Source organism: Bombyx mori, chromosome 24, assembly GCF_030269925.1.
Source record: "Bombyx mori chromosome 24, ASM3026992v2".
In the NCBI taxonomy this organism is placed as follows: domain Eukaryota; kingdom Metazoa; phylum Arthropoda; class Insecta; order Lepidoptera; family Bombycidae; genus Bombyx; species Bombyx mori.
In genome coordinates this window covers 13,095,826-13,153,808 of record NC_085130.1, presented here as the reverse complement: position 1 = coordinate 13,153,808, position 57,983 = coordinate 13,095,826, and the positions used below count along the sequence as shown (strand labels likewise).

The 57,983-nt window shown below is 40.5% G+C and overlaps 2 protein-coding genes and 1 non-coding gene across 6 annotated transcripts; 2 read left to right on the top strand and 1 right to left on the bottom strand.

Annotated features, from left to right (window-relative positions):
• The first annotated feature begins 5,629 nt into the window (after positions 1-5,629).
• On the top strand, positions 5,630-31,416 carry LOC119630401 (uncharacterized). 3 transcript variants are annotated; one of them, XM_062675817.1, is made up of 3 exons: positions 5,630-27,656; positions 29,354-29,490; positions 30,820-31,416. In XM_062675817.1, the coding sequence occupies exon 1, from the start codon at positions 5,630-5,632 to the stop codon at positions 6,764-6,766; it is 1,137 nt and encodes a 378-aa protein (XP_062531801.1). In that variant the 3' UTR covers positions 6,767-27,656; positions 29,354-29,490; positions 30,820-31,416. The 3 variants fall into 3 exon arrangements, with proteins under 3 accessions (XP_062531801.1, XP_037875635.2, XP_062531800.1); XM_038019707.2 differs by having other exon boundaries at positions 29,354-31,416; XM_062675816.1 differs by having other exon boundaries at positions 5,630-29,490.
• On the bottom strand, positions 8,094-8,162 carry Mir2770 (microRNA mir-2770). Its single transcript, NR_107341.1, is given in 1 exon segment — positions 8,094-8,162. It is a non-coding gene; the product is annotated as a microRNA mir-2770 (primary transcript).
• Positions 31,417-37,557: 6,141 nt separating the features above from the next.
• On the top strand, positions 37,558-49,192 carry LOC134201295 (uncharacterized). Of its 2 annotated transcripts, none has more exons than XR_009976519.1 (2): positions 37,558-43,570; positions 44,521-49,192. XR_009976519.1 is itself a non-coding variant. In XM_062675811.1 (2 exons), exons 1-2 carry the CDS (start codon positions 43,235-43,237, stop codon positions 45,145-45,147), a joined length of 963 nt encoding a protein of 320 aa, XP_062531795.1. In that variant the 3' UTR covers positions 45,148-45,165. The 2 variants fall into 2 exon arrangements, 1 of the variants encoding a protein (XP_062531795.1); XM_062675811.1 differs by having other exon boundaries at positions 43,235-43,570; positions 44,521-45,165.
• Positions 49,193-57,983: the final 8,791 nt, after the last annotated feature.

Here is a 57,983-nt window from a genome sequence, read left to right as displayed (position 1 = left end):
AACAGACTACACGCTGCGGCCGCGTGATAGTTGTTTACGCGCAAACCGAATGACCGAACAGCGCGCTAAGGTCATTGTCGTCTTGTGTTGTTCTTGTTTGTTTCTTTTTGTGTTTGTTTTGTATAATACACTACATATATTACATTTTTCCAAATTTTTAAATTTTTTGGCCTAGTACTTTTTTCAAAATTGCTATTACAAAATTGTGTACTAAAACAGGTTTTCAACTTACACGAAATTTCACTTTCTCCCAAATTAAATTTCAAAATTATTTTTGTTAACATTATATTTAGATAGGTCCCCGATAAATAGCTTTAACTATTATTATTTTTTTATTATTATTTTTATAAGTATTTTTATAAAACAATAACATTTGCGGTCACGGCGGAAAGGCGGCACTGAAACAAACCCTCAAAACAGGGTGAAAATATTATTGCGCGCAGACGTAAATTAGTTTATAAGATTGTTTAGGCCATAGTGAATAAATTAGTGTTTAAATTAGAATTTTAGGACCGAAATTCGATTCGCGATACTCAAAAACATTTTTGTTTACACGCCGAAGCAACCGCACAACAAAGTTGGCATTGAGATCGCGAATCGAAAATCAACTTTTTAAATAATAAATATTTTTCATTTCTTTTATTAAAACTGGGTAGGGCGTGGTCAAAAACTACCCCCCACGTTTTTAAATTTTCGAAAAACACCATTTATATGTAAATAAACCAGGCCTAAACTTAAAAATTTTATCAATTCTTTTTTGTTTGTTTTTCTAAGTTTTGTTTTTATTTTATTTTTTAGTTTTTGACGCTGACCCCCATATACAGGGTCAGACTGACATTGTCAATTTTCCCCGTTTCTCTCGCATAGCCCACGCACAAAACACTATACATTCGCGTATACACACAAGCAGACACAACATACACACGCCATCACAAACACAAACAAAAGACTACACAAAATGTATCGCACATCAACGACGTCTGGAGCCGCGACTAAACCCGTCAACCCTAGCCCCTCTGCCGCACCTAGCGCAGTAAAGGACGCTGCCAGAACGTTCATCCGCAGGCCCGAATGAAGCAGAAGGTCCCTGGATAACATGGAGACCTACAAGAAGCAGCAGGACAACTACGCTGCAATGCCGAGCGACCATCTCTTCCAGGAACTAATGAACACTTTGAGGATATTCCACCAAAGGTTAGTGAATATCCTAAAATGAGGAGGGATATTAAGAACTTCCTGGAGATTCGGTCGGACAGGGGCCAGCGTGTCCTCTACGAACTTAGTAAGTGGTTGACGTGCTCGGAAGCGGCAACAAAACCACGATCACCCACTGTTGCAACTTCACCAAAATACGAACATCACATCCTGGAACGCCTGGGCCAAGTGGAAACAAACCTGCAGGCACGACTAAACAACCTGGAAGTTAAAATGACCGTATCCTTTGAAGAGCAAAATGTTCTCCGCGACGACGGCGGCGCTGACATCATTGACAAAATTATCGACAGAGTCGACGATGTTGGGGTAGCCATAGACAAAACCGCCGAGAGCGTTAAAGTCATGGTCTGCTCCCAGAGTACCCTCGACGATAGGCTCGATGGTATTGCCGGTGATGTCGCGTCGGCTAAAACTTTAATTGACGAGGTCGCCAAAGGTGTAGTCACAAGCGAGCAAAAACCTATCTCCAGGTGGTATGCTCCACCCGGCGAAGGAGTAGTTCGAGCGCGGAGGCTCCAATCTCGGCGGTCCGTGCTGGAGGCGTGGTCTCGCCGCTTGGCGGACCCGTCGGCCGGCCTCCGTACCGTCGAGGCGGTCCGCCCGGTTCTCGCGGACTGAGTGGGCCGCGACCGCGGATGCCTCACCTTCCGGCTGACGCAAATGCTTACCGGCCACGGATGTTTCGGCCGGTACTTGCATAAGATAGCCGGAAGGGAACCGACGGCGCAGTGCCACCACTGCGCGGACCGCGACGAGGAAGACACAGCGGAACACACGCTGGCGCGTTGCTCTGGATTTGACGAGCAACGCGCCGCCCTCGTCGCGGTCATAGGAGAGGACCTCTCGCTGCCGCGCGTCGTGGCTACGATGCTCGGCAGCGACGCGTCCTGGAAGGCGATGCTCGACTTCTGCGAGTCCACCATCTCGCAGAAGGAGGCGGCGGAGCGAGAGAGGGAGAGCTCTTCCCTTTCCGCACCGATCCGTCGCCGTCGAGCCGGGGGCCGGAGGCGGGAATACGCCCGTACGTCCCGGCCCCTGTAGGTGGCGGCCTCCCCCCGGTGAAGGTCAAGGGGCGACCTGAGGGGGTGAGGCCGCGCGGCGCGCTACCAGCACTCTAGCGCGCTGCCGTGGAATGAATAGAGCGACCGGTCGACGGTGTATCGCGTCCCGACCCGGCAGGCTGGTTCTGGTCCAGCGGGGTATTCCGGGACACCAGCGACACCGTCTGGGCGGCCCGACGGGCTGCCGTACCGAGACGGCCGACGTTTCAGATCCTTCGATTCGCCTCGAAGGCTCCGTCGGCTGGGCGTCCTTGGGGTGAGCCGCGCCGTCTGGTTGTAGTGTTGACCGCGGTAGCCCCCCTACCTCATTCGGGTTCTGACCTCGGAGGGGATCGGACGTCGGGTGTAAGAGTGCAGGGGAGTCGTTTAGTGGGTGGGTCCTAAAATCCTTGGGCCCGCGGTCTGCTCACCACACCATGCAGATCGTTGAGTCTCACATACCCCGCGCGCCCCTTTTGCGCGGGGACCTCGTAGGAGGTTCGGCCCTCTACCCGGAAAAAAAAAAAAGGTGGTATGCTCCAACGTTGCGGCCACCAAGTCAGGGCACAGGCCGGCGCTTCACTCAGTAGCAGTCACCCTTGAAGGGAACCTTGAAACTGCTGACGAAGTCCTAGAAAGAGTTAAGAAGGCGGTCGACGCCAGGGCAACAGGCTTAAAAATCAACAAGGTGAGAAAGACAAAAAACCAGACGGTAATTCTAGGATGCAACATAGACGAACTAGAAAACTAGAACTAGAACTAGAAAACACAGCCGAAATAGAAAAAGTTAAAACTAGAATAGAAAGCAAAGGGAATGGCTGGTTGTAGCGCGAATGCAAAACAAAAACCCTCTCGTCGTCCTTAAAGACGTCTTTTTGGACAGCGAGGACGACGAGATGGTCAAGGCGCTACACTCACAAACCCACGATACCTTTACAGGGCTTGAGGAAATAGATATAGAAATAAAAGTAAAGTTCAAGAAAAGGACGAGGAATCCTAAAACAGCGCATGTTGTGGTCCAGGTCAGACCTATAGTATGGCAGAGGATGACCTGGACCACCAGTTTCCTGCAACCCTCGACGTCTGGTTCCTGACAAGCTAAAAATCGCTAAACAAGAGTTCGAGTCCATGATACGAAATGGCATCGCTAGGCCGTCAGAGAGTCCATGGGCATCACCGTTACACCTTGCTTCAAAAAGGACAATGGATGGAGATCATGTGGCGATTACTGCATGCTAAATGCGCGTACAATACCTGATTGTTATCCGAAACGCCACATCCAAGACTTCGCACACTGCATCAATGGTTGTATCATATTCTCCAAAATAGACCTAGAAAAGGCTTACCAGCAAATTCCAGTTGTTCCAGAGGACGTACCAAAGACAGCTATTACCACACCATTTGGCCTGTACGAGTTCCCTTTCATGACTTTTGGTCTACGTAATGCTGGCCAAACGTTCCAAAGATTCGTTGATGAAATGACTAGAGGACTTGACTTTTGCTACACTTTCTTAGACGATCGCCTAACGTGCATGAGCACCAATCGCATCTACGTGAAATATTCAAGCGTCTTCAAAATTATGGCATGGTCATAAATAGTTCCAAGTGTGTTTCCAGAGTTGAAAAGGTGCAGTTTCTGGGATACACGATCTCAGCTGAAGGAACAACACCTCTCGAAGCCAAAGTAGAAGCCATCCAAAACTTTCCTGAGCCGAAAACCATAAAACAGCTTAGAAGGTTCCTAGGGATGCTTAATTTATACAGAAGATTTATACCATCAGCTGCACAAACTTAAACTGCCTTGAACAACCTCCTTACAGGCTCAGTGAAGTGCTCACATCCTGTCAACTTTAACGAACAGGAACTAAAAGCATTTCGAGACTGTAAAGATAGTCAGTGCCGTGCCACATTATTGGCACATCCAGACTGCGAAGCACCACTGGCATTGGTCACAGATGCATCTGAGAAGGCGTTCTCAGATGCATCTGTGCTGTACTCCAACAATACAAGAATCGAGGATGGCAACCATTGGCATTCTTTTCTCGCAAGCTAAGTCCCAGTCAGTGCAAATACTTACCTTACTTAAAAGGACTACTGCGTACCATCCTTCCTGCAATGGATTAGTGAAGAGATTTCACCACCATCCGAAAGCCGCTATCGTATGCCTCGCCAAAGCGAACTGGACGGACATACTACCGTTAGTTTTACTTGGCATACGGTGCGCTTACAAGGAAGATCTGAAATCTTCCTCAGCAGAATTGGTCTATGGCGAAACGTTGAGACTGCCGGGACAATTTTTTGACAGTCCTACTTTGACACCAACCAACGATGACTTTATTGCTCGGTTACGTTTATTCGCCCAGCAAATAAAACCACAACCAGCATCACGACTCGGACATAAACCAACTTTTACATTTAAAGATCTCTAGACGTGCATCCACGTTTATTTGAGAGATGATGTAAAACGCAGGTCATTACAACCTACATACACAGGACTTCACACCGTGCTGCACAGAGATGATAAAACATTAACACTTCTCATAAAAGGGAAGTCCATCAAAGTAACATTAGACCGAGTGAAACCAGCCTTCTTACTTAATGAACAACTACCAAAACACCAACCTGAAAAGGAAATTATCATAGAGAGGCGTACCAGATCAGGTCGCAGAGTACACTTCCCTGACTTTTACCGCCCGTAGTAACGGTCTCCGCGGGGGAGTGATGTGGCATCTACTTACCCACCTACACACACAAACACACACTAACACACTATGTACATTGTCATTTATATAATATATACATATAATACACGTACACATTTATACTACAATCATAATATTAGTATATTTACATATTTATAAGAATTACACCGACACCGCGACGATAAAAAAACGGCAATAGAATGTGCAACGAAAACGCACATTCCAACGGTATTTGCAGTGGAGTGTGCGGGGAGACAACACCGCTCCGGCGCATCCAGTGTGACCAGATTTAGCAGAATTCTGCAGTTTTAGCAGAATTAGATCCCCAATTTAAAGTTTAGCAGATTGCGTGGCAGATCTGAAATTAAGGAATTTTTTAGCGGAATCTCATAAAATCTTCGCAGAATTGTAGCAGGATTTGTCATCTAACTGTGTTTCACATTTAGTCAGTTGGGTAGTTGCGCTAAAAATATTTGAGGAATTTTACCTTTGTTAAAATAGTGTCAGATTTTTCATCAACACTGACAACACTCAAGCACATTTTAGGGGAATCCCCTTTAAATGTTTTGCTTTGAAGTTGTGTGTAGTGTTCAATGAACACTGTTCATTTTCTAAAAAGTCGTCAACCGTCATCACTCAGTTGTGTAATACTCGTAAGTAAGCTTATTGAAAATGAAAAGAAAATATGACCAGAACTATCGTACCGAGTGGGAGAAGGATCCAGTGTTTTCATTTTGGTTATCAAGATCCAAAGATGACAGCAATGCCGCTTTTTGTAAAGCATGTAATATGAAATTAGTTTCACGACTATCTGTTCTGAAAGATCACTCAAACTCTGTGAAACACTCAGTTTATGGATACTTTGCTTATAGTAGCAAACGCCAGCGTGAATTCCGAGAATTCCAAAATTTTCTTAATTCTGAAAACCATAAAATTCTCCAGCATTACGATATACGTTGGTTATCACTTCATGCATGCGCCAACAGAGTTATTGAACAATGGAATCCACTGCAACTTTATTTCCGTGCAGAATATCTGGAAGATAAAAATATATCAGCTGAATTTTTAGCTCAAAATTTTGAAAATGATATTATCAAACTCTACTTTTATGCCCTAGACTATATTTTACCTATCCCAAATAAAATGAATGTTATTTTCCAAGGCGAGTACTCCACAGTGCAAAGAGTATACAAAGATTCGGCAGATATGCTTGTACTTCTTTTAAGTTGTTACATGAATATAGGTTATTTGAGAAGCACACACACTTCCGAATTGGATCCGACATCATCTGTAAATTTTTTGCCTCTATCAGAAATATACCTTGGAGTGCACGTAACGAAACTAATTGAATCATTAGCTCAAGATGTAAGACAAAAAACAGAAATTACAACATTCCTGCAACGAATACAGTATTTTTTTATTAAACTTTGCGTTGAACTAAAGTCACGTCTACCTCTCAATGAACTATTTGAGCAAATGCAATTTCTTGATCCACAAAACGTTGTATACAAAGAATTCACAAGTTTGGCCAGAATTGTTTCTAAATTTCCTAATTTGGTTAAAGAATCTGACATACAAACAATTGACTCCGAATATCGGGAGGTTAAATTGGACAAAACAGTGGCCGATCTGTTAGGATCTGGAGGAAGTTCTAATCCCACACCTATGAGTTTGAACACAGAAATGTTTTGGGGCCACATTTCAAAAATTACGAAGGCTGATAGAACAAAGAAGTATCCGCACTTGGTTAATTTTGCAAAGGCTATGATGATTTTGCCTCGCACTTGGTTAATTTTGCAAAGGCTATGATGATTTTGCCTATGTCTAATACAGCTTGTGAACGCCTATTTTCTCAAATGAACAATATAAAAACCGACTTGTGGAACATATTTAAAAATGAATATGTTGCTGCAATTCTACATGTCAAACAGGCCGTTAAAGAAAAAGGTGGATGCGTCAATTTTACGCCATCAAAAAATATGGTGAAGGCAGCACAAAGCTCGACAGTTCTATATAAAACATGGACGCCACATAAAATTAGAAGTTATATTATAATTGGTTAATAAATATTTGAAATTAATTATTTGCCTTTTTTCTTCTTTTAAATCCTGGTACAAATGATGACCTCATCTATTAGCAGAATTTTGGAATTATTTACAAAAACAAAGCAGATTTTAGCAGAATTTATACTAGTAACTGGCATAATGTTCGATTTAAATCTGGTCACACTGGGCGCATCGTCCCAACCGACAGTGCATAGAGTAACGACAGTGATTCTCACGTCTTCACGTAGATCGCATGTCGCCTATCGATAACTTACTGATTCCGTTATTCTTTGTTTCCTGTATTCGTTTTATTTAAATTCAGTTTCCATCTTACTATCTGTCTCACTAATTAATTCTCTGGACTAAATCTTCGTCTGTGCTGTGCTACCTGCTTGTGCGTGTTCAATTTATTTTACGTAAATAAATAATAAATATAGACCTTTGTGGTGCAATTTAAATTCATAAAAACTAGCTAACCTAAAATAACCTTTATTAAAATAATAATAATAACAATATATATTCATCCATATTTTCAAACATTCCATATATACTTAATCAATATTCGTCATAAAAAATATGGTTTTTGACTATCATTTTTATTTAATTCAAAGACGGAATGTGTTAAAATGAAAAAAATGAATGCAGTCGCCTACCATAACCGAATCTTCAAAAACTGAAATCAATCAACAGCTACAAAATTATGAATCTGATAAGATGTAGTTTGAGACTAATGAAACCGGAAGCAATATTTCAATAGAAGACTAACATTTTTTTTAAAGAAAACTGACTCCCGTACTAATGAAGAAAATTGAGACAATATTCGAGAAAATATCATAGAATTAAATAAGGAAGATTCCGTGTGTGGAAAAAGAAAAAGTGTGGCTACAATTTTCTAGCCATAATATACTCAGTTGTTTCCCTTGCAGATTTATATTTCAGGACAGATTGAATGCCTCGAGGCAAGGGTCAAACGAATACCCGGAGAATGGACCGATGTGTAGTGGGATTGGAGGCATGCATGAGTGGTTAACCCAAGGGGGATGGACCCCATTAACAACATTGCTTATCCCTATGGAGGTGCAACACAACAGCGTGGCCACCCTAACAGTACACGGGGATAACCAGGTTATCCACCGACGAATTCTATCTAGGAAGACTGATGAACCTGAGAATGTCAAAAGGTCAGTACATAAAGTGGTTCTAGGAGATGTTGCTGATGTGTTTTATGGGTTTTCAATTAAATAAAAGGATAGTATTAACATTGGTTTAATTGAGAGATTAACACACTGAGAACATATTTAGAGCGACGACCAACAGAGTACTTCTTGTATAGACACAGAGTAGTTAATGTGACAGTTCACATTACAAGAAATGCACAGACTACGTATAAAGGCTCATATTTAAATACAACACTCTCACCAAAGGGGAATGCCCACTCTCCATAGTGTGCTAGGCCCAAGATGGACATCAAATATTACTATAAAAATGTACTGATTCAAATTCTTAAATGTATTGGATATCTAAAAAATATATTGAAATTGACGCCACTATTATAAAAAATATAATAAAATAAAAATTCGTTTTGAGGTTAATCTTATATATAAAATTCTCGTGTCACAGTTTTCGTTGCCATACTCCTCCGAAACGGCTTGACCGATTTTGATGAAATTTTTTGTGCTTATCCGGTATCTATGAGAATCGGCCAACATCTATTTTTCATCCCCCTAAATGTTAGGGGTAGTCCACCCCTACATTTTTTTATTTATTTTTTAAACAAAATTTTTAATTTCTATTTTTTTATGATACAACATACAAAAATACATACAATCCTCAATTTTCACCCTTCTACGATCAACCCTTATTTTTTAATAGCCATTTTAGTAATTTAATCATTTTTCCTCTCCGGTCGAAAACTGATCAATCGTCATTTAATTAGTTATCCCCGCCAGATGTCTACAGGTGTCACTTCTGACCCAGTAAACAGCATGGAGTAGGGATGTTACCTCTACAGTTTTCGGCTATTATTAGTGTTTATGCTTCAAGCGTAGTAGTTAAACATTTTTAGTTCATCGCCTTGCATGTCACATGGAAAATCTACAAAAAAAATCCCTAAAGATTTCACTAACGATACAATCACAAATGTCGACGGATATCCAACATATCGTCGAAGGAATCCAGATAATGGCGGACAATCATTTATTAATAACATCAGCAACACAGACATTGATATTGACAATCGTTAGGTCGTGCCATATTCACCCCTGCTGAGCAAAACATACAATGCTCATATTAATGTTGAGTTCTGCAGTTCTGTGAAAAGCATCAAATACATTTTCAATTATGTCCATAAAGGCAGTGACATGGCGGTGCTTAGAGTGGAAAATATGAATGTACCATGGCACACCAACATTCGCTTGAGGCGTTGAACAGGACATTGAAAGATATTAAAAACAACGACAAACTATTTGGTGGCACTCGGTTAGTCCTTTCAGGTGACTTTAGACAAACACTTCCCGTCATTCCACGTTCAACATACGCTGATGAAATCAACGCCTGCTTAAAATCATCGACATTGTGGCGTAATGTTGAAATAGTACAGCTGAAAGTAAATATGCGCGTTCAAATGCTTCAAGATCCATCCGCTGAAACATTCTCAAAAAAACTCTTAAATATCGGCGATGGAAAAGTCACTATAGCTGAAACTGGATACATAAAATTAGCGAATGATTTCTGCACTATCATTGATTCGCAAGATGCTCTCATTGAACAAATATTTCCCGATGTAAAAACGAATTACATAAATCTCGAGTGGCTTGCAGAAAGAGAAATGTTAGCTGTAAAAAATGTGGACGTTGACATTTTAAATCTGAAGATACCACAGTTATTGCCAGGGGACTTGGTATCATATAAATCTATTGATACAGTTTGCGATGACACTGAATCTGTAAATTTTCCAACAGAGTTTTTGAACTCACTGGATTTGCCAGGCATGCCACCACATAACTTACAATTGAAGGTTGGATCTCCAATTATTTTGCTTCGTAATTTGAACCCGCCACGGTTATGCAAAGGTACGCGATTAGTCATTAAAAAAATAATGAAAAAAGTTATCGAAGGCACCATTATAAATGGCAAGTTTCGAGGTGAAAATATATTGATACCACGAATACCTATTATACCCACAGATGTGCCAATTCAATTTAAGCGTATTCAATTTCCGATTAGATTGGCATTTGACATGACTATTAATAAATCCCAAGGCCAAACAATGTCTGTTTGTGGCTTAGATTTGAGCACACCATGTTTTTCATACGTTGCATGCTCTCGAGTGGGTAAACCATCAACTTTGTTTGTATTAGCTAAAGACGGGCTAACAAAAAATATTGTTCACGCTGCAGCATTAAGAGATTATTATTATGTAATGAATTAATTATATATATAATTATTACTTTTAATAAATTAAAACAATTAATGTTTGGTGTTTTGTTATTTTTAAACAACATTCCCTCATCGTTCACAGCGCTCCAGGCCTTTTTCACTCATATTCCACATCCTTATACACTTCCAATAAGTTAGTCATTTTTTTTCTACATTAGAAATTCTCTATAAATCTTATATATGGCAAGACAACGTTTGCCGGGTCAGCTAGTTTTCTATATAAATAAGTGTCGGATTGTGAGATACTTCAAGAACATTTCTTTTCTTAATGTTTAAGATGTTCCTAATGTATTTTTATCCAATAGGGTATAAAAAACACACTTAATTCTTTAAATATCTATATTTTCTTCATCTTCATACACAATTAGTATCATCTAAAAATAGCAAAGGAGAGCATATAAACGGTTTTAAATCTCGGTCAGGGTAAAACCACAATTCGCACAATGTTTTTAGTCGTAGTATGAAACGTTATTGATAAAAGTAAAATAAATCGAAGAAAAATCAAAACACATCCATTTTGTACGCAAGCACAACACCACAAGCAGCAAGCGAAGTGTCAGTCAGTCAGATTAAATTCAGTGTTGTCAGTATAAAGAAAAATAATTACATGAAATTCATATATCGATTATTTTTTTAAATAACCGATAATTGATTTATATCTTAATCTTTTTTTTACGAGTACACATAATTTTTTATGTTTTTATTTTAGTTGTACATATTTAAATAACAATACTAGTAAAGTTTTTTTTATTGCTTAGATGGGTGGACGAGCTCACAGCCACCCTGGTGTTGCTAAGTGGTTACTCGAGCCCACATACATCTACAACGTCGCAAATGCGCCACCCACCTTGAGATATAAGTTCTAAGGTCTCAAGTATAGTTACAAGTTAAAGTCCAATGGGTATGTCTTCGATGTTATTTTATGTGCATAAAATCCTTTAAAATCGATTGATTAATGACAATACTTAAAATGATTTATTTATATGTTTTATTTATATACTCAAAATATTTACTTCATAGTAAAAGGTTTTGAAGCTGGCAATATTTTTCTCGCAAAAATAAAAATCCTTGTTTTTTCAATAGAGTTACTTTTTTTAAACTACTTATTCTAAACTGTAGTGGCGCTTATTTGTAAGAAAGTAAATGCATATTTATTAATGACAAAATTAATGCACTAAGTATTTTTTCTATAATCGATTGTCCGCTTTGGGCCTAAAATGGGCATTCCCCTTTGAACCTTTCTCCTAAGTTTTACAACAAACAGTTACAACTATTAAAACATTACTTACTAAAACTCATATGCACTGTACACACAACATATTCCAAATTTATAGGAACAGAAGCAACAACAAAGATGTTATTATTATAACAAAAGCATATTTTTAATTTCCTAACTTATGCACACCTATTTTATCTCTAAAATACTGAAATTTATCTCTAAGAAGAGCTTTAGTAAACAAATCAGCATATTGCTCTTTTGTACATTGTTCCATGTGCATGACAATCCTGGCATCCCAAAAAATCTAAAATATAAGAGATATTAATTATAGTGAACTATGTTTTACAAATTAGACAATTCAAAATAATTGTAGTTCTATGTACCTAGTCAGGTCATAAATTGTCACATGTTTAATGTAAAATAATTGAAACAAGTTTATTCATTATGTAAATACCAAAATGAACTTAACAAAACATAGATTCTTATGACACTAAAGTTTATTCAAAATGACCTCCGTGATTTTGAATACAGGCCTTCAATCTGCGCGGCCAGTCGTCTATCGCAGCACGAACGAGATCCATGTCAATATCGGCGGCTGCCTTAATCAAGGATGTCTTGATTGACTCCAAATTGGGATGAGGCTTTGAGCACGCCTTTTCCTCCAAGTGTTGCCATATCTTGTAATCTAACGGATTCAAATCTGGACTGGAGGAGGGCCAATCTTCGTGCCGGATGAAGTCGATTTCACGCGCCGCCAGCCAGTCTTGTGTGCTCTTCGCTCTATGAGCTGGCGCCGAATCTTGTTGGAATACCCAGTGCCTGTTATTGGACATGGTATGAGAAACAGGTTCCACAAGGTTCGTCAGGACTGTATTTTGATACACAGCTGCATTCGTTTTTACACCTTTCTCACAAAAATGTACCTCTGTTAAGTCCCAATAAGAAACTCCCAACCATACCATGAGCGAGGATGGAAAATGACCTCGTTGGACACGCGGAATACGGTTACTCGCTTCTTCACTACTGTGTGCGTACACCTTATCATTTTGTTTGTTGTAGCTCTCTTCTACGGTAAGATTTTTTTTCCCGCGTACCACTTCAACAAAGCGCGGCATCTCTTCAGTCTCAGGTCCATTAGACGAGCATTCAAACGATGTCCTGTTTTTCTTCGATATGCCCGAAGCCCTAAGTCTTCATTTAACACCCTTTTCACCGTGGTTCTGCTTAACCCCATCTGAAGGGCCAACAGTTTCTGCTTACGTTTGGGATTTCTTTGTTTTCGCGCCTTCACAGCTTTTATCACTGCTGGAGTCCTAACAGACCGAGGGCGACCACTTCTTGACCTGTCATCTACACTAGAGTCTTCATTGTATCGTTTGATGGTACGATAAACGAATCTTTTGGTTATATTCAAATTTTTCAGTATGTTAAAAATTTGAATTGGCGCGTAACCGCAACGATGCAACGCAATAACTGCAACACGGTCTTCTTTAAGCGTCCACTCCAATATTTAAAAATGAGTAAAATTCTAAAAGTATACATTTTTATTTTCATGAACAATTCGAAATTCGAATTCAATAAACTTTTTGTGGCCAGCATTCTAAAAGAAAAGTTTTTACTGTGTGACAATACTTATGACCTGACTAGTTATTGTAAACATTGTAAAGATAAGATTTTAATTACCTTTTATCTCACTAAAACTGTTTTTAGGCAGATCTTTGGTATCAACAATGTGAAAACAGTTAATCTGTTATAGCCACTTTTTTTTTCCCTATTTTAATTTTAATTTTAATTTGTTCTTAACTATTCCTATTCTAATTTGCGAACATATTTTCTATGGACTTATTTTACAACTATTTTTAACATAACTATTTATTTCTAACATATTTATTTTTAACTATTCTAATGATTATGTCCGTCGCGAACATCCTCCCGCCGTGCAGCGCCGTTCACGTCGCTGCATCCTCCTTGGTGAGCGACGGACCTCGTGGGCAGCACGATGATTTTCTTCGCCGGGCGTCTCAGGATACCGCCGGCGGTGCGCACGTTGACCACTCGGGTGATGCCGTCGGCCCCCGGGTAAACCTCCTCGATGATCCCGCGTGGCCAAGTGTTCCGTGGGAGCGTTCCGTCCGCAATGATTACGACGTCGCCTATCTTCAGGGCGTCCCCGCGGCTGTAGGGCTCCCGCCACTTCTGCAGGTTCCGCAGGTACCTCCGGAGCCAGCGACTCCAGAACACGTCTGCCAGAGGTTGAGCTGCGCGCCAGTGTGCGCGCCCCATAAGGTCGGCGTCGTCAAACTTGCCCGGCACGGGGACTCGCGCCGGACCTCCCAGCAGGAAGTGGTTCGGTGCCAGAGGGTCGGGGTCGTCGGCGCTCACCGATACGTGGGTGAGAGGTCGGCTGTTTACTGGGAACTCTGCCTCTGCTAGCAGAGTGTGAAAGATTTCGGGCGTCGGGTGCCTCGGCTGTTCCGTGGCCGAGAGCGCGGCCTTTACTGCCCGCACCATTCTTTCCCATGCGCCGCCCATGAAGGGCGCGCCCGGTGGGATGAAGCGCCACTGGATGAATCTTGAGCTCCTCGTGCTCGGTGGCCTTGTCCAAGGCTTGGCGCAGCTCCTTGTCTGCACCCCGTAAGTTGGTGCCGTTATCGCTCCATATTTCCGTTGGGGCTCCCCGGCGCGCAATTATGCGCCCGAGCGCCATCACCGCTGAGTCACTGCTGAGGGTCGCTGCCGGTTCCAGATGTCCGCACGCGTCGTGAGACACGTGAAGATAGCCACGTAGTGCTTTTGTGTGCTTCTGGTGGTGACTTGATAGGGCCCGAAGTAGTCGAGGCCTACGTACGTGAACGGTCGCCGATGGTGTGCCAGTCTGCTCGGTGGGTGGTCGCCCGTGGCTTGACACGGTGGTGTGTCCTTGCGGATACGACACGGGAGACAATTGTGTATCACGCTTCGTGTCACTGGGCGAAAGCGTAAGACCCAGTACGACTGTCGGCAGTAGCTTCGTTTCCGGCGTGGTGCATCTTCCTATGGACGAAGTCTATTAGAAGCCTCGTTTCGTGGCGGGATCCGTCTAGCACGAGGGGCGAGGTGATGACGTCAGCTCCTTCGATGTTGCCGATGCGTCCGTTTATTCTGAGCATACCGTCCGTGTATGTTACGGACAAGCTTCGCAATCGGCTCGCTGGGGATACTTGCTTCCCTCGTTGGAGCGCCAAAATCTCCTCTTCGAAGGCTGCCCGCTGGCTTAGACGCCAATGAGCATCTCGGCGCGTCGTAGTGTGTCGGCGTCCAAGGTTCTATATTGAATGACCGCGTGCTTTGGCGTCCGCGGTGTGTTCAGCGGTGTCTTCGAAGTCATTTTCTTAATATTTTTCTCCCACGTCGGATCCGAGCGCGGGTTCCGTCTGGTCCTCTTATAATAAGTGCGGTCACGACTCCTGCGGCATAGGTCGACGAATTGCACTATTCGCCCCGTTGCACGCAGTTACTTCTCCCACTTGGAAAAGCGTCTTGGATCCGGGATTGCTTCGCCGAGGCTCTCTCTGCTCACGGCGAGCGCTGCGCACTTTTCTTCGCCCGTAGCTTCTGCTCTTTTTGCAGTCCGTTGTACGGGCCAATCATCCGGATGCCGTCTTAGGTATTCCGGGCCTATGAACCAGCGGTGGTTTCCTTCAAAGCCGACGGGTATTACCCTTGTGGCGTCGTCGGCGACATTTTGTCTGGTGGGGACCCAGCGCCATTCCTCCACAGTGCTGTTCTCCTCTATCGCTGCAATGCGGTGAGCAACGATCGGTCGATACGACCTCGATCCCGTTCGTAGCGAAGTCAGCACGGTGGCGCTGTCGGTCCAGAACACTTTCGCGTCTGGTTTTCGGTCGTGTTCTTCTGTGACAGCCGCGGCCATGCGGCTGCCCATTACGGCGGCTGCCCATTACGGCGGCTTGTAACTCGAGGCGCGGTATCGAGGTGAGTTTCAGGGGCGCGACTCGGGCTTTGGTGAGTACGAGGGAGGTCCTGATCTCCTCGTCGGGCATTTCGGCGCGCCAGTATAACGCGGCGGCGTAGGCGGACTCACTGGCGTCTACGTATGTGTGGAGCTGGAGGTCGGCGGCGTCTGAGTAGCCGGGATAGCAGCGCGGCACTGAGACTTCGCGCAGGCGTCTTAAGTGGTCGATCCACTCTCTCCACATCGCGCAGAGGTCTTTGTCGAGGGTGGAGTCCCACGCCGTCCCTCGGCGCCACGTTTCTTGCAGGGTTTTCTTCGCTCCGACAGTGACTGGCGATGCGATGCCTTGGGGATCGTAGACGGACATCATTATGCGCAGAGCCTGTCTTTTCGTAGGCGCGCTGCTCTCCAACACTTCTTTTGAGATTCGCGCCATGTCCAGGTTGAAGGCGAGGACGTCTTCAGCAGGTCTCCACATCAGGCCAAGCACTCGTTCTATTTCAGTTCCATCGGACAGCGTCACACTTGTAGGTGGGGGTTTCGTCGGTCATGTGGCACCGTACCTTCTCATTGTTCGAGGTCCATTTGCGCAATTCAAAATGGCCTTGCCGGTGTACTTCCCTTACCTCGTTTGCGATCCTGATCGCGTCTTTGCTTGTCCGGTAACTTCCAAGGTAGTCGTCCATGTAGTGGTTACGCACGATTGCGTCGGCGGCGTCCGGGTACTGCAGTCGGTATTTCTCTGCGTTGGCGTTCTTCACATAGATGGCGGTCGCCGGCGCGACAAGCCGAAGATTATGGATCCCATCCGGTACTTTGTAGGCTCTTGTAAAGGGTCCTCCCTCCACAAGTACCGGAGCGCGTCGCGGTCCTCGCCTCGGACGCCTATTTGCATGAACATCTCCACGATGTCCGCTGAGACGGCGACGGCGTGCTGCCTGAAGCGCATCATTACTCCAGGCAGCGACTGCAGCAGGTCCGGGCCGGTGAGCAGGAAGTCGTTCAGACTCTTCCCTCTGGTCTTCGTGCAGCGGCATCGTGCACGACGCCGCTGCGAATCTTCTTCGGTTTCATCGGATGCGTCACGCCGAAGTGTGGCAGGTACCAGGTTCGGTCCTTCGTACCCGTCGACGAAGCTACTTCGGCGTATCCCTTCGCTATCAGTGCGTTCATATGTTGCCTGTAGCGCTCTTTCAAATTTGGATCCTTCTCCACGGACGTGAGGCGATTTAATGCTTCAAAGTTGTTGGGCATCTTTGAGTTCTCTTCACGCCACAGCAGTACGGTCTCGTAGCGGCTGTCGGGTTGCTGTTGAGTGGTCTCTCGCAGGATCTTCAGCGCGCGCTCGTCTGGGTCGTTCTTCGATGTCTTGGCGGCGACGGTGAGTCCCTCGATCGCGAAGTAGTGCCTGAGGGCTTCGTCCATGTTCGCGTCGGCCGTCGTCGCGTGTGCCACGAAGTTGACGCGCTGTCTCTTGCCTCCCGGATGTGCTCCGTGCACGACCCACCCGAGCGGAGTACGAGACGCCACTGGTTGATCGCGTCGTCCCGTCCGCATCTCCTCCGTCACCAGCAGGTGCCAGTTGTCTTGGCCGATCAGTATCTTCGGCGAGGCGTAGCTCGTTTTGAAGTGATGGCGGAGGTCGGTGAGGTGATGGCACGACGCGAGGACTTCGTTGTTCAGTCGCTGTGGTGTCAACTTCAAGCCGTTGACTGTCCGTAGGTGTAATTCTTGCGGTTCCCCCGTGCGTCCGCATAACTTCAGCGGGACGCGTCGTGAGCGTGTTGCGTCTATTGTTGTCCCCGATGGCAGTGATGAAGAGGTTCGACCGGTCCTTTTGCGCCGACTCGTCTCGCGAAGTCATCGTCGATCAACGAGATGGTTGACCCGTCATCCAACAGAGCCCACGTATCCGCTTCTCCCGCCGGTCCGATGACAGTGATTGGCCCCATCTTGAGTTAGGCTGTCGCTGCTGTCTCAGACCGTGTGAGCACCATTTCTTCTATCTTAAATTTTCTTTGGTCTTCCCCAAACGAATCCGGCTCTCGAAGGACCAATATTCCGGACGGCCACCGCTCAGGTTTCGGCCACCACGTGTGATTTTTAGACTTCTTACGTTGAAACGTGGCAGCTCGAGTATTGCCGCAGTGGATGTCGCAGAACGGGTGCTGGGGGAAAATAACGAAGGCTCAGTATGGCGTTCACACGGTCCTCGTGGCTTGACCGGCGCAGGGCGTAGGCGCGAGTCTCTTCTTGTTTGTTCTTCTCTCGGAGAGGTCTTGACTCGTCGGCTCGCTGTCTCCAACTGAATTTTGCAGCGAGGTAGGCCCTCTATTTATGGCAACCCACGCGCGCTCGTCTAGTACTGTGATAAATTCGAGACGCGGTGGGTGTCTATTGTTCTCTTGGCCGCCTCGCTCGCTCTATTGTTTGCCCAGTCGCTCTATTAGTGCTCGCTCTATTGTGTAAGGTTTATGATTATTTATATTAATATGATTATATAAAGTCCTATAGATATTAAGAATTATTATTAAATATGAGGTTTGTATTGCAAAACATTTAAATATTATTGTTTATTAGTTGCTCAATTGACTGCTTTTAAAGTCACGTGACTAAGCCACGTGACCAGTCAAGAGGGGATAGCCGGCTGAGACATATTTAAAAGAGAATGCAGGCGGTCAGAGCACAGGGCGCCAAATCGTCGGTGCGCCCAGTCACGGCCGGAGTTCCCCAGGGAAGCGTCCTGGCTCGTCCTCTACGCTCTGTTTACCAATGACATTCCCACGCTCGAGGGCAACCTCCAAGCGTGGGAAGCCGATGTGAAGTTGGCGCTGTTTGCCGACGACAGCGCCTACTTCGCGTCATCGAACTTCCCCTCAGCGGTCATCTCGAGGATGCAGAGGTTGTTGGACTTGCTACCCCAGTGGCTGGACCGATGGAGGGTCGCGGTCAACGTGGGGAAGACCGCGGCAATTCTTTTCGGTCCGGTCCGTACAAGTCGTCCCGGGACAGCTCAGTCTCCGTGGATTCAATGTCGAGTTTGGATCCCGCGTCCGGTATCTGGGGGTCAATATCGACCGGAGTTTGAGGATGACCGCCCACGCCATGTCGGCGTTGGCGGCCGCTCGCAATGCGAGGTATCTCCTCCGGCCGGTTTTGTCCTCCAGACTTCCGGTCAGGACCAAGCTCGGCATTTACAAGACATATGTCCGTTCCCGTATCACGTACGCAGCTGCGGCCTGGTATCACCTTATCCTACAGAGTATGCGGGAGGGGTTGCAGGCCCAGCAAAATCTGGCTCTTCGCGCGATACTAGGAGCAGGCCGTTACGTCAGTAATGCCGTAATCGCCCGGGATCTGGATGTGGAGTCGCTCGAGGAGTTCATCCGGAGGCTAGCTCGTAATCTTTACGAGCGGGCTGACGGTGGACCCCACGAGCACCTCCGCAATTTAGCTCCCTTGCACGCCAGACCACCTGATGGTCGGGCGCTACCAAGGGAGCTACTGGAACCCCCTGCTATGGCAAGATAGTCGGCTTAACCGGAGTGATATGGGAGTGCTCATAATGAGTGCCCCCATGAGGACTAAGCTGTCCACACTCATCATTCCCCCCACATTGTTGGGTGCTCCCTAATGGGGACCCTTTCTACCACCCCCGTGGGTGCCCCCCCCCGTCAGGGGAGTGGTTCTTTCATGTCGGTCCTCCCCGCTTTAGTCTTCCCCTTATGGGGAGATTCTGCGGGTGAGCGTCAAACCAGTGCCGCGGCTCCCCCTCTGTTTTGTAGAGGAGGGGCCGCGGCATGGGACCGGTGGCGGGCCCCGGATTAGTTGCTGACTGTTGTCCAGGCTTGTAAATAATGTATAGTTAGTTTTAGTTAGTTAGTAGTTAGTGTAGTTAGATTGTAAGGTAGATTGTAAGGAAAAAAAAAACGAAGCAGAGGACAGCAGCCGGCGCCGGGGTGCGTCGTCCACGGGCATCGCTCCTCCTGCAACATCAAGCCCATCGTATTACATATATGTATATATTTTTTGTCGATGTGATTGTGCCGAGCACGCTGCGAACAGCCCCCCCTCCCCCTAATCCCGTCTTGCATCCATTCCACCCCTGCCCTGTGTGGCAGGGAGCTTCGTTCCGGGCAATGGGGTCTACCCCGAGGCCCGTTTCGTGCCCCCGCAAGGGAGCACGACGACCCCGAGTAGTAGTCAGAGCACAGCATTCATTGATTTCATTTTCGATTCAGGTTTCACCAGTGCTCTGAGGAACATTACCGTAGTCGTGCTGTGCGGAAAAGTGCATCCCAGTGCCAGTGTGATTGATCCAGTTCGTTGTCCCGGTGCGGAGACGTGCCGGCCAACAAGAACAAGGACCCGGGAACAGGTAAGTGGATCGACACTTCTTTCTTTAAACACCAGTTTAATACGGGTAGGTGTCGACCAGCCTGTGAAAGCTGCGTCGCCGTTTTATTTGAATATAAAATCGGCGAACGTTAGCGCTACTGAGTCTGGCCTCCCTGTGTCACTCCCAGTCCTCTCCTACTCTTCGGGGTTAGGCGGGGCGGTCGCTAAGCCCGGTTAATTGGTCTAGACATAAGGTTGATGGCGCCGGAACCCCTGTAATACCAGTTTTAGTAAATTTAGTGAAATTTAGAATAGCTTAGATTAGCCTCATTATTATTTCATACATTTAGATTAAATTAACTTAGACCTTGTAAAATAGTATTGTGTAATAAGTGGCGCTGCTGTAGCTAGTTTTAGCTTTATTGAATTTTTTTTTCTTCTTTTTTTCACAACTACCCACATTTATTAAAACTTTTTTAAGCATTTCAATTTTACGTAGAATTGAATTCTGGTATACCGGCCGACTTTATTAAGTAGTCACTTATTAGATTTAGTTAATTTTACTTACTTAGTTCCTCGTTATTTGTAGTTTTAGTGGGGTGCTGGTAGGGTGTTCCCGCTATCACCTTTGTTTATAGGTTTTACAAGTGTTATTTGTTTAGGTTGTAGTTTATGTTATTTAGCATTATTTACTTTAATTATTTGGTTGACTGGGTTGCTTCACCTGGGTTGCTTCACGGGTGTGGCTGACTGGAAAGGTGGGATTTTACGGTACCGGAATTTTTTCGGAACCGTCAAATCTGTGGCCTCCGGTCTGTCGATATACGCTGGAGTAGTCCATGTTAACCGGGTATAGGAATAGGTATACTTATATATATATTTACACACTCTTCGGACTAGGTCTCCATTCAATCCTACAATCTACCCCCAACGACAGCGTTCTGGTCTGTGCGTCCGGCAGACCCGATCGAGCGTGCAGCGATGCGTCCTGGAAGGCGATGCTCGACTTCTGCGAGTCCACCATCTCGCAGAAGGAGGCGGCGGAGCGAGAGAGGGAGAGCTCTTCCCATTCCGCACCGATCCGTCGCCGTCGAGCCGGAGGCTGGAGGCGGGAATACGCCCGTACGTCCCGGCCCCTGTAGGTAGCGGCCTCCCCCCGGTGAAGGTCAAGGGGCGACCTGAGGGAGTGAGGCCGCGCGGCGCGCTACCAGCACTCTAGCGCGCTGCCGTGGAGTGAATAGAGCGACCGGTCGACGGTGTATCGCGTCCTGACCCGACAGGCTGGTTCTGGTCCAGCGGGGTATTCCGGGACACCAGCGGCACCGTCTGGGCGGCCCGACGGGCTGCCGTACCGAGACGGCCGACGTTTCAGAGCCTTCGATTCGCCTGGAAGGCTCCGTCGGCTGGGCGTCCTTGGGGTGAGCCGCGCCGTCTGGTTGTAGTGTTGACCGCGGTAGCCCCCCTACCTCATCCGGGTTCTGACCTCGGAGGGGATCGGACGTCGGGTGTAAGAGTGCAGGGGAGTCGTTTAGTGGGTGGGTCCTAAAATCCTTGGGCCCGCGGTCTGCTCACAACACCATGCAGACCGTTGAGTCTCACATACCCCGCGCGCCCCTTTTGCGCGGGGACCTCGCAGGAGGTTCGGCCCTCTACCCGAAAAAAAAAAAAGGGGTAACCTCTTGTATTCGTTGTACGTTTTTAGTTTTTTTTTACCACACTAAACACATTTGCGAGTATTGACTGCGTATCCGTGGAGTGGTGGTCGGGTTGGAGGGCAGATCTATTGGGTTCCAAAATAGACATAGGCGTGACCCAATAAGGGTCGGCTCCGGGAGCCGGCAGGCTGAGGGGTCCCCATCCGGACCGGGTCTGGCACCGACTTTGGCAATCGCCTCCCCACGAAAACCCCCCTCCCTCCTCCCCCTCATCAAAATGATGAAAAGGTGCAAAGCCCCTGACGAGGACGGTATAACTCCCCCTGCACTTACTAATCTCCCTCACTCAATCGTGTCAGCAATGACACGGAGGGTCGTTCCTTCTTTGTCGCGGTCGAGAACGCACGGTCCTCCGTGCGTGCAATATCGGCCGGGGTCCCACAGGGTAGTGTTCTATCTCCTATCCTCTACGCCCTCTATACGAACGATATTCCCACGCTGAAGGACAACCTTCGAGCGTGGGAGGAGGACGTGATGTTGGCACTGTTCGCTGACGACTCTGTCTACTTCGCGTCCTCCCCGTTCCCATCTGCAGCCATAATGAGGATGCAGAGGCTTCTGGACTTACTGCCCCAGTGGCTGGACCGTTGGAAAGTCGCGGTCAACGTGGGTAAGACTGCGGCGCTCCTCCACGGTCCGCTCCGTATCAGAGTCGTCCCCAAGAAGTTCAATCTCCGAGGTGTGAATATCGAGTTTAAGCCGAAGGTCCGGTATCTCGGGTGCGACATCGACCGCTCACTGAGCATGGCGGCGCACGCCAGCCGAATGATCGGTTCGGCGAGCGCGGCCAGGTTCATGCTGCGGCCGGTGCTGGCGTTCGGGCTTCCGACCAGGATTAAGCTCGCTATTTACAAGACATATGTCCGCTCCCGCCTCACATACGCTGCTGCGGCCTGGTACCAAATACTGTCGCCGTCCCAGCGATCTAGGTTACAGGCCCAGCAGAATCTTTCCCTCCGTAATATCGTCGGGGCCGGGCGGTACGTCAGAAATTACGTTATCGCCCGGGACCTAGATGTGGAGTCGCTCATGGAGTTTGTAATTAGGCTCGCACGTAACATGTACGAGCGAGCTGCAGCCCCCATGAGCACCTCCGCAATATAGCCCCGCTGCACGCCAGACCACCTGATGGTAAGGCCCTGCCGCGGGAACTATTGGTACCCCCGACGATCGTTCGGATTTAAAGATCCTCATCGGCTGTGAGGCCGGAGAGGACCTATGAGTGTCCCCGTCGTGATGGGTTTCACCTGTGACCCCACAACCGTTTACCGGTCTGGCGGGTTCCCCTTCAGGGGCCTGCACTAACGCTCCCCGGTAAGAGCGCAAGCCCGCCCCTTCACGTAAAGGAGGGTGCTTATTACAGCCCCACCAAGGGGCCTGACGCCGAGCTGCAGCCCTCTTCCCCCGCCTCCGTGGATTGTGCGGAATTGTGGAGGAGAGGGCTCCATCGAGGCGAAAAGTCAAGTGGTCTACCCCCACCGTTGGGGTGGAGCCCCCTCCTCTTTCCCGGGGGCTGTCTTTTTTTCTCTCGCCTGGGGGCCGGAATGCGGTCTCCCCACCCAGCAAGTCCAAGTGCGACGCCGTCGACGTTGGGAGCCGGATTGGGCCTCCGCCGCAATTTTTGCCGCGGGGACTCAACTGGATTGATCGGCCTTCCTCCTATCCTATGCATGTTATTATCTAATTCAATCTCAAAGCAATTGTTTTGACAATTGCTCTTCGATGATTGTTGTAATGAATTTTCGCTTGCTCCTTTTATTGTTTTTGTTGTGTTTGTATTTGTTTTTGTGTTGTTAATATTTCTAAAGTTTAGGTCATTGTTATTGCCATATTGGCCTGTGAGTGTCCTGGAAGGCTGACCTCGCATCGCCGGCGGCGTCGCAAATCCATCTCCCCCTTCCGTAGCCGTTAAGACCAACAGTGTGAAATATACAAAAATAATAAAAGGTAAAAAAAAAAAACCCTCATTACTGCGGGACCCAAAATTTTTGGGTAACCAGGAATGAAACGGAGAAAAAACAACCTCACGGGGGACTGCGGACGGTCGGCGACGGCGGGCGGAGCGGCAGCGGCTGGGGAAGAAGAGGAAGAAAAGGGAAGAACGAAGATAACATCTGGGGGGGCGTCCATCCCTCCCCTACTTCATGGGGGTAGACCCGCCCCATCATCATCATCAGCATTATCATTATCATCATCATCACTCCTACATTAACAAAAAAAAAAAAAAGGACTACCTATCGAACATACCATCACCTCATTATATTACTTCATTACCTTTAAAAAACGGCCAACAGGCAAAAACATCACCCCTGCCTCGTTAGGCAGGGAGACCAAGCCCGGGTAGAGGGGATTGCCCCGAGGCCCGATCCGTGCCTCCGCAAGGGGACACGATGACCCAACGACGTCAGAGCACAGTAGTTGAATAAGACGCATCAATGTAAAATTGGTAGATTAAATCAGAGTGTGAATAAAGTTAGTCTGTGTAATTTATATGTCTGACACCCAAAATGTCAGAAGCGGGATAAATAAGGCTCTAGAAAACTACCCTTACTACGCCCACGGCTCGGTAAAACGTAAGTTTAATTATTTACATGTGATTCAGTGATCTTGCTGAAGGACAAGAGAGAATGCAATGTTGCTGACGAGGATGTCGAAGACAGAGCGAAGTGGAGGAGTAAAGTCAGGAAAGCTGACCCCACCACCATGTGGGATAAATAGCTGGGAAGAGAGAGAGAGAGTGATTCAGTGATATTGAAAATTCTGGTGGTTGTGATTTTTTTTTATACTTATATGAATTTTCTTTGTCTTGCTCCTCTTCATATTACAATCTGCGCTGAAGTAATTTTTTTTATGATTGCCTTGTAACCGTTCAGTGTGAGCGCACCGAACAATCGACCACGTAATGATCACATGTGCGATTGGGTTGAATAAACTATAAATGACGATTATAACTTTGACTTAATATTTAGTAAATCTATTAGCCAGTACCAGTTTTATATTTCACGTTATTTGAAATAGTATTTGTTACACGTAATTAAACTTAAAACAACAAATTCATTCTACCCACCTACCGTTTTATTTGCATGGTGACGAAAAAGTTAACGGTTTTATCCGTTCTATTAGAATCTAACGACACTCGTTATTACATTACATAAATGTATTAGAATGCGTCAGGTCTTTGGAAATACATGATTTTCGATGAATGCACATACATAATAATTTCTTTTTTGTTCCCCGTTCCACGAGAAGAGTATTTATACAATTTCCTCTTCTAGCTTTTCGGAATGTACCCGATATTATGCCATTCATATATGCCAATAACCCTATTCTACTTTTTGCAATTATTAATCCCGGTTAAAGCAGTTTATAATTATCATCATTCTAAGCTCCACAATGTGAGTTTCAGTTACGCTCATCATCTGTGACATGGAGGACGACACTAGCCGAGGGGAAGGGTCTAAGTGCTCGGCTAGTATGAGGAAGTGGCTTAATCATAAAAGGAGCTCATGTGCTTAGTCGAGGGGAAGGACTAACACATAGGGAATAATCAAGTAGCATCCGAGGCTAAGGATGTAGGTCACATGTGCTTAGTCGAGGGGAAGGACTAACACATGAGAGTGACCAAGGAGCATCCGAGGCTGAGGGTGTAGGTCAACAGGAAGGGATTAGGAGGATGAGCTCGAGGATAGAGCAAGGAGCATCCGAGGTTAGGATGTAGGGTCCATGTGCTTAGTCGAGGGGAAGGACTAACGCATGGGAGTGATCAAGGAGCATCCGAGGCTGAGGATGTAGGTCACATGTGCTTAGCCGAAGGGTCGAAGGGATGGACTAACACATGGGAGTGACCAAGGAACATCCGAGGCTGAGGGTGTAGTAGGTCAACAGGAAAGAATAAGAGGATGAGCTCGAGGATAGAGCAAGGAGCATCAGAGGTTGAGGGTGTAGGCCAACAGAAAAGGATGAAAACGACAAGGACAGGACAGAGGAGACGGCGTGCGTCTTCCTCTTCAGGATCTAATATGGGGTCACCGCAGCTTAAGCGTGGTAAGGAGGACGATTGTTCGGATCAAATGTATTATTAGATAAATTATTTACCTCGACTGAGTGGAAACAAAAACTTATAGAATCTTTTCTCCAAAGCGAGGACTATGCTGAGTTACTGCATAATATGTTGGCAAAAATGGTTAAATACGGTGAGTCGCTAGAACACTACTATTATGCAAAAATAAACTTGTTAGATCATTGCAAAATTTATGGCAAGGAAGCGGTAGACTGTTTACTGTATGGGGCTAAAGATCGTGCCGTTAAAATCGGTGCTGCAACCTGAGCTAGTACTCAAATACTTTAGGACCGTGAAGGTAGGCAAAGTTCGTAGGCAAAAAAAAAAACAAATCAGTCCGGCACAAGCGGAACGAAATAGGTCACCCTAGCTTTAAATGTGCAAAACCTTTCATGAAGTGTACAACCTGCAGGAGGATTGATCTCAGGTGATTAACTAAAATAAAACTCCGTTTAATAAAGACGATAGTGAGGCCTAAGATACTCGTTCTTGTACATTATTTTTATCTAACTGTCGATGATCGCGCTAATGATAAATATAACTGGGTATAAAGATTAACAACTCAGGGGTCAAGTGACATGTAGATTTTGGGAGTCCTTGCTCATTAATGAGACATAGTACCACTAAGGATTTGAACCTGAATTTTTATGTGAGTGAAGGTATGCCGGTATTAAAAAGAATAGGAGGAAATGATATTGCCCTTTTGTTGTAGCTACTGTGAATGTAGATGTTCAAGGATTAAAAAAAAAAAATTGGAATATATAGTGAAAGATTATCTACATTACTCGGACATTCCTTTACAAAGAAGCCTGATATTAAAATGACTAAGACTCCGACTGAGATTGTAGTTGAAAGACTCACGTGTAATTAAGACTCGTAGTGGAAAATGACACTAAAATAGATGGTAACGTTGTACGTCCCATCATTGATGCTAATAGGCAGGGAACACAGCCGAGGACAGGCAGGAATAGCGCAAGATACAGGAGAAAGTTGATAGAGGAGGCCATGACCCTCAGCGCTGAGGATTATCGACGCAGCACTGAGGATTATCGACGCAAGGAGGGGGATGAGCAGGAAAACGATAGCATCTACGTCCATGGCTCGTTAATATTTTTCCGGGGGACTGGATGAAGGGATCGATTGCAGTCCTGAGCTGGCAAAACAGCAACGTGAGGAGCTGCAAGGGTTATTGCTTCAGTATAGCGATTGCTTCTCAAGTGGGCTCAGGGACATTTATTGGTGGCCCATGAGGGGAAAGAACTAGCACGATCCAGTTCTACGAACAATCCAGCTAAGTCAAGCTAAGTGAAAACTATATAATAAATCAGAAAATCAGTATATTCAGTCAATAATAGTCAAGATAATTATTCGACGTGTTCGGCACGGCAACATCGCATCGCGGCGCCCTCAAGAACGAAGCGGTCAAACCGGCATGCGGCCGGCGCCCGGCTCAAGTCACCGACGCATCGGCGCAAGTACGTCAGTGAATCAGTGTTATACGTAATACGTAACGTAGTTAATAATTTTTCTAATTATAATATCAGTAATTTATCGTGTACTTTGTAATTCAGTTTAGGTACACTGTAGTGCATTTGTCAGTTAACGATAGAATAGTTAGTTAGTGTAAGTCAGTAAATAATAAGTCATATCAATACATAATATTATTCATTATTACTAGATCAGATGTCTTCTAAGGGGCTATTGAAGGCTAAGGCTCAGTTTCAGTCGCGTTACGCGATATTGACTAACGCGTTTAAATCAGTTCAAGATGTCAACCCTTCATCAGCCACAGCCGCTGCCCAGCGGCAGTTCAGTACGTACTTCCCTCACATGTTGGAGTGTTACGAGGTAATTATTACCAACAAAGCGGAGTTCGACGAGCCCGAGTTTGCGGCGGAGCTGGAGGCTATTCAAACTCAGTTCAGCGAGGTGAGTGCAACGTCACTTAAAATAGACGAATTAATGCTTTCACCAGCCTCACCGACGCGTTTACCCGTTTCAGACCAGCTGAAGGTCCAGCTGCAGGTCCAGCTGCCAGCCATTAAGTTGCCTGAGTTCAGTGGCCATAGCCTAGAATGGCTTAATTTCAGAGACTTGTTTCAGTCGTTGGTGGACAGTCAGCCAACATTATCAGAATCAGAGAAACATTATTACCTCCGGACCTCACTCCGAGGTGAGGCGTTGATGGTAATTGGTCATCTGCCCATGGACGGCAGCAATTATCAGGGTGTCTGGTAATTACTTAAGGCCAGGAATGACAACTCACGGGTGCTCACAGATCACTCTTATTATGTCCCATTGCTAGATTTTTATGAGAATTTAGGAATTCCCACAAAACTTCCAATTGTTCATAAGAAACTCTTCGGGTTACAGACATTGTTACGAATTTTGAAACGTATTTTAAGACGGTCACAAAGCGAATGGTTTATGCAATGAGCGACGAATGTTCCTCCTATAGTATTCATAATTAGGTACTACAAAAAACTTTCAACTTAGATTAAAGTCCCCATAAATCAATTTCATTAATACTTAATAACAATTCAATTATTCATAAGTGGTAAGAGTGTACAGAAAAGGTTGTGAATATGTCAAAACTTTTTTGTTTCGTGTTATAAAGTAGGTAGGTATTAGTGAAGTTGCAATATCATTAAATCATGTCAAGCAAAACTATGTTCTTAAAAGTTAACATTGTGATAAGATAAAAGTATTGTAAATAGCATTTTTGTTATTTTCGTATAAAACGGAAAAACCGATAAACTTTAAAAATATTTTAATTTCGGAACGAACTTTTGTTTACAACTTTATCAAACGGGGCAGAAACAATGAAGCAGAGTCAGCTAAATGTCGTCAGGCAAAGTGACTTCATGGTACGGCAAAGTGACTTCATGGTACGAATTGAAAACCTGTCAGGTTCGACAAAAAGTTGAACTGCCTGGAACTTGGCAGATTTCTATAAAGTTCATGGTTGGGCCCCTGGCCTACTACCTCCAAGTGCTTACTGTGTACTAGCGACTCCAGTGTAGCTCTACCATGTAGGAAATTTATAAATATTTTAATAATAATATACCTGTAATAAATTGGGAGAAGGAAATAAATCCAGAGATTTTAGATTAATTTAACTAAATAAATATTTAGCCAAAATTGTTGGGCTTAGCTCTATAGGGTGAGACTATAATTATGTTCATGTTCTACCTGAGTCAAATAGACAGATATATGTGGCCATCCGCGCAAAAGCGACCTAAACTTATCATAGTGAGTATGGAGATAATGAGATTTGAATTTATGTTTACACTGCTTCGTAAGCAGAAACAATACGCGTAAAAATTATGTTTACAAAGGCATCTGTTATGGATGGGTGGAACTAGGGATAGGCCAGTTTTGCATCAAATTTTATTAAGTTTTAAGTAAATTGCAATATATAAGCACGAATATGAAAAACTGTAGGTAAAGCCACTTTTGCGCTGGCAGCCTCATATATAGTCACACTTTTTTTACATAGAGGTAGGCAGTACGGTTCTGACACATATCTAGGCGATATATTAAAAGTTTACAGTTTTCTCCATCCACTTATTGGATTTATTACCTTCTTCAAATTTGTGATTCAATTATTTTTGTATATTTTCCAGGAACCATCAACAAGCAAAGGTTTTGGAAGGACTTGGATGTGAAAAAGTTCACTGAACTTACACCTAAAAAGCAAAAGCTGTATAAGAGAAGCAGAAAAATCTATCTGAAATAAGGAGGCTCCGAAGAAAGTTTAAAGGTGTTAAAAAATCCAAAAGATCTATATTGATCTTGATGATTGAAATATCTATATATCTATGATGTTAGTACAAGTGTACAGTACAAACACTTGTACTAGCCGTCGTCGTCGTCGTGGCCTAAAGGATAAGACGTCCGGTGCATTCGTATCGAGCGATGCACTGGTGTTCGAATCTCGCTGGCGGGTACCAATTTTTCTAATGAAATACGTAGTCAAAAAATGTTCACGATTGACTTCCACGGTGAAGGAATAACATCGTGCAATAAAAATCAAACCCGCAAAATTATAATTAGCGTAATTACTGGTGGTAGGACCTCTTGTGAGTCCGCACGGGTAGGTACCACCGCCCCGCCTATTTCTGCCGTGAAGCAATAATGCGTTTCGGTTTGAAGGGTGGGGCAGCCGTTGTGACTATACTGAGACCTTAGAACTATATCTCAAGGTGTGTGGCGCATTTACGTTGTAAATGTCTATGGGCTCCAGTAACCACTTAGCACCAGGTGGGCTGTGAGCGCGTCTACACATTCAAGCAATAAAAATAAAAAAAACTAACATTAAATGAACCTACCTACCAATGAATGAAATATTAAAAAGCAAATTAAGTAGTTCATTTTATTTACTATTACAAAGCAAACTGAAAAACTTTCTAAGAAAATTAACTGGATCGAGATAGACACTGGATCATGTTAGCCTTAAGCATCTATAAGAAATTAAACTCTTGTTATAGATTATTGAGTAGGATTAAATGAACCTACCTACCAATGAATGAAATATTAAAAAGCAAATTAAGTAGTTCATTTTATTTACTATTACAAAGCAAACTGAAAAACTTTCTAAGAAAATTAACTGGATCGAGATAGACACTGGATCATGTTAGCCTTAAGCATCTATAAGAAATTAAACTCTTGTTATAGATTATTGAGTAGGTTATTTTGTTTGCCTAGAGTGAGCTCTCTCAAGACATTATTGAACAAAATTCCTATGGTATGTGGAATCAACAGCCAAGTAATACAAACAATAAATGAAATCACAAGACCGAGATGTCAATGATAATTTATGTATAATGGCTTTCGATAAAATGTCAATAAGAAAAAATCTGACATATAATGTAAAACTCGACCAATTAGATGGTTACCAGTACCATGCTAGCCAAGGCTTATGATACTTACTTACCTACGCGTTACCTAATTTTGATAAGAGGTAAAATTTGTATTGTTTGTTTGTACGCACGTAATACCCGTGAATTTGAATCTAAATCGACTGTAAAAATTGCTATGGACTATTAATTATCCAATTTTACTACAAAAAATGATATTTTTCTTGTTTCAGATATAAGTTCGCATTTAACATACCTACTCGTATGTATGATCACTCTGCTAGCCGATATGGTAGTATATTGGGACGTTGACAAATCCTAACATATTTTTATTTAAATCAGTGTTACATTAATAATGTCAGGTGGCCCTGGCCTGTTACACATTTCATAATCACTGAGAAGCGTTTCAGATGTCAGCGAAAAATTAGCAACAGTATAAAACTGCAGCATTTTATTCTTGCGATGAGTCAAAGCGATTACTGCAGTGCTCCATTTTTTGGTTTTCTTTTTGTATGCATTCTACTTATGATCATTTTCCCGAAGACGAGTGCGAGGTTTGTTTGGGAGGAAATAATTAATGGTTATTGAAGAAAGTATTATTTCGTTTGATAGAGAATAGCGCTTACCGCAGTAGAAAAAGTGAAGGGATATCGCCAAAAAAGCAAAATCCTGAAAAATAATCCTGTAGGTGTAAGTAAAAATATAAAATAATCAACGACTACTAAGTTGGGTCTCGTAATATAAGTTATGTGATCTCAAATTGATAATGTTATGTTTTTAATACTTTTATGTGTATAACAAAAGGTTCAATAAATCTTAAAGATTAATAATATTAATTTTACTCTCTTTGTGATTGTGTTTTATTAAATTGGCAGTGTGGATACTGCTCAAATTATTCCTATTCGTCACGCAATTTTCGTAATAGTCACTGTCCTATATTCTAAATGGTACAAAAACTAGTTTTAAAAGTATCTAGCCGAATTCAATTCAATGCAAAGCAGTACCAGTAAGAAAATATGTTGCATGTTCAATTAGCTTTGTTTATCAATTTTCATAGTTATTTATCCTTACGGTATAGAACTTGATTCAGCAGCAGCGCATTATTATGGCGATTAAAATCATTCATTATTGTGCCTTAATTATTACTAATTATAATTGGTATTTCTTACCAAAATTAACTATTCAGGTTATAAGTATTGTCACACAGTAAAAACTTTTCTTTTAGAATGCTGGCCACAAAAAAGTTTATTGAATTCGAATTTCGAATTGTTCATGAAAATAAAAATGCATACTTTTAGAATTTTACTCATTTTTAAATATGGAGTGGACGCTTAAAGAAGACCGTGTTGCAGTTATTGCGTTGCATCGTTGCGGTTACGCGCCAATTCAAATTTTTAACATACTGAAAATTTTGAATATAACCAAAAGATTCGTTTATTGTACCATCAAACGATACAATGAAGACTCTAGTGTAGATGACAGGTCAAGAAGTGGTCGCCCTCGGTCTGTTAGGACTCCAGCAGTGATAAAAGCTGTGAAGGCCGACATGGACCTCGTTCGTGCTGCGATAGACGACTGGCCGCGCAGATTGAAGGCCTGTATTCAAAATCACGGAGGTCATTTTGAATAAACTTTAGTGTCATAAGAATCTATGTTTTGTTAAGTTCATTTTGGTATATGAATGGTTACATAATGAATAAACATGTTTCAATTATTTTACATTAAACATGTGACAGAATTTATGACCTGACTAGGTATAATAAAGATTTTCCATAACTTAAGAAATAATGAGTTTCCATAACAAGTAGTAACAGTAGCGAACTATACCGTTGTGGGCACTTTACCACCAATTTTTAAAGTAAATTTAGTACTTTAGCAATGGTGCCTGAACAAACAAACAGGCAGACAATTCTAAAAATTGTAGAAACGCGTTTAATGAAATAATTTTAGAAAACGACGATAAAATATCTCCAGAATTGAAAATGTACAGACATGTGAAATGTACACTTTTATTTTATGTACAGATTACAAACACTATTGTTAGTGTATTATTAAACTTGTCGTTTCTAATAGTAAAATTAGGAACAAAATTGTGGAAAGATTAAAAACAAAATCAATTTACTATCATTTATTTTACTGAGATGAATTACCCCAAGACACCATTGGAACAGCGACAGTTGTTTCACACATAGACAAGCTTTTCGAATGTATGAACGGAAATACGCCCAAGAGGAAAGTAGTACCTTACAAATACGTCGCCAACCAGTTCTCATGTAGATTTTTTCAAAAAAATTAAACATTTATTGAAATGAAATTTTTAGGGGCAAAAATTAGACCCCATCTCAAGACGGCTGGTTGACACGACACTAAATGGCATAGAAAGACTACAGTAATTTAAAGACATATAATATTATTACGTTATCTGTGAAAAGACTTAACCAAGATCCACTTGAAAACTGTTTTGGGTGTATAAGAAGTAATTGCGGATGTAATCCTAAACCCACATCGGGCCAATTTATTGCGACATTAAAAACTAGCTAACTGGTCCTCGAGCGAAGAAGCGGCGCATTCATTTCAGTCCATCAGTGCAGGTAGTTCAAGCCTCGGAATTGCCCGCAAACTCTGTGACAGCTGAAGTAAAAGTAGACAACGTGAATTTCACACCTACATCCGCCACTTCTCGAACAGAGACGTTTGGATCGGGCAGGAGCGCCGCATCTAATATTTCTCTCGAGATTGATGTCGAGATCGAACGCGACATGGATCCAAATAGCGGTAGTGAAGTTGAGCCGGATGAAGATGTTAAGGAGGATTGTTCCTTGCGCCCTCTGCTTAACCCGAGGAACGTTGTCGCCGAGGATATAGACGACTTGAACTTTACAGAGGTCTCGGAACTCATGCTCTTAGACGCTGAAGAGGACCAAGCCATTCGAAATATCGCTGCGGGTGAAGTTGACGTTTTACATTTTGATTGGTGCGCTGATATCAACAATTTTAAGGGCGTCAGGGAGGAGTTCACTGGATTGTCAGGCCCAACTTTTGACCACTCGGGGATGTATAATATTATATAAAAATATTTTCAGTAATAGGAACACCACACAAAATAACCACAGATTCTGATTCCAAATTCGACAACGATGTTATTACAGAAATATGTGCACTGCACAACATTAAAATACATTTTACAACACCATATAACCCTAACTCAAATTCCCCCATTGAAAGACTTCATTCCACTCTAGCTGAAATGATCAGAATACAAAGAATCACAGATAAAGACGACCCAGTAAATTTAATGACATACGCTATCATAGCATACAATAATACCATCCATTCCGCAACAGGCTTTACACCATTCGAGCTACTCTATGGTCATACCGACGTTAGAAATCCATTGGAAATGCATTGCCCTAAAGAATTTTATCAGGAATACGTACTAAAACATAAACAGATCATGTACAACATACAAAAATTAATTAACAAAAAATTATCTAATTATAAAGCAAAGCTAACACGAACACAGAAATAGCACCTTTTAAAGTCGGTGATAAAGCATATAAACAAGTCGCAAAAACATCACGCAGCAACAAACTAGAACCAAAATACTTAGGTCCTTACACAATAATAAGACTACACCCTGAACAAACGGCGGAAATAATAGGCAAACATGTAAACGCGAAGTCCATCAGAGTGCACTTCCGTCTACTAAGACGCCCTGAAAATATTTCAGGTACACCGTCACCCTCGTCGCAATGCTCCGGTTCGCCGCAAGCAACGCCGTCATCCAGCCAATAGACAACCACAATGGAATGTTTATCCTCAATGAGGCACAAGCCTAATACCAAGTTGACACGTTCAACATGGTAATTATCTATAACATATCTAGCTTAAGAAATATATATGTAGTAACTATTATACTTTTAGGTTAAAACAAAACAGCACTATTAAAATATCCACTATCACAAAACAGATAGATTATATAATAAGCACTATAGAAAATAGACTTCTATATCTAGGTTCAGAAACAGTAGGTTTTAAGACGGGATACAGGTCTAAACGAGGCTTAATTTATGGCTTGGGCTCAGTAATCAAAGCAATAACAGGTAACTTAGACCAAGACGATGCCATTAAAATAGATAACGAAATTAAACAACTACACTCATCCTATAATAAATAGTCTGGCATCTAACCAAAAGCAAACTTTAGGAATAATGAGAGAATTCATTCAGGAATATGAGAAAAATTTAAAACATATAAAAAACAATCAGGACGAAATTTATCTAGCCATAGACAAATATTCACAACATAATCAATCTAATCATCTTTCTACCACAGCAACTAAACCGAGGAACGAACCCATGTTTTCGGACATCGATATGATGGGGTTCCCAGGCGTTGCACCTTACAGGCGGACAGATGAGTTTGCGATCACAGCTGAGGGCTTCATCCCACTTTGTGAGAAGGAGTATGATGTTATAGCAACACATCAACCTTACTTTGTGAAGACAGTTTCAAAGTCAGCTTGGGTTTACTTTTGTGTTATGAGCTTATATGCTCGTCTGATTACATTGAAGCAGGAAGAGGGAGACTCAACATATGAGGAGGATTCCTTTGCAGGACAGATTCTTTCAGGCAATTACCATTTACCAGCACCGATCGAGGCCTACATCAAAGCATTAGGTCACGTCGTTGACAGTACATCCGTAAGATACAAGCTAAGGATGCCAGTATGGCCAAACGAAACCGGAGATTTCGGCAGAGTAGGTCGTACCAAACACTGGAAATATATGTCGATGCCAAGTCCGTTAGTCTGTAGACAGCGGATTCAGGAAGATCTTAAAGTGACAAGTACACCAGGCGTGAGGGATTGGAACCTCTCCGAGGCATTGAGGCCAGAGGAAGGAGGAGCCGGAACCCCTACTCGTAATTGTCTGGGTTGGTCACGTGCAGCTACTTTGACCAACGATCAAGTAGCATTCCTGGAGAGCGCGAACGTAATGGAAGATGCGTTTCCAGTCAAATTATCGAAATTTCAATATTATTCCCCAGATGAAGAAGAACGCTGAAGGAGCTATCGCACAGGTCTGCTGGATACAAGTAGAGAATACTGATCAGGTCACATCACCAAACAACTTCTATTGTGAGTCAAGAAACAAATATGCTAACCATAAGCATATTCGATGAAATAGAGAGATCGTTTCAACAGCTCTATGACAGATTAGAAACGTTAGAAAACGCCATTACTTTTGCACACCTAGGAAAAATGCACCCTAGTATAGTCGCTCCAATATACATCAATACAAACCTAGCTTTCACTCCTATTATAAAAAATGTTCACGATTTAGAAAAAGCTATTACTGTCAAAGCATATGGTACTAACGAGTCTCTGAACAGCATACTGGAGGTGCCTCTAGTTGCTAAACAACCCTATAACCTCCTACACCTCTATTCCATTCCAAATGACAATAACATAATCCTAATACCTAAAAATCCTATCATAAGCCTGGGAAATGACGAGTTTGCGTACCCCCACGAGCCCTGCAGCCAAATTAAAGAAGACGTCGTAATCTGCAAACACCTGCAATGGCAGCACTTGAAAAATTCTACTGACTGCATAGCTCAGCTACTCCAGCACCGAGAACCACATAGCACATACGCAACAGCAGCCTACGAAAACAACATCGTACAACAAATAAAAGATAACAGCTGGATCATCGCCTTAAAACAAGAAGAAGTAATCAAAACTACTTGTGGTAATGATGTACAATACCAAAGAAGCAAAGGAATTTTCCTAATAACCATAGACAATAATTGCAATACAGGTGTTAGATAAAACGCTAACAACACATCAAAAATATGTTAACGTAAAAGAAACCATACCTTTAACCACGTACACACGAAACACCTAAAGTACATCCTAGAAAAATAAAAATGGAAAATCTGGAACTCGACAACCTAAAAGATGCCTTAAAGCAGATAGATAAAACACAACTTCCAGACAATAATGAAGAAATAATATCCACCAAACCTAGCTGGTCATCAATATGCTTGTATATCGCAATTCTCATGGCAGCAGTTATAGCAGCAATTTACAGGTTCTACTGGAAACCAAAATCAGCGAAGACCATAGTACAGCAGCCATCAGTAAAAGCAGCAGAAGAACTTCAACAGCAGCAACAGCCTTTGCAGCCTCCGGCACGCCTCCTATTTAAGGGGGGAGGAGTTATATCATCATAACCTCGTTATCACACAATAACCAGGTTGTAATGATACAATTTAGTCCGGTCTATTTAAGCCTAAAATCAGGAGGAAGGTTACATAAATTCCCATAAAGCTGAATATTGGCATAACTATAACAACTGTTCAAAACATCATTATAAAGAAAATCTCAAAAGTCCTCATCGTTCCGAGGTGTGCTAAAAATTTGGCACGGGGTCAAAGGTCAAAAAAATGAGTTTTTTGCGATTTTTAGCGAAACGGTGAGTTTTTTCGCAAAATTACCCCAGTACAAAATTGTAGATCACGAAATTCTCTACAAAAAATATATTAATAATTTTTTTCCTAAAAGCCACCATTTTGGAGATATAACGTTCCGAAAAGTTGGATCAGTCGTAATCCCTCTATTTTGCACACGTACGCCACATATGAAAGTCACTAAAGGTGTAATAGAACTAAAATAAGTTCGCTATTATTTATTGTAACTTGCTTATGTAAAATATAAGTTAAACTACGAGAATCTCAGGTATAATGAAACCCCGTTCCTAAATTTGTACGTCAGTATAACCTTGGGATAACATCTGTCTTTTATTCTATTGTCCGCGTGGCTAGGGTCGTATACCTGCTTTATGTTGGCATGCCCAATATATGAAATACATACCGTTAGTCTTGAGCGCCACTGCGTAGGGAAAACATGTGCTTATCTTAACCTATCTTTTAACCTATTTTGTGCGTTTTAGATTTTTATAAGAAAAATGTCAGAATATTGTTTTATTTGTACTCATCTTTTAACTGAAAGTGAAACTGTAACTGTTGATCGTGGTATGAAGACACTGATTAATGCAAGTGCTGAAAGAGATGATGGATACTCGGAATTTCTTAAAAAACAAAAATCTGTGACAATACATAGCAACTGTCGTAAAATTTATACGCGGAAGTGTTCTATTGCTGCTGCCATCAAAAGAAAACGCGAAGAACAAGAAGCTAATACATCTACAGGATCTACAGTAAGTAGTCCTCCTCGTACTAGATCCCGTTCAAGTGATTCAGCTTTTTGTTTTAAAAAACTATGTTTATTTTGTGGCAATAAATTGAATGAAGAGTTGCAGAGAAAAAAATCCTTAGATCGTCGCAGTAAAATTTGTCAAGTAAGTACACTCCAATTCAAACATTCAATTTTGGAAGTAGCACGAACTCGTTCCGATGCTATATCGAAAGCTGTTGTTGCTCGAATCGAATTTGACTATGATTTAGTTGCTGCTGAAGCAAAGTATCACCAAGAATGTTATACTTCTTTTTTGAAACCGACTACTGGCGGTACAGTTGGTCGTCCTAAAGATGAAGCAACAGATCTGGCAATGCAGGAAATATTTACATACATTGAGAGTAGCAATGACTGTCAGTTTACTTTGGCTGAGTTAAAAGATGTTAGCAAAATTTTAACTTTAGATAACAGGACTATTAAGCTGCGACTTAAACTGAAATATGGCGATAAAATTATTATCACTGAAAAACCGGGAGCGTTAACATTTGTATGTTTGATAAACAGTCACCATGAAATTTTAAATCAATCTTGGTCCGAAAATAAAAAAATTAATAAACAAGAAGAACGATTAAAAACTCTAGAAGCAGCAGCATCTATTATTCGAGAAGATATTCAATCCTCGGTATTTGATAATTCCTACTACCCTCCACCAGGTCGAATGTTTGAAGATTTAAATAATGACATCCCACAGTCACTGACATTTTTTTTGGAGCAAATGATCTTAAAAAATAAACGATCAAATTTCGATCATTTAAAACTAGTATGCACCAATATTTGTCATAGTATCATGACTGCTATTCGACCAAGATCGTTCAAGTCCAAATTACAGTTAGGTCTTTCAGTTTTTTTTCATCGGAGGTTCGGGTCTAAGCGTCTTATACAAATTTTGTCGTCTTTTGGTTTGTGTGCTTCTTATAATGATACATTGATGTACGAGTCAGCAGCAGTTTTTCATCCTCTTCCTCATGTCCTACCACCTGAAAGTGGCACACTTATTCAATACGTTGCAGATAATGCTGATATAAATGTTAATACACTAGATGGTAACAATTCACTCCACATAATGGGTATAATTCAAATTGTAACTCCAAAGCACTCTGTTTTACTAGAAGAACCTATGCAACGAATAAAAGAAGTTCTTTCAGCAAAACACTTCAAAGCAAAAGCTCATGTGCCAATACAGATCTATCAGAATAGTGATGTAGTTGGTTACAGTAAAATATATGTCCAAGATTTTGGATATGGAACTGAAACAGTATCTTTTCATAAAAATTCTGATGTAGTATGGTTTTATGGAAAGTGGAAAAATACATCATTACCTGGTTGGAACGGTTTTATTGAGCGCTTAACAAATTACCATACAAATTATTCAAAATCTCAGATTACATTTTTACCATTCATCCATCAACCAGCTAGTAACTATAATACTGTCTATACGACTTTACTTTGTGCATTAGAGAACGCGAAACGTTACGGCCACACTGTATGCATCGTGACTTTCGACCAACCCTTGTATGCGAAAGCTCGAGAAATTGTATCAGCCGCACCTGACGGCTCTGAAGTATCGAAGATTATTGTCAGACTTGGAGGATTTCATCTACTCATGTCTTATCTCGGAGCAATTGGTTATATTATGCAAGGTAGCGGGATAAAAGAAGTACTCTCAGAAATCTATGCACCAAAGTCATTAGAAAAAATGCTCAATGGTCATGCTTACGCAAGAGCTGTTCGAGCACATACACTACTCCAGCTGGCTTTAGCAATTACAATATTAAAAACAATAGATATTAATGATATCATGGGAGCAGATTTAATCATAAATATTGACCATATATTAGATAGCACTCTTTCATATTCAGATATTGAAAATGATAATGAAGTATCAGGTGCTTTACTTCATAAATTTAATATGAAATTGAAAGATTTTGAGGAACGAGGACCAACAGCGCAACTTTGGATACAATATTTTAATATGGTTTCACTTGCAAAAGAATTTTTGAGAGCTGAGCGTATGGGGGACTGGAAAGCTCATTTAAGTTGTGTAAAAGAAATGTTACCTTATTTCCACTCGTCAGGACATTTTCCATATGCTAAATCTGCACACTTGTATTTACAAGACATGATGCAATTACAGGACTCGATGGATCCTGAAGTTTACGAAAAATTTACCGAAGGATTTTTCACCGTGAGACGCTCAGATAAATTGAGTTGTGGAACTTCTACAGACATGGTTATCGAACAGTCTATGATGAAAGCCATGAAGACAGATGGAGGTATTGCTCGAGGAAGAAGTACAAAACAAAGTGTAATCAGTAAATGGGTTTACAGCATGCATGCAATGAACAGTTTGTGAGAAATTAGAAGATCTTGCTAATGTTAGGATGGATACGACTGAACAGCATGTTGATGCCAGTGATTCACGTGTAAAAAAAGACGCTAAAGACATACGAATGCTTCTTGAGTGGTTCTCGATTCATGATCCTTTCCCAGAGGTTAACAAAGTCATCTCGATTGCAAGTGGTGTCGTTGGTGATAATACAATTAATTGCTATAAAGCACGTGAACTTGGGCTTATCTCTATTGCTAAAATAACTGGACTGACATTTAAAGATATTAAACTTAAACGCGCTGACAAAGTTGTTCCTCTTTTAGCTATGAGTAGCACCGTAAAAGTTCACGAAGAAAAAGTACCTGTTGACCCAGTGTTATTATTCCAACGTATGAGTGTTACTGCGGCTTTTCAAGATGAAATTGAGAAATATTTCGAGTATGAATTAGCTCCTTATCCGTTAACATTATTTGATGACATTGGAATGCGCAAGACCCAGAAGTCGGCTATTTACGATTGTTTTCAGACTATAAATGTTGATATTAATAACACTAATTCAACGTACATAATTGACGGAGGATTCTTATTACATCGAGTGGTGTGGGATAGCGAGGAAACATTTAACGTTATCTTAGATAAATACGTTCAATATGTACGTCGACATTTTGGTTCCAGAGTTACTGTCGTATTTGACGGATATGATGATTATACGAGAAATATTAAAGCAGCAGAGCAACGCCGTCGAAATGCTGCTTCATCAACTTCTTCTGATATTATATTCGATGAATCAATGACAGTTCCTACCAGTCAACAGAAATTCTTTGCAAATAATCACAATAAATCTAGGTTTATTTCGATGTTGAAAGCAAAATTTACTGCTGAGAATATATCCGTTGAACAAGCTAATGATGATGCTGATGTATTGATTATTGAAACAGCGATAAAGAAATTCAGTGTGACAAATACAACTGTTGTTGTTGGTGAGGATGTTGATTTACTCGTCTTGCTTACTGCTCGAACTCCAACTGAAAAAATTATTTATTTTTTTAAACCCGGAAAAGCCCAAAATCAATCGGAAATATATTCATCAAACAGTTTATCCAATTTTCCTAAATGTCAAAATCATGTATTGTTTCTACACGCAATAACTGGCTGCGATACGACATCTGCTTTTTACAGGAGAGGAAAAACAACAGTTTTCAAAATGTTTGAAAAAAAAGATTTACTACAATGTGCTGAAGTTTTTAAAAATAGTAATTCAACTCAACAACATGTTATCACCAACGGAGTTCAATTTCTTCTTGCTATGTACGGAGCCCCCAAAAAAACCACTTGCTTAGATAAGTTGCGATACACATCTTTCGTGAAAAATACGCGTAATAAAAAACAAGTCAACTTAGCTTCTCTTCCTCCAACCTCAGTAGCTGCTCATCAACATCTGTTTCGGGTATATTACCAAGTTCAAGTGTGGCTTGGTAATCAGCTGGACCCTAAAGACTGGGGTTGGAAGTTGATCGACAATACACTAGAATTAGTATCCTATTAGCATGTCTCTTATTGTCCATATTGTTCAATAACAGGAAATCCTTGTACTTAGCTTAAGTTTAGACATCATTATATTCTGTTATTACATCCTTTATTGTCAACATTAAGTAGAATCAGGAAACCTTTGTACTTAGCCTAAGCCTATATATTGTTGTAATCCAATAAAGATAAGCAGTTGAGTTTCGCTCTTCAAGCCGAACACACGCCTCCAAATCGCTTTTTAAAAACCCTCTTGCCAACGCCCACAACCTAACTCGAGACAGTCTTAATATTGATAGATTTGTCAAAAAATGTTCGTTGTGTGTTTAATGGGATGCACTTAAAGAAAAAAAAAAGCGTAAATACCATTTTCAAAATATCCACCTGGTGCCAGAAAAATGGCCTTAACGCTCCATTTTTACTCCCCTGCTGCTTATAAGTACGTGCGTAAAATGTTCAACACATGCTTACCACACCCTAATACGTTGTACGAATGGTATCAGAGGGTTGATGCGGATCCCGGATTTTGTACAGAAACTTTAAACAGGTTAGAAGCAAAGGCAAAAGAATTTAAGAAAAAAATATTATGCGCCCTTGTTGCCGATGAGGTGGCAATAAGGAGATAAAAAATATGGACGGGCAAGCGTTATGAGGGTTTGGTAGACATGGGTTTGGGAAGCGATGATAACAATCAAATGGCTACTCAGTCAAACGTCTTTACGATGGTTGCAATTAATGATAATTGGAAATTACCACTGGCTTACTTTTTCATTGAAACTTTGAAGGCAGACACGAAAGCCAACTTGATTAAAACAGTACTAGAAAAATGTGAAAAATAGAGATTCAGATTCGTTCGGTAGCATTTGATGGTTGTAAAAGTAACATTGCAACCATGAAAAGGTTAGGGTGCGAGATAGATAATGCAGAAAATTTTAAAACAAACTTTAGACATCCTTGTGCACATTACGATATTGTTGTGTTCCTAGATGCTTGTCATTATGGTAAAGTTAATGAGAAATACTTTTGAATAATAAAAAAAAATACACACATCTAATCAAAAACAGATTAACACATTCACTGCGGGTCACCCACAATCGCCCCGATACTGTGCCGAATCACTGTGCGCACGGAATAAACAAATCTTTTTCGATCGTGCAAAACAGGGTTTTCTAGGCATTTTTACGAGCATGACAGAGACAACTATAGTTTTCGAATTGTGACAAGATAAAGTAATATTGGCAGTTTACTTATGGGGGTTTACACGGGTGACTAAAGCCGCACGATTTTTGCCGCGCGGCGTAAATCGACCATCTAAATGGCAATTCGGCTAAGTTGCAATTGACTAAAGCCGCAAGCCCCAAAGTTGGGTAGCATCCGACTTTGGCCGCGCGGCAACCGGCCGCATGCGACTGGTGACTAAAATCGACCGTGTAAACGATCAGTTGCAGGCGATCGCCCGCCGTATGAAGGTGTTTCGCGCACGCACGTGTATTTATTTACTACAGCGTTTCTGTGTACATGTATCGTAACAACCATGAATAAAAATAACACCATACAGTTTTTGGAATGCTATGAAATGCATCCATGCTTATGGAACCCAAGAGAACAAGATTACAGAAACAATAATGTACGTTTAGCGGCTCTTAAATCTATTATTCAAGAAATGCGTTTGTCCATAACAGTTGAAGAGCTTAAATTGAAGATAAAAAATATACGAACCACATATAATAGAGAGGCCAGTAAGGTAGCAAAGTCAAAAAAGAGTGGCGCGGGAAAGGATGATATATACAGACCTCAATTAATTTGGTTTTCTGTAGCTGACCGCTTTTTAAAGCCAGTGATAGAAGGAAGAAACAGTAAAGATAACATGGTAAGTCTTATTATTATTTATTAAATAGTTATTCTTGTTCGCATATTATAAATTATAATAGGTAAATCGTGAACAGAGACATTTTTATAATATTACTTAAATAAACATACAATATTTACGCAATCATTCTATCTTGCCATGAAACTTTTCCTGGTCCGACAAAATAGTCAGCATATCTATCGCGCAGATCTTTGGCATTTCGTGAATAGTTGTTAGAAGATAGCGGTGTCATTAATTCGTCTACTCCTGCCGTAGGAATGCTTCTCCAACTTCCGTTTCTGATTGTCCCTGAACTGAAGTCTTCTCCGTCTACTAATTCGGGAGTATTCATGTATATGAGATTAGTCCGAAGCCAGTTATGCAGCGCACAGGTCGCTTTAATAATAGAATCAGTTTTATCCAATGAAACAGATATAGGTTTTCTGTATACTCTGAATCGTGAAGCCATTATGCCAAAGGCATTCTCTACGATTCGGCGTGCTCTTGATAGTCTGTAATTAAAGATTTTTTGTTTGTGTTCCAAACCTTCATGTCTTGAATACGGTTTCATTAAATAGGTTGCCAAAGGGAAGGCATCATCACCAACGAAAACTGCCTTATTAGGTAAGTAGTTAGGTAGTTTTAAATTATTTCTTTCAAGAGCACTATAGAACTTTGTTTTTTTCCAAATATGCGAATCATTCATGCGTCCATTAGTTCCGAAATCTATATATATGAAACGGTAATGTGCATCCACTATAGCAAACAACACCACACTATAAGTGCCTTTGTAATTATAATAGTCTGATGCTCCGTGTGGTGGATTTTCGATTAATACGTGTTTCCCGTCAATAGCCCCACAGCAAAAAGGAAATTGCCAGCGATCTAAAAAATCTTTTTGTATTTTCTTCCATTGATCTGTGGTGGATGGCACCTAAAAGAAATAAACTTATATTAGTGTATGGTTACAGGGAAAAGATTCAGCGGTGAACACAAACAGCGACGCGTCTTCATATTTTGATGAATTGGAACAAGAAGATAATATTGCGCCCTTACAAAAGAAAAAAAAATTGTCTCCAAAGAAAAAGGCGGAGCGTGCTCTAATGGACGCACCTAAAATGGACCCACCTGTTTTACAAGCAGTCAATAGATTAGAAACTTTGGCTCAAACTATCCGTCAAGATGAATTTGATACATTCGGAGTACATGTGGCAAGCCAATTACGTAGTTTGCCATTAAGAAATGCTATTGTTTGTCAAAATTTCATCAATAATTATTTGTCACAAGAAAGACTGAAAACCTTAACACAACATTTTCCAATTGCTAGACCTACGAGTTCACTTTCAGAATATTCACGCTATACTTCGACTCCAGAAGCCGAAGCTACTACTTCCAGAAACCAAGCTTTTCAATACCAGCGTGAAACTTTGACTTCCGAAGCTTCCACTTCTAGAAGGCACCTCGATTATGAAGAAGACTATTTTGCCAGCTGTTTACTTACACAAAAAAATACTGGGCAACAATACGGAGTGAACGACGATATTCTCTCTCAAGCTGTTAGGTCATGCTTAGATGAAAACATAATGGAAAATTTATAAATAAATCGTTTATAATTAATTACTAGTTTCACTTACCATCATGAACTCCTGTAAAACATTGTATATAGCATCCAAAACATCCTTCAAAAACAAGGAAATTGTGCATTCTGGAACTCTGAATGACTCTGCAAGACTTGAATAGTTATCACCGGTAGCCAGGAACTTCAGGGTTATTTCTAATTTAATTTTCGGAGAAAGTGCTACTCGCATATTGGTATCGCATTTTTGTATAAGCGGAGTAACCTTATATAGTAAAGTATTAAACTGATCAGTAGTCATTCTTAATCGTTTTTTAAAATAATCAGGATCTTCTAAACTCCACTCAACCAATAAAGTATCCGAAGCACCCAAGTCCTTACGTCGAGAAATCCATCCACGTACCCAAACATTACGTTTTCTTCTTTCCTTTTGTTTTTTCTTCACTCTTTGTTCTTTAAGCAATTGTTGAATAATTGAATAATTAATTATTTCAATTCCGGCACAAACGGCTATTCTGCTCAACATTTTCAATGGAAATGACAGAGCCGCATGCGATTTTAGTAACCAGTGTAAATGGGCTAGCGATGCGGCTTGGTGAGGCAATTAGTGAAGCGACTCGCCGCACGGCGAAAATCGACCCGTGTAAACCCCCCATTACTGTTGTGCTGTGCGGTTAGCGAGTGCCCAGAGTGTGTGTGTTACCATGTAGCGATGTTGTGTCAGCGCAGAAGTGTGCCGAGTAACGAAACGCAGGACCCGGGACCAGGTGAGTTGTTCGACACTTTCTTTCCCAACATCAGTTAATTGCGGGTAGTTGTCGATCAGCCTGGGAAAGCTGCGTACTCATTTTATTCTAAGAATAAAATTTGAGTTACGTTAACGCCTTTGAGTCTGGCCATTTGTGTCCGTTCACAGTCCTCCTCTGCCCTTCGGGGTTAGGAGAGGCTGCTACTAAGCCCGTGTAAGCTGATTTACGTGGTGGATCACGGCAACGTCGGGAACTCGTAATCAGTTTGCTCTTAGATTCAGTAGTGCGTAGTAATTTCTCTTTTATTGTTTTAAATTGTTATTATTTCCTACTGCTTAATTAACTATAAAATTTAAATATATTAATTATTATAAATTATTCTATTATTGTAGTCAACACAGTCGCCTACTAGCGTCACTGTGGTAAATGTTGAATCAAACCTTCTTTATAGTTTTTATACACAACTGTTTTATTCTTTTACTTGTCACTTCGACTTTGTCATTCTCTCTCCATAAAATAAAATGTTCATTGTTTTACTTTAATTATCGTTTATTTTAAAATCCACAACAGTAAATTCATTTAATTTTAACTTAGTAAATTTAGATATACCCTCAATAGTTGTAATATTTTTATTTCTTGTAAATATAAACTTAATCCCTATAATTGCATACTGGCGAACCGACCGACCTTTTTAAGTGGACATTGATAATATTAGTTTTCCTTTTCTTTAATTTTCCTTGATAATTACGAAACATACTGTAGATTTTGCCGTCGTTGCTGAATAATATTTAGTTTTGTTTTCTTTTTTTGTAGAATTAAATTAGTTTATGTAGTTGTTAGTATTCTATCCCCTCCTTATTTACAATCTAGGATGGAATCTAGCAGGTGCATCTAGTATCGTGTCGGGGTGACTGATGGCTGAGCGGAGATTCCGAGACTGAGTCCGGAGCAACCGACTCTGTCGTCTTCAGTCAGAGCACACTCGCTCTCGATACATACATGTACATTAGTGTTAATTAATAGTTCTTTAATTTTGTTTTTTTTTTACTTAAACCAAATTTTTATAGCAATAGTATTATCATTATTAGTTAAATAGTTTTTAATTTAGATATTGATTGGATTTGGAGCCCTCAGTGGCAAGTCCGTTTGTTATTTTTTCTGTTTGTTTATTATTCTTAATTTTCTTACGTACATTATTAGCCTGTCGCGGCGGGTGCCGCAGGGTGGATCGAGGCAGATTGTAAGTTTGATTTAATTTATTACTCTATTATTTACCTTATTATTTTATCATTACGCTACAACTCTTTTACATTATTAATCAGTCATTCAGTTTAGTTTAGTTATTACAAAGTATAACAATACCTGGCACCCTTGTTAGATAACTCTAGCAAATTCATCGGTCGGTAGCTAACGTTACAGTTAGTACGGATGAATCGACAGTCGTAGTGACCCGTAATTAATCGGCTAGAACATGTCTGGGGGGCGTCACCTCCCATTATCAGCACTCCCGCCCGTCTCGCAAGGGACGTCAGGCGATGCCTCAATTAAATACCAGACCAACACCAGCATGTATAAGTATATATTTTTGTCGATGTTGAGTAACCGTGCACGCTGCGAACAGCTTTCCCCTTTTTCATCACGTCCTGCACCCACATCACCCCTACCCTGTGTGGCAGGGAGCTTCTGCCCGGACAGTGGAGATTGCCCAGAGGCCCGTTCCGTGCCCTACCCTTACCCCCTTACGGGGGTACGGCATCCGCAACCGCGCCTTAAAACTTACCAGTCCAACTGATAGCAATGTTGGCTACCATTTTAAATGCTATCGGTATACATAAGCCGGGCAAACCGAAAAACGAAACCGCTAGTTACCGTCCGATTAGTCTCCTTCCGACGATAGGCAAAATTTACAAACGACTCCTTCGGAAACGCCTCTGGGACTTCGTTACCGCGGACAAAATACTAATAGACGAACAGTTTGGATTCTTTGCTAAGCACTCGTGCATAAAACAAGTGCACCGCCTCACAGAGCACATCTTAATCTCTTTTTTTTTTGCTGGCAGCACTGACCGCTACTTGTCAATATTATTGTGCTCTCTCAATTATTATTTAAATTAAAATATTTATAAGTTTTGTATTGTGCTTAAAATTATATAAAACGTATATCTAAGTGATAATATAAGTTTATTGTTACGTAAAACATTTAATTAGTGCATTTTACTGCATAATTGTATTTTTTATTTATTTTACGATGGTAATATCAATTATTTTCTACAAATCCAAAATGATGACCAGAGGTACCAAAGCTCGTCAAGTTGATGACCAACTTCAAGTGGCTCTTCAACAACTAAAAACATCACGGGAACAGTGTCAACAACTGCTAAAAGAGAGAGAAGATAACGAAGTCGAAACACTTCAGGTAATAAAGAAAAATACCATGTTGAAAGGACAGTTGTCTCAGCTCTTCATTGAATACAATGAAGTTCTTGAGACTAACAATAAATTACAACCAATCCAACAAAAACGCAGTGTATAATTGTTGGCAGCCAAAGGACATGCAGTAAGATAGAGTGGACACATCTGCCCCAATTGTCTCTTGACGGGATTGTGATGTATGAAACATTCCTTATAATCTATGTTAACCTACCTAATGTAATCGTAAGTGTAATCCTATATAAACTAAGTGTGTATCAAATAAATCAGAGTATTATTCGGACCCTCGTTGGTTTGATTACAAATATATCCCTCCGACGCAACACCTTATATGGCGACCCTGCCGACGGAGTCATCTTGCGCGCCGCGAATGTAGGACTATTAAAACTTTTGTTCAATATTGTGACAATGAATGCAGTGCAACTTTATTATTTTTTCATATCACACGTACGCATTATAATAAATAATTTTGACAATGGGTGCCCAAAATTCTAAAGAAGAGACACTGATCGTGCAAAACGCTGCTGCTGGGGACAACCAATCAACTATTAAAGAAATCCGAGGTCATATGAACACAACTAACATAATTCTGGTTGTAATCCTGTTCGTCATCCTGTTTGGTCTTTTGCACTGTGTATACAAGTTATATAAAAAATGCCATGTAAAATGGATTGATGAAGAGATAAGCCGTTCAGCTACGAGAAGATCGATTTTTCGTCGTCAGTACCAACCCCGAATTCCGAGACCAGAGGAGAAGTTCAAATTTGATCAAGAAGTTTAAGCAATAATGAATGAAATGATTTCGAGCGGAAAAAAAAATACAATTGTGCGGTAAAAAAAAAAAAGTACGTAAAATTAATAAAAGTGTAAAGTGCAAAAAAAAAAAAAGTGCAAACTAAAAGTAAATGTGCAATAACAATATTTAAATAAATTAACTAAATCTGATATCGAAGTTGTAATAAAATATTGCATCACGACCCGTGATTATAAACTTTGAAGAATGCAATAAGAGATCATTGTTTTGGAAACCAACTTAAAACAACCTTGGGACTGTAGTGATATTTCTGCGTATTATAATTTAAAACCGAAACTAGTGTTTAATATGTATTACGGATACTTAGTTATTTTTATTATTGGCGTTATGGTGGTAAGTTATGGATATTATTTTAACACTTTATGAAGACTTAAAGAAAATAAGAATTTACTTAATTAAATTGGGACCACAGAGAAGGACCGAAAAAGTTAATTTAATTAAAAATAAATTAAAAGAAGTTGCTGTAATTTATAAGCAGTATGAAAATTGGTTAATTGATTTTAATAACGCAGTTAAAAATAAATATTATAAGAAAGAAGATATATTATTAATAGAAAATTATTGTCATTTATTTTTAGAATTGCATAAGGATATTATTTTTTTGTGTGATTGCGCTCAGTCCGAAGCTGTTTCCGAAATGTCTTCGTTTGATTTAAAGACCGCTCTTAACTTGTTACCAGTTATGACTAATGAGGTGGAGAACACTAAACAATTAATTGATAATATTGAATATTATGATTGTATATTAAAGGATAATGCATGCAAACAAAATTTAATAAAATTTGTGTTGAAAAGTAGACTGTCTCAGGAAGCAAAATTAATGTTGAAATTAAACTATGGTTCAGTTAATGACTTAATTATTGACATGAAAAATGTTTTATTGTCAAAGAAATCTTCAACTGCGATACAAAATAAATTACAAACAATTAGACAAAATGAGGCGTCTATTGAAGATTATGGGAGAGAAATCACAAAATTATTTGTGGACCTTACAATTTCTCAAGCCGATGGCAATGAACAGTGTTATAATATTTTAAAACCACATAATGAAAAAATAGCAATAAAACGATTTGCCGATGGCTTAAGAAATCGTAGGCTGAGTACAATTATGTCAGCTAGGAATTATAGCTCGTTTAAAGATGCCGTTCAAGCTGCTCAAGACGAGGAGACTTCAACAGCTGCGACTACGGGAGAAATTTTGGGTATGTATAAAAAACCTTTTAATAATTTCAATCAGAGCAGAGGCCGTAGTTCTACCTACAGAGGACAACGTGGAGGTCGTGGTAGACCGTTCAGGGGACAGCCACGTAACCAAGGTTATACAAACTATTACAGTACTCGAGGAACATGGTCTAGAGGCAGAGCTGATGGCTACAGACAACAAAGAGGTAATTTTCGTTTCAACAATACAAAATATCAAGGTCCGCGAAGTCAAAACGTTAATATGATAAATGAGTCTGCGCAAAGTACTGAAACGGAACCCCAAATATCATCATCTAATCAGTTTTTTCGTGACCAATAGAAATAATATGATTTTAGCTAGTGATAGTAACTGTTTCATTTCGTTAAATTCATCGTTAGGTCGTGGAAAAGTACATTATTTTCTAGTAGACTCGGGTGCGTCATTATCGGCGTACAATTACAGTGATGCGCTTGAATATAACATTCCAATCCATAAAGAGAACATAAACATAAATGGATTAGGAGGCACAGTCCAAGCAATAGGATACGTTTATTTACCTTTGACTGTGGGTGATCGAAATATAAGCCACAAGTTTTATTTATTTAATAGCCTACCAATTAAGGAGAGTGGAATTTTAGGTCGTGAATTTTTAAACAAATACAAAGCTCAATTAGACTTTTACAAAAACATTTTAACACTTTTCATCGGTCAAATACCTATTTCTTTGCCATTAGTAAATGAATGTAAAGTTGTTTTCAATATTCCTGCTAGATCAGAATCCGTACATTATATTCGTACAAATATGATAGAAGACTGCGTAGTTTCATCAAAAGAGATAAAAGAAGGCGTATACTTAGCCAGCTCCATAGCTACTCCTAAAAATGGGTTAATACCAATTCGAATACTAAATGTCACAGAAAATAATGTATCATTAACGGATTTAGAAGCGAATATAGAAAAGCTTTGTGATTTTGATATGTGTTCATTCAGTAAAACAAAAAATAATTCAGATAGAGTCAAAACATTATTACCTTTAATGAGAATGACACATTTAAATAAAGAAGAACAAAATACGATCGAAAATATTTGTGCAAAGTATGCGGATATATTCCATTTACCGGGAGACAAACTCACTACTACAGATATTTATACACATACTATTTCTATTAAACCTAATACGATTCCTATTTTTTCAAAACAATACCGTTTACCTATATCTCAAAAAGATGAGGTGAAATCTCAAATAGATAAAATGTTAAATGAAGGAATAATAGAGCCTAGCAAAAGCGATTGGTCGAGTCCGATATTACTGGTACCTAAAAAATCTAGTTCAATGCAAAATAGTGAATGGAGATTAGTAATTGACTATAGAAAACTGAACAATTGTATAGAAGATGATAAATTCCCATTACCTGATATTACAGACATTTTAGAATCCTTGTCTGGTAGTATATATTTCACTCATTTAGATTTACATCAAGGCTACTATAATGTTAAATTAGAAGAAAATAGTCGAAAATTCACTTCATTCTATTCTGGACAATACCAAATGACTCGGATGTCTATGGGATTAAAAACGAGTCCAAGTTCCTTTTCTCGCATGATGAATATAGCTCTAGCGGGTCTCACTTACGACAAATGTTTAATTTATTGCGATGATTTAATTTGTTTTGGCAGAAATCTAGAAATACATAATAAAAATTTACAAGACGTTTTCGAAAGATTGCGGAAAGTTAATTTGAAATTGAATCCTGCTAAATGTGATTTCTTAAGAAAACAGATTTTGTATCTAGGAAACGTTATTTCAAGTGAAGGTATAAGGCCTGATCCTCAGAAAATAGAAACAGTAAAAAACTATCCATGTCCTAAAAGTACCGACGAAATAAAAAGATTCGTAGCTTTTACAAACTATTACAGAAAGTTTATTCCAAAATTTGCAGAAATTACATATCCTTTAAATATGTTAACAAGAAAAGGTGTACCCTTTGAATGGAATAGTGAATGTCAGAAACCATTTGAAACATTAAAACAAAAATTAACATCCCCACCTGTTTTAGACTACCCTGATTTTTCTTTAAAAAATAAATTTATTGTACAAACTGATGCTTCAAAGAACGCATTGGGAATAATCTTATCAAATGAAAATGGTCGACCAATAGCTTATGCTAGTAAAAGTTTAAATAAAGGAGAAAGAAATTACCCAATTATTGAGAAAGAACTACTCGCGATAGTTCTAGGGCTCTAAAATATTTTCGACCGTACTTGTATGGCCGACCTTTTAAGGTACGCACGGATCATAAGCCTTTAGTTTATCTATTCAATATGAAAGATCCTTCAAGTAGGCTCATGAAATTTAGATTAACATTAGAAGAATATAATTTTGAGGTAGAATATGTTAAGGGATCTGACAATGTAGCTGCAGATGCGCTGTCAAGGATCACTATAGACGATTTAAAAGAAATGCATGAGAGTGTAGTAAACGTAATGACTAGAGCACAAGCGAAAAAACTAAATAGACCTGATTCTGCGGTAGATATAGTAAACACAGACTCGAGGCCTGATCAACCGAGAGCCGTGAATACTCATATTAAACCAAAGGAATCAGTTGAATTAAGATTTATTAATGCAAGTAAATTAGATAAATTAAGGAAAATGGGAAAGATATCAAATGAAAATAAGATATTTTGTTATGTGGATAATGAGAAAACTATTTATGTAAAATTTCTAAACTCTCAAGCGCAAATGACGCGAGACGCATTTGTGAGAGAATTAGATGCATTTTGCAATTCGTTAAAGTTAGAAGAGACATAAATATTGAAAAATAAAGATAATAACATTTTTGTTAAGAAACTATTAGAAGAGATAAAAGAGAATAATAAAAGAGTAGGACCGCGGTTATGCATATTAAGTGATGTAGAACGAGTTGATAATAAAGACGATAGACGAGTTATATTAAATGACTTTCATCTCTTACCGAGTAGTGGCCATGCTGGTATGAGACGTATGTCAAATAATATTAAAAAATATTATTATTGGCCTGGTATAGACAACGATGTTCAAAAATTTGTAAAATGTTGTGACAAATGTCAACGACAAAAATATTCAATACCAAAGAAAGAGCCAATGATTATAAGTAGCACAGCAAATACTGCTTTTGAAAAAATCTATTTAGATCTTGTTGGACCTTTACAGACCGATAGCAATAATTTTACGTACGTATTAACGTTGCAATGTGAATTAACAAAATATGTGGAAGCCTATCCATTAGTATCTAAAAAATCTGAGGAAGTGGCAAAAACATTTGTTAATAATTTTATTCTTAGATATGGAGTTCCAACAGAAATTGCAACAGACAGGGGAAAAGAATTTCTATCAGAAAGATTCCAGGAGGTTTGTAAATTACTTAATATTAGACAACTAAACTCTACAGCTTATCATCATCAGTCGCTAGGAGCACTGGAGGTGACACACAAAAACTTGAATGCATTTTTACGCATTCAAACTGATAACCATCCCGAATTATGGAGTAAGTGGATTCCTTTTTGGTCTTTCGCCTACAACACGACAGTTCACTCAGAAACAGGTTTTACCCCATATGAATTGGTATTCGGTAAGAAATGTTCTCTACCCAGTAATTTATCAAAAGACTTAGAACCAATATAATTTTGAAAATTATCCCTGTCAACTAAAATACCGGTTGCAACTTTCTCAAAAAGAGGCAAGAAATAATTTATTAAATAGTAAAGTTAGTAGAAAAGTTAGATACGATCAAAATATTAATCCAATAACTTATAAGGAAAATGATTTAATACTTATTAAAAATGAAATACCTAGCAACAAATTAGATAACGTGTATACTGGTCTATATATAGTAGTAAAAGATATACCACCAAACGTAGAAATTATAAACAAATATGGAAAAAAAGACATAATTCATAAGAATCGCACAAAACCTTATTATAAAAATGCACTTATTTTGTATTTTTCTTATTAATTAATTAGTAATTTTTTCTTATTAGTCACTAGACATGTAATTCCTATATTAATTTTAAGTTCAATACATAAACAACAAAAAAAAGTCTACAGTATAAACAGACTCTTTAAGTTTTCACCTGAGCAGGATATCAAAAAATTCAATTATGGAAGCTGAAGAACAACCATCAACTTCTAGGAAAAGGACAGTTGATGCTGACAACACTGAAAATGAGGTCACTGATCCAAAGAGACCTAGGGTTAACGTAGACAGCGAAACTAAGGCAAGGGTGCTAAAATACATTGTAGCGAGTGCATTAGGCCTTTTTGAGAGGCTGGTAATTTGTGATCACATTGTCAACATAACGGCTGGTCACCAGGTCATGAGTATCCTTCAGGGGGGACACAAAGTCCTTAGGAAAATGGCTAACTTCAGGATGAATACCCATCCTAATTTAAATTTGAATGCAACTGTAACTTGTGGGAATCAATGCCACAATATCACTTACCAGGAAGTCACAGCAATCATGATGGAGACAGCTCAACAGCATGGCCTCGAGTACACGCAATCAAATCGTACTGACAATAACCACTGGTATGGAATTGCTAATCCTCTCTTTAATATTCTCTCTGCTTTTAAGATGAGATACGATGAGATACGCGTGGGGGTTTCAAGGATACCAGTAGGGAAGAGAGGAGATATCACTGACTATGTTGATGTATCCCAGTACGGCTTGACCCCTGCACATCACAGGATAAACATCCCGTTTAGTGACACCGTTAAAAATCTTGGTGTTATCATTGACCGCAGTTTGTCATGGGGACCACAACTGGTGTCAGTCAGTCGCAAACTATTTTCCTCTGCAGGTTTCTTACGTAGGTTGCGTAATTTTCTTCCAACATCTACTAAAATTGCACTTGCACAGTCTCTGTTACTCCCCATTATTGATTATGCCGACGCCAGCTATCTTGATCTAACCGAGGCCCAGCTAAATAAACTTGAGCGGCTTTAAAATTTTATCATAAGGTTTATATTTGGTTTACGCAAATATGACCACGTCTCTGAGTATCGAGTTAAGCTCAAGTGGCTTCCTATTCGTTATCGCCGGAATGTTCATATATTGTCTCTTCTTTACAGTGTCCTGTTTAATTCCTCGTCCCCGCGCTACCTTCAGGAACGTTTTGATTTCCTACATACTGCAAGCTCTCATTCACTCAGGTCATCGGAGAATTTAATGCTGAAGTTTCCGGCTCACGGGACGTCATTTTATGACCATTCCTTTGCGGTTGAGGCTGTCCGTTTATGGAATGCGTTACCCTTAAGCGTTAAACAATCTTCCTCGCCGGAAATTTTCAAGTCCAGATTCAAATCGCACTACTTTGCTTCTATGATATAACTGTATAACTTCCTACTTCTTTTGTATTTTATCTTGTATATTTTTAGTATTTATTTGTATTTAATCGTATGTACAATATTTACGTGATCGCTTTACCTATGCCCGTCCCTCCATTGCTCCTTGTAGAACCCACATTAAAACTCTCCTCAATTGCCCTGTTCATAAAACACATGCTTACGCAAAGTCGTTTTCTGTACAAGCAGTTATACTTTGGAATTCCCTCCCTCCAAGCATACGAGCGTGCAAAACCATAGCAGCATTCAAGAAATCTGTTAAGGAACATTATTTATCCTTACCATCTTAAATAAATTATATATATTTGTATAATGTATTATAATATAAAGTAAGTATATGTGTGTATGTTATATATATGTATGTGTGTGTGTGTGTGTGTGTGTGTGTGTGTATTTGTATGTATATATATTGTTTTGTATCTTGTAATATGTATATATTATTATATGTAATGTTTACTGTATGCACTAGGTTTGTGTTCTTAATTCTTCTTTCCTTTTGCGGGCCTACTGGAAGAGATTTCAGCATGAAATAAGTAGTGCCCTTGTACTCTGTATCCTTATTGACGTGTCTTTTCTAACAGCTGTGTGTACAAAATATATTAAATAAAAATAAATAAATAAAAGTAAGTTTATCTTATATGGTATTTATTTTTCACATGTGTATTTAAGTATATATTTTTATGTAAGTTTATTAAGATATAGCACCGTCCAGTTAACTTATTCCTCTCCCTGCAAGGTTGCCTGGAAGAGATCGCTTTCAGCGATAAGGCCGCCGATTTATATACCGACTTTTGTTTTATTACTTTACTGTGTACATATTAAGGTGTTATATAAATAAAGAGTTATTATTATTACAAAATGTTGTAGACGGCTTCGATCAGTGCAGCGGTGAGTATGTTGAGTCGCTCCAACTCTCAGCTGAACTGAAAGTCAAACTTTCTGAGGCACATGATTGTATCTCTAATTTACAGTTAGAGATAATAAATCTAAAAGCCCAAAAAACACAGAGCCTGTACTCGGAACTGATCGAGAGTGAACCAGCTTCGGGAACAGTGATCACCACTTCTCAGTGTGACATACCTACAATAGATTTGACTGGTGGTGACTCCGATAGTACACATTCCTCTCGATTAGTTCTTAGTAAGAAAAAGTGTAAGAGATATTCTAAATTAAATAAGTTTATAAATAAAACGGAGCAACTATTAAAACCTAGAAAATCTATTAATTATATAAAAACTATATGCAAAGAGCGAAATGCACTGCGCATAAAACTAAATACTTCACTTGAAGAATTACAACTTGTTCATCACAATCATGAGTTAGAAATAGAAAAGTTAACCTCACAAATAAATTCATTGAAAACAGATTTGGACAGTGTCACTAAAAACTATGAATATGCTCAAAAAGACATGTGAACATATATCGGTGATGGATAACCTGCTTGATTTATGTAATAATAATAAAGAGCGATTTGAATCTTTGACATTACAATATGCTAATTGTAAATTCCACTGCTCTATATCGGGTTCTCCAGTACCAGACTGTTCCGTTAGTCAAAATAAATTTTCTAGTTCTATCTGCCCGTTGTAAACAATATAATGAAACCTGCACTTCCTAAAAATATTATTAAAATATTCAGGGATGAACTAGGGAAAAATATGGGTGTAGCGCTGAATGATCTGTGTTTGGGACAATCTGTCATAAATTATTGTATGCCTGGGGCTTCATGTACCCACATACTTAATAAAATTTTATATGTGACTCATTGCCCTAACATAACAATAATTATAATGATTGAGAGAAGGGGAAATGCAGATATAAGAGATATAAAATATCAAATAAATCAATTATTAACACTACAGGTGAAAAAGATCATCATGTTTGCATTTCCATTTATTCAGAGTATGCCAGCAGAAAATAAAATAAGACATAGCATTAATGATTTCATGCAAACAGTTTCTAATGTAAATAATTATTATGTCATGACACCATGCAAATCAGAAAATATATTCTATACTATTGACATTAATTGCATGATAAAAAATAAATGTATTATTATGACAAAACCTAACAAATACTATTTAGGTAGCTACAATTTTAGACAAGTAGCAAACTCGCTACATTATTTTTTACACATTTATCTAGCCATGAATTTGGCTAATCAACCTCCTACTGCTTCTTTTGAGCAGGAAAAAAATATGACATTTATTAATTTGGAATCCGTTCCAAGTAATTTAAATTAAATCCTAAGACAACAGAGTTTACTTCTTGCAGTAAACATGATTTATTTGGACACAAC

What these genes read in the sequence shown, in the direction of transcription:
- LOC119630401 (XM_062675817.1), top strand. Translation starts at nt 5,630, where the DNA reads ATGAAAAGAAAATATGACCAGAACTATCGTACCGAGTGGGAGAAGGAT.
- LOC134201295 (XM_062675811.1), top strand. Translation starts at nt 43,235, where the DNA reads ATGAATAAAAATAACACCATACAGTTTTTGGAATGCTATGAAATGCAT. An exon ending in GAAACAGTAAAGATAACATG is followed by an intron (nt 43,571 to 44,520) that starts GTAAGTCTTATT and finishes GTATGGTTACAG; the next exon opens with GGAAAAGATTCAGCGGTGAA.